Raw genomic sequence first — 72,089 nt, forward strand, 5'->3', positions numbered from 1 at the left:
AGTTATCCCCTTTTCCTTACTTGGTTTTGGGTTTTCACAGAGCTGCACTTGGCCTATGCTCAAGCCAAACAGCAATCATAATTCAGAGGAAGAACAGAACACCGAAAAACACGGACCACACCGCGTCGGGCGGGGTCTGTTAACAGGCAGGCTGGGGATTTGAAAGTAGTAGTGCGGTTATCTAGTTTATGCTTGGGAATTAGCATTGCAGATCGATTTCAGATGGCGCTCCATGTGGTTGATATCACAAGACGGCCGTTCTCAACGTTCTCAACGCCACGCGTGCTGCGCGCGATTGCTCCCGTTTCGCTCGAAGTGTATCCGATGCTCCAGTATCAGTTCCTTCATAAACCCGAGCGGCTGGGAACTCGGGAGAAGGCCGAACTCGGGCCTCTGGATTGGCGTCCCTGGTCACATTTCTTTGTTATATCTTAGCAAGGCCTATTCATTTTCTCAGTTCGAAATACTGAAGTACTATTGTGGGACAGTGTTGTCAAGACGATATATATATGTTGGTTCTTCGAATTCATGTGGCAACATGGCGCATGCCTGCAGCCCGACTGTGACACATCCACTCAGCGCACTGGGTCCGGCAGCCGCCGGCGCTCTTCAAGCTCGCGGCGCCTCTCTCACGGGGCGCTAGCAGCGCACCAAACAGATCCGTGCTGGCCCATCGCCGGCTTCGTGCTGGGCGTCGTCCTCATCGCCGTCCTCATTCTAGCCTTCGCGGACGGCGACCGCACCGAGGTCCCCGTCTGCCACTCGTGGGGCTGCGCCCACGCGGCCGAACAGCTGGCGGGCTCCCTGAACCGCTCGCTGGACCCGTGCGACGACTTCTACCGCTTCGTGTGTGACGGCTGGGAGCGGACGCACCGCGACAGCGTGTCCCTCTTCGACCGTGCCGCCTCCCAGCTGAGAGCCAAAGTCAGTGGAGGAGAGAGCCGTGCCTGCTCTTTCGCAATACATCATGTTAACAGCGCCAAGAGCGGACCGTGTGCAGCGTAGCAAGCAAGGGCGCTGTGCCGTTACTTTGCAAGCTTCGCGGGGTGACCAGTTTTCGCGGGGTGACCAGTTTTTCCCTTGAGTGCTAGAGGTCAAATCACACCCCCTTCCGCAAGCGCCCGGTACGGAGCAGCGGCCCCATAACGGGGAGAGATAGGCGGCAAGGGAGAGATAGGCTAGGAGAGTAGGGATAAGTGCGCTAGCCCCGTGCAAGGGATGCGGCCGAAGAAGGCGAGGAGGCCCCCACCGTAGGGATATGCGCGCCCCGCGAAGGAAAGCCACAAGGCCACGCGCGGCGCAGAACCGTGTCCGATTGAGGAAGACGAACACCCAGCTGTGGTCCCTCGTACAGCGGCGAGGCTTAAACAACGTCGTGAGGCAAAAAAGGGAAAACACGCTACTGTTGTGTGCAGCTCCGCTACTTTCAAGTCTTAGGAATTAGCGCGATCTTCATTTTTTAGCTATGCCCCGTCTTAGTGCAGTTCCATTTATCCAACGTATCAACCCGACCAGCTACGAATTTTCCGCTTTCTCGATGGGCCAGCCTCCCGGAGCGAGATCAAGAAACGAGAAGAAACGCCGCTCCTTTGGGCGGCCAGATAACTCCACAAGCGCTTGGCCAAAGTTAAGACAGCGGCATCTTCGCTCGAGAAGGAACTGCGTGGCCCGTTCACGATCGGTATTAATACGTACCGCCATGCTATTAATAGGTACCGCCATGGTATCACCTTAAAGGCACGTCAGCAGACTCGAGTTCCCTGAGGATATATTGTATCGAAAAACAGATGGAGGGTTTCGATAACGTAACACTGAGCAGAAACTATTTTGAATTCGGTGCGCTTCCATCACCCGCTTCCTTTTTTTGCCAGTCGGCCAAAGTCACGTGATTGTACTGTGTGCCACTGACGGCATAAATTGCTTCCTAGGACCAAAATTTTCAAACAAGGCTCATATGAACGCTTGAAATGAAAAAAAAAACTTAATTTTTAGTTACATACAGATTACTAAAGTACAAGTAGTACAGATTAACAAAGTACAGCCTAATAAATTAAAGGTAAAGTAGTTTGATGTGCTTGCCTTCAGTAGCCACTGGTGCGACAGTGGAGCGAGGGAGCGCCCTTAAAAATGGGCCATTCCCTCTTCGCGCATTCTTTGAGCAGGCTTCCCTAAACCGATTACTTCACCCCAATAATCCGCAAATAGCATGAATCGAATTTTAAAGCATTTTGACCCTGCCTCGAAATATTGTCATGAGCTCATTATTATTACCACGGCTCGGCTTTGCCTGAGCTTCTCTCATACTCGGACATTATATAATAGGAACCCTGGAATGAATTGTAGCCGCTCTGATTTCGTTCATCAGATGCTGCTACTCTCTCCTTCGCCGACGCAGCTACGAAACTTCATTGTTCGGTTGGTTTTCATTGTGACATTTTCTGGTCGCTCGCCCGCGCCAGCGTCAATTGGCGGTTTCCCCTGGTATATACTTTTGCTCAGTGGTCACCACCCTGTCCGGCCTTAATATTTATATTATTATTGATGATTTATATTGACCCCATTTATGATTTATATTGACCTTATGATTTATATTGCCGTGTTAGCATACAGTGACGTTCACTCCGACAGTATTTCCTGATTTTGCTTGAAGTATCCCAGCGTGCATTGTCCTAACGGAGGGAGAAAAAGCGCTGTCCAATCGCTTCATCATTATGAATTATAGATGGAGCAGCATGAAGCTCGGGCGACAGCATAGATTCCTGCTTACAAAGTGTTCTCGATTACAGCGCTGTGGGTGTGTGCTCATGCGTATTGCTGCTTATAGAGCGTTGTCCATGCAACCCTGGGGGTATATGCTCTCGTATAACCTGTCCTGAATAACACCTGCAAGTGTAGGGTATGCGCCGCAGCTTAGAACTAACATTTCGTTTCGAGTTCTTAGAACGTCACTCGGTGGGCGCAGCTTGTCGTATACAGTGGGTGCGAGTACATTTTTCAGATTTGCACTGGTTGACGACGTTAGACTTCAAAACGTGAAGTTAAATAAACGTCCTATGTTTAGGTCTCACAATGGGTAATCTCAAAGTTGAGGTCTACTACTTGTCAAAGAAGGATACGACTTAATATATGCTAAGACGAGTGGCCGGGGCTGGTTGGCGCTAGAACTCAAAGCGGGACTATGCACAATGTCAAGAATTCGTACCCTGCATCGCCCCTTCCCTGTGCTGGGCATCAACCTTTTAGCAAAAGATTTGGTAACTAGCAAATAGTAGAGGCTTTACAAATAAGGCTTTACGAATGAGGCTTCAGCACGCCTCCGTACAAATTCGGCGGTTATGGGCTTTCACTCTTAAAAACAAAGAACTGCCCGTCAATAAATTGTCTTCTTGCTACATGTTGGCCTTTAGCAATTTCATACTTTCATGAATTATACAACGTGAGTTCGTCGTAAGTGCGGCCAGGCTGGCCAAAGTCTTGTGCGTCAGGTAGGGGCAGTTGGTTACCCATAACTTTCCACCCCGAGCTTTCTCGGCCAAAAGACCACCCTTTTAAGAACCTAGAAGAACCATTGAAGAAATGGAATATTTTGCATAGAGCAAGCAGTGTACTTGTGTATGAAGACTATAAAAATATTGCGCAAAACACCCCTTTCATTTTGTTTATTTTTTGCCACAATTTACAGGCGAAAGATTTCAATCCCAAAGTGGCGCTGGAGCCTGGTAAAGTGAGAAGCAAACGTCGAAATTTCGAACGAAGCAACCTTGTGCGAAAGTTGTGTGCAGTGAACTGATTCACTTTAGAACAATCATTTTTGTAGCAACTTCGATGAATGACAAAGCTGCTCTTGTGTTTATGAATCTGCGTGCTCTTAGACTGATTATGTTTCCAAATATGGTTTTTTGGCAAGGTTTTTTTTTGAAAGCCTATATAGACTGGTTAGAAAGGAGGTGAACACACAAAGCACGAATTTCCTTCAGATAACTGACGGCTTAACTGTAAAAATACAATCATTGTGGTAAACGTTCCAAATCTCGCATCTCGGACGAAAGCGCCCATTTGGGGCAAGTGGACGCTAGTTACTAATGTTAAAATGAGCCGAGCTGTGCCTTTAGTCTTTGTGCCTGCCGTACATGATACTTGACGCGTACGAAACTAGATTTTAATACGAGCCTATCCTTCCTTGATTGAAATTTTATTTACCCATGATACTGTCTACATAAACATCCATATGTAGAAATCTTCCTGAGAGGTGTGTCTGCTTGCTTTTTTTAGTTTCTGTTGATATAGTACGCCTCTCAAAATGCTAGGCAACATCGTCCAAATCCATGCGGTACTGCTAGCAGTGTTTTTGGAATGTCTATAAGGAGGTAATTTTTTAAACCAGTCTTACATTACCTTCGGTAATAAGAAAGGAATGCTGAACGTTCTTTATTGCAGGCCGCTACTCCTGAATGATAAAGGTAACCCATACATCTGGTTTGCATTTGTAGAACACTAACAGACGACTTCTCAAAGCACTGCGTTGCGCGAGCATCCCCATATATAAGGAATTGCCTTCATGCAGGGAATCCCGTATGTTTACAGAGGAGAGTGAGCTAATGGAATCACGATGGGAAATTCGAGGCGCAGTGAAATGGCGTTTCTATTTTTCTGTTCTTTCGGCGGAAGATAGCTATGAGGAGATCCCAGAAGGCCCCCAAAACTAAGAATTTGCTTTTTTGCATGTGATTGGAGTGTCGCATATGCCACGCGAATAGCATGGCGGTTTCTTGCTCTTACCCCTCCGCGTGCGTGCACGCAGGTCGAGGAAGATGCGCTGGCAGTGGAGATTCCGAACAGGCATCAATACGCACAAGAGAAGGCGGCGATCTTCTACCACAGCTGCGTGCAGTCCATGTACAGGGGTGACAGCGAGTTCCAGCTGTTTCTTGATCTGCAGCGGAGCTTGCACCTACCGTGGCCGCACAATTCTACCTACCCGCGTCTGGATCCACTGGGGATAGTCGTGGACCTGTCGGTCAACTATGGCGTCACTTTTTACTTCAGTCTCCATTTGAGGCAGCGGCCAGGAGCAGCAAACCTCTCGGCGCTCCCCCGCATCGTGTTCAGGAGCAAGAGCGCCAACTTCGCCTACTGGTTAGTGAAGCAGAGCATGATATCTGAGGTCATTGTAACGTGTTGTTCAATCCCTTGAAGGAGAACGCATTAAATGGCCCATTGGGGACAAAAAAGCCGGTGTCTCCGCTGTCTGGCGTCTGTAGCAGGCTCCTAAATTTCAAGTGAATTTGGCGGGTTCTATTGCGAGTGCTTCAGGAATAAAACGACAGGAAATGACTGCGCGACGGAAAAAGAAAAGAGTGCGCGCTAGTAGGCAACGACCGCGCGCCCAGACTCACGTGAAAAGCGGAGAGGGCGACGGCGGCAGCGTCCATTCGCTGCCGCTGTTTTGTCGCTATCCCGCCGAGCTTTCCACAACTGTCGCTTCTGCTTCTCACGCCAAGCGGCGCAGCAGTCAGTGGAAAATCAAGCCGCTCTACATGGCACACAACGCTCTGCGGCGTTGTACGCGACATTCATTGGCTTTCAGTCGGGGATAAAGGGTTCAGAATATCAACATATACTGATCGAAGGCCAACTATAGGGAGCCGGAATGGATTTTCGATTGTTGCGTGCGATAATCGAACAGAATATACAACGGAATTCAGGTTTTTTGACGTTCTCGGGATTTATTTACTTGTCACGTTCAGTACTGCAGGGGCTTCATTAATATCCCAGATCAACGAAATGCCCTTGGCAACAAATGAACACTGAAACAAATGTACTGAACAACCGTGGGAGGAGCATCAGCGCAGAAAAACCAATAATTTCCCTTTATGCAATATTCATGATTATGGTGGCTTAGCTAAAGGACAAAACAACAAGAATATCTTAACATGTTCTCCTTGGAGATACGGCCACGCCAACCGGCTAAGGAAAGCTCCCTAGGTACTTTATTGTCCTTGAATGCGTGACGCAGTAGGACATCAGTACAGTGCGAAGATACGCCGGCCCCTTGAAGCGAACTTCTGCACTTGCATACCGGAAATTCTAATAAACGTCCCCAAGTGATAAGCAGGCCTTCGGCCGTCGTCCAGACGTTTTTTCAAGAAAACTCTGTTCAAGCTGTATGACATCGAAAACCTGAAGCAAAAAAAGTTTAATTGAAGATTCGTTAATAAATCTTTAGAAACACGTGAGCGTGTTTTCCCCTATTGTCTGCAAAGATAGGGCGGCACACGATCATTCCTATGCCATCCTCTTCTACACGTATATTCGGCCCTGCAATTGCTGCAAACGCCGCTTTACAGCGAGTACAAGCGGTGATGGCAGTGCTGCGGTCGCAGCGCCACCACAGCCATTGCAGCACCGGCTTAGCTGACGTCATTCGCTCTTCACAGACGCTGTGTCTTCCTGCGCATCGATAGCGAAGTTTTTTCCGGACAGGTCCCATCAGGCCACTGAAATACTGCTCGGCCTGTTTTCCCCTGTGCTAGTGACAAATATGCTGTTCCGTGACCGCCCGCCATATCTCTAGCCAGTGTACAGGGGAGGTTTTGAGAGCATGAGTCCGCCCCCACCAGGGTGACTCTGTCTAATGAGTCGGAAGGCTCAAATTCAAGACGAAGTGCTGTCACAACTTATTGGGAGCAATCCGTCAAACTTTAGCCAGCCAGAATTATGTTTTGGGGTTAGAGCAGCTCACAAAAATGAACTCCACACAACGTGAAAGCTGTCAATGGCGGAGTTCCACTCCGCATGCCTGAAATGCCACTCCCGCATCTAATCCAGTTTTAAAGATGATAATCTTTCTTGGGCTACTTAAAGCGGAACATTTTGTTCTGTCTGTTTGTCTATATTTCCCTGGATTCAGGCAACCATTCAAGAGGTAAAGTAATACTTGAACAAGAGAATTGATTAGGGAAAAACTCTACAAACCATTAAATCTGTTATCATAATTCATACTTGTCAATATCGGTCACCAAAGGAAAAACACACGTATTTGACGCAAAAAAATTTATACATACCTAGAACTAGGCACATATATGTGCGCTTGGCATTTGCAATTATAAATAAAAATACAGGCTGTAAACAATACTTTGGCTCAGGAATAGGAAAACATTCTGCCACCTTCGTAATTGGGAGGCGAACACCGAGCAAATAGCGGAGCTGGTGGTCTTCCCTAGCTCTAACTAGGGTTTTGTTAGTTGTGCCCATATTTAAAAAAAAAACAGTGGTTGAAAAATGAACCTTTTTCTTTGCAAGCTCACTTAAATCAAAGTCCACAACCCACCCTCCTGAAGTTCAAAATTCAAAGCCAACGCCAGCGATACGAATCGAAAGAAGATGTCGGGTGCCCCGAAATTATTCAGCGCAATCGGAGACGCGGGTTTCACAACGTGGGGGTCTCATCTTCGATTACTATTACAAGAAGCGTTTTTTTTATGGTGCGGAGCACGTTAGGACCACACAATGTCCGTCCTTGTGCGTGCGCATAGCATTTACCATCGCAAAAAATCACACAGGCACTGGCAGGATTTCAGCCTGTGTCTGGTAGACCAGACAGAGTTAGACCAGTCGTCTTACCCATTGGGCTACGACCGTTTTGTTTTCTTTATTGTGTTGGGCTACGACCGTGAGTTAGTACCCGAGAGTCAAATGGCTTACTCCCTTGCCTGTAACGGGGCGGAGTACCTTAGCACCTCCCAATGTCTATCCGCGTCCGTCCGTGCGCACACCACCATCAAGCAAAATTCGATTGGAGCTGTCAGTTGCAGTTTCATTTAGGGAATAATCAAGCTGCAACTCACGGCTCAAATATAATGACGGTCGGGGCGCAAATAGGATGTCACTCGGGGCGCAACTTGAATGTTATTTCCAGTCCCCGTACTCCGCACCCTCGCCATCATCCACGGAGTGGAAATGCTGCCATTTTTTCTGGAGGCGCGCACTCCAAACACGTGCTCGTGGGCTCCTTGCCCGCTAGCCACTTTTCTTCACACTTCTTGGCCGAAAATTTTAGATGCGACGCTGAGAGCATCTCTTGTCGGCGGCCCTGCCCTTCCTGCGTGCGTCCGTCGTCGTCGTCGGCGTCCGCACTCTCCTCCGCTCACCCCTCTCCTCTCCGATAGCGAACACTCTTTCGCGAGGGGCATTGGATTGGATTGGATTGGATTGGATTGGATTGGATTGGCTTGGCTTGGCTTGGCTTAGCTTGGGTTTGGATTGGATTGGATTAAAGTGGATTGTGTTGGATTGTGTTGCGTCATAGCCGCGGCAGACGCCCTGGCGCCGGCGCGTGCCCAGGTGAGAGCGAACACTCTCTCTCAACATCTGCGGGTGTGCGGCCCAGCGCGCTCTCACTCCGCCGGTGGGCGGCGCTGCGCGCGGTGCTGTGCATGTGCAGTACTCTCTCTCTCCGCGGTCTCCTCTCCTTCGGGCGCGTTGCGCATATAACCGGTGCGCCGCTCTCCGGCGGCCTTTCTGTCGACGGTTGCTCTCCGCTTGCGCTTGAACCCCCCTCAGCGTCGCATCACACCAGGGTTCTCCCGAGGGGAGGTGGGCGTAATTTTTCTCCTCTCCGGCCACTTCGGCGAGTGGAGCTCACTGTTAACGATCCGCACAGACAGAAGAAATCTTTCACAGCTGCGCTGGTAAAAGAGCTGATGCCCGCGCCTATAACTCGCGGCGGCATTCCGAGCTCAACCGTAACAAATTGTTCCAATAATTGACGCCCCAGCACTAGATCCCGCGAAAGTTAAATTGACTTAGGTGAACCTCCCCCGTGTTTATCGCTGGAAGAGCCAGGCGGGCGGGTAGAGAAATGGGGTATTCACATCTTGGGGGAGGCGGAAGACTCGTCTATCGGCGACATTTTCAGCGAAGTGAACAGATTTGCCGCGCATTTTAACGCGAAAATGTTTGACTCCCGGATAAACAAAGACTTCGCTGACGTCATATCTGTCACGGAGGTGACGCCAGCACAATGAAGCAAGCGGCCTGTAAAGGGTTCACCCTTGCACACAGGGTCTCCTTGCGGAGAAGCAACCTTTAGTACTAAAGAGTACGCTACAATTGGGTTGTTCGTTTTCGGGTTTTGTATTTAACAGGAAAGTGTTTTATGCCGCGGTACCCCAAGGTTGCAGTGGCGTCATATTCGTCACGGAAATGACGTGAGTACACTTTTGACAAAGCGACCCACCAGCAGGACGTCGCTCACCACGCACACCCACAAGACAGCCGCCGACCGGAAATCATGCTCGGATATAGATTTCTCTCACATTTCACTTTCGTGTTTTCGTGATTCCTATGACAGAGGAATGAACCACAGTTCTTTTAATTACGTAATGGCGTTCACTGCACGTGGATATATCCGTCCTTCCAATGGATATAACGCCCGGTTTCTCGTTTCCAAATATTCATTTTTTTGCATTAATGAATTGAATCTTACGCCCATCGTGCAACTCAGCACTGTTATTCCGAAACACGGAAATGAATAAAGTAAACTCTATAGAACAACTTGTCTCCTTCTGTTACTGCTATCCGAACCGTTGCATTCCTACATAGGGACTGACGGTGATTCTAAGTAACAGTTTTCAACAAGAATGAGCAAGAACACTTTTGTATGTTTCCGTAACCTATCTTAAAATGTCTTAGGCACACGCATCTACGCTCACGTCTGGCATTTTCCGAATAATCATTATGTTACTACGTTCTCCCACGTGATTTGGCGTCTGATTTCTTCCTTACTCGCATATGGTAATTTAGGCGCCAGGGGGCTGCAAATAAAGTTATGAGCGTCTTCAAAAAAATGTCCTCTAACGACATTTTCTTTTCCCAATACCTTTTGTCGTTCAGAGGGTTATAATTAGAGATGTGCTACTCATTGGTAATCAGTCTGCTGGAGCGTACTCCTTTGGAAGTGCCGAAAAAGGTACTTGTGGAACGCCAAGATTTTATTGTTGGACGTGGGAGTGCATTGTATAGTAGAAGGAGAGCTGCTATTTGTATGTCGTGATATCGCTTCATGAACCATATAGCTTCCATGGGAGTGGGATGCTTTGCAAAAAGTTGTGAAAGTAAAACTGCAAAGGTTTTTCTTCGGACTTCAGTTTTAGTCGAATTTATAGTGCTGTCATTCGAATCAACGTTCTGTTGCACCTCCATCATGCTATAACGTTCGGTCTTCAAACGGTTAAATAAGCATGGTACTATTTCAAGTTTTTGCACTCACTCCAATGTGGCATCCGTGTTATCATAAGAAGCCACGGCTTTCTGACGTTTACCCATTTTCCCCATTTCACCTACCCTAGCTTAAATGCGTGTGTTGCGCTGGATACGCGCTATCATGCACTACGTCAGTGTCCTAAGCACCCCTGTCTCCTCCTCTGGGAGCACTGGTTGAATATCTTGGACGGAGCCAGTCAAGAGCTGGTCACGGCACGAGCCCTGGCGATCGCGGACGCGTTCTTGGCCTCCCCCACCCGACTTCTCTGAACCAGAGGTCGAAATAAAGTTTGCGCGCTCTCTTTCCGACGTTCAAATCAAAAACCACTAGTGACGTTCTTGATGTTCATGCGTAAGATAAAGAGGGCATACCTTGGTACGCTGTGATTGCGCTTCCTACAATGCTCCAAATAACTCAGTGCTCTCCGTTCCTTCCGCAGGTACCATACGCGGCACGAGCTGATGAAACACGGAATCTACGAACAGTACATCACCTCCGTGATCGCCGTGTTCCTGCCCAACGTGTCAACAGACGCGTTACGCGAGAGAGCACGTCACTTCAAGGACGTAGACGACAAGGCCACCGTCAGTCTCTTGCCAACGCTTACGGCTAAGGTACAGGCCCCTTCGTGGTATCTGTTGGTCCATAGTTCGTTGCGACGTTTATCGGGAATGTGGCGAATGGCCCAAGATTCCACACCACCTACATGTTGCGCGGGTACCGTCACGACTAAGGGAGGCATGGCGGAGGTCTCTTGGGGTAACTTATTGAATATAGGCGTGAGAAAAGTGCGGTCAGGCAAAGGGGTTACGCAAGCGAAGTAACCATCATCATCCCCACCCCAGCCTATCTACGCCCCCTGGAGGGCAAAGGCCCGTCCCATTAATTTCTAATTACCCCGGTCCTGTGCTAATTGCGACCAATTTATCCCCGCAAACGTCTTGATCTCATCTGCCCACCTAACTTTCTGCCGCCCCCTGCCACGCTTGCCTTGTTTAGAGTTCCACTCTGTTACCCTCTGTTACCCATTATTACCCAGTGCAAGAAAAAGTTATTAAAACAGAAATCTTTTTACGATGCTCTAACAAGAGCACCTGGAAGTACTCTAAACTATGATTTCATGAAAATATTGCTTGCTGTAGGAAATATGGCTTGTTGCATATATGCAACACTGGGCAGTGAAAGCAAAAAATAACGGCGAACCTTGGTAATCAAGAATTTTATTATATTGAACTGAGGCGCGCAGGAAACAGTTTTCATAAGAAACGATTCACAAAGACAACATGTAAGAAATACCGAAACAAGTCACAAAGATAAAATGCAAGAATTCAGTTGATGAAACAGTCTGTTCATCGATGAAAAGCAACAAAACAGTTGCGGTTCTTGTTGAGGCAAAGGCTCATGTTACACTTCACATTACATTACATGTAATGCCTTAGCATTACATGCACTGCCCACGTCCATTTCTTCTTCTTAATTTCTACTAATATGGCCTTAACACGCGTTTGTTCCTGATCCACTCCACTCTCTTCTTGTCCCTTAATGTTATACCGATCATCTTCCGTTCTATTGCTCGCTGAGTCGTCCTCAATTTAAGTTGGACCCTCTTAGTGACCCTCCACGTTTCTGCCCAGTTTTTAAGAGTAATACTAATAGTTTATTTCATCTCATGAAATATACAAATCAACATCGGGTCAGACCAAGCTATGGAAGGCTTGTCGGGCCGTACCCGGCAGTCAGCAGAGGGAATAAATGGGATAAGTGGGAGTGAGACAATGCAGAAAAATGTTTTACGCAGGTACGTTTTTAGGCCACGCGGATAGGAAACCGAAACTATCTCTCAAAATAACGAGTGGAATTGCGAAATATAGGAGTTCTAACTACAACTCCGTGGTGCTACACCGCGGAGGTGTAGCACTGCCGTATAACACGAGGTGCGGACAACGGGCCTACGGTTATGTCAAGAACTTTCTCGCCGCAAGAACGGCTAGCATCGCGGTTGGCAGCGAAAGGTCGGACCCTATTAAGCTTGGGGAGCGGGGCACCCCGCAGGGGGCAGTTCTATCACCCCTGCTCTTTAATTTGGCGCTCCTACCGTTGCCCCGCATGCTCGAGCAGATAGAAGGCATAGGACATGCCTTCTATGCAGACGACATCACGATATGGACTGAGCGAGCCGGATCGGATTGGTGGATTGAAGAAACCCTCCAGCTGGCAGCGTCCACAGTCCACGACTATGCCAAGTCATGCGGTCTGAGCTGTGCACCACAGAAGTCTGAGCTCCTGGTGGTCCTGCCAGGAAAACCCAAAAAGACCCCGCCACCAACCATTTCAGTCACAATAGATGTCACGGTGATCAAACCAACACAGCAATGCCGGATCCTCGGTCTCCTCCTGCAAAACAACGGCAAGGCGCATGCTGCAGTAGGAAAAATTAAGAACAGCGCAGACAAAATTCTATCCATGCTCCGTCGGGTGGCTAACAGGAACAGAGGCCTGAAGGAGGACGACGCCATCCGACTGGTACAAGCCTTCATAATCTCGAGAATTACATATTCGGTCCCCTACCTCAGTCTCACCAAAACGCAGAAGAATACTATATACACGATTATCCGCAAGGCAACGAAACAGGCCCTAGGCATACCTATTTATTCGTCAACCAACCGGTTGCAAGCCATGGGCTTACAAAACACGGTCGATGAGTTGACAGAGGCCCATCTCTCTAGTCAGCGCGTCCGACTAAGCCAAACGGCCCACGGTCGCGTAATACTCACCAAAATAGGATGACGCATAGAGCCAATGCCTACAACAACGCCCCTGACCGAGAAATGGAAAGAGGTCATACACACAAAGCCCCTTCCCCGTAACATGACCCCTGGGAAGGACGATGGCAGGAGGGAAGCAAGATCACTAACCGTTTCCAAGCAACTAGACGGACACCCAGGAGTCCTCTACACCGACGCCTCACTACAGAAAGGCAGCTACCGCGCGGCAGCAGTCGTGACTGACAGGGAGCGGCTTGTTACCAGCGCCGCAATTAAGACCAAAGACCCAACGACGGCGGAGGAAGTGACCATAGCCCTAGCACTCGTTCAACCGGGGGCAGAGGTAGTGGTCACAGACTCCAAAAGAGCTTACGGCAACTACCGGAGGGGGACGATCTCCTCAGTGGCAGCTGCAATCATCTCCAAGAAACGAGCACCGGGGAGAGCCATAGAGCTCACGTGGGTGCCCGCCCACTCAAAGGTAGCCGGCAACACCATCGCCGACTACCACGCCCGAGCAATGACCCTCCGGGCAGGGCACGACGCAGACACCCCAACCCCAGTGCTCACGTACAGAGATATAACGAGATCATATCGAGAAGAGCGGTGCACCCTCCCTCAGCCACACCGCACCCTGACGAGGGACCAGCCAACAATACTCAGGAGACTACAGGCAGGGTCGCTCACGCACCCCGTCCTGTTACATAGAATGTATCCCGAGAAAGAAGAGGACACGTGTCCATTCTGCAACAACAGCACTGGCACTCTTGCACACATAATCGCAGAGTGCACTAAACCCCAGGCACCCCTACCCCCACCCCCACTCCACGAGCGATGGGAGACCTTGCTGGCCAGCCCCGCCCTGCAGACTCAACTTGTGCTAGCGGCCAGGGGCCAGGAGCTGCTGGCCACATACGGGTCCCGTGAACAGGGAACCACCCCGTCCGGCACTTATAGGTGCCGCCGTCTTTTCGGGCTCCAATAAAGTCTACTACTACTACTACTACTACCGTATAACAAATCGAGGACTCGGTCTGAACGCTCGCACCGGCAGAAGAGGGGACAAAAAAGAGCTACACCACAAGTTTTTTTTAAGATAACCGTTAAAAAAATGAGGGCATAAAATGTAGGCAGACAGAAATAAGTGAAGGAATCAACGTTAACAGGAATATCTATGTTGTAGGCAGTGCTGATGGCACTGTTTTGTTTAATATAAAGTTTACTTCGGAACACCAGATGAAAGAACAATGGTAGAGCGAAGATATACCATACCTAAGGATGCTGTACGCAAGTGAGTGCACAATAACGTTCCGCGTTGGGACTGGCATGAAGGAACGTACATTATATAAAACATAGATATTCCCCTAAGCTTGTTACATGTACAGTCGAGTCCACTTATATAACGATACCGCTTATAAAAATAGATCGGATACAACGATGAACAGCTGTGGCACCGTCAACGTTTGTATTCTTTCTATGGTAAAATAAACCGCTTATTACAATGCTCCAGTGCCACGATATCAGATATAACCATTGAATCCGGTGATAGTATGCACCAAAAGTTCAACAGTGACGACTCTAATGACGCCCTTACGCAGCCTACCCAGGTAGTGTCTTCGTAGGAGGCCCAATGCGTGACCCAGTCCCACGGGGACTTTTTTTTCCGCCACGGACATTTACCTCAGCTAGGTGAAGCACCTATAGATGCTCTTGGAAAAGATTTGCGCTAGCTTCACACGCGGCAAACAAAGGTGACCGACTGTGGCTTCTTTTCCGCAAATTAGTAGTAGTACCATTTTGCTGGCATGCGAATAAAATGTTTTGAGCTCTGTTCCGTCTTTTTACTTCGCAGCCCGCTTATAACAATTTTCTTGGTACTTGGATATTGTTATAAGTGGACTAGACTGTATAGGTCATGTGGGTCTTCCAAGTCATGTCGGTATCAAAATATTCCCCTAGTTATTACACACTTGTCGAAAAGGGAAGTGCAATACAGTGGCAATCCTTGCATTTTCAGTTATGAAGTCGAATCACCGTGAACTCAATTTTTTTTTTCGAGGATAACGGGAACATACACATTTTATTTTTTGTGTGGCTCTACAAATACAAATATGAGTACCAGTCCATAACGGCAATTGCATCTGTCTGAAGAGAATGAATTTCGGAATTATAAAGAGAGTGAGTAGACAACGGTGTCGTCTGCACACTGAAACAGGCGACAACGGTGTCGTCTGAGTAGACAAAGGTGTCGTCTGCATATTGAAACAGGCGACTCCTTGTTGCATCAAATCATTGAAATACAGGTTGAACAACAATGGAGATAATGTAGATCCCTGTAGCACCCCTGATTGCAAAAAAAAAAAAAAAAAAAACTTTGGAACTCGAGAAATTGTTTATCCGCACTTTTTGGTCCCGGTTATAGACGTCGTTTGTTAAAAGTTTAAGAAATTGGACCCGAAAACCTAAACGTTAAAGCTTTTGAATTAATAATGAATGACAAACCAGCCAAATGCTTTGCTGTCATCTGCAAAAAGAGCACAAGACACCTCATTATTATCGAAGGCAGGATAAATAATGTCAGAGAACTCTTCTAAAAGCATTGTAGTACTCGGTCTTGCTCCAATTCAAACTGAGATTCTGAAAGGAGGTTATTTTCAAGAACTGTGCTTACAGTACGAAATATATGTTTTTCTAAGATTCGTGAAATACAAGGCTGATAGATATTGGTCTGTAATTCTCAATCGCTTTAAAGCTTCCGCCTTTATGGAGCGGCTTGACCAGGGTGATCCTGAGCTCTTCATGGTTGAAACCATGCTCCATAAAAGAATAGAGATTAAAGATTAATACACTACACAATACGTTGGGGTTTCGCTGCAGTTCAGTTACGCAAACACCGCCTATCCCTGGTGATTTTTTAGGCCTGAAACTAAATATGTCATGCAAGTCAGCACAAGTCAATGTAGTCCAGTATGCCGAAGAGACGCTGCTATTTTTAAGGAACGGAGGGCTGCAGCAGGGAAACTTGTGACCTATTTGGAGGTTTCAAAAAGTGGCTATTGAAGTCATGCACGGAGTGACCAATATTATGGAAGTGTTTTGAAACAGTTTTATATGATTGTCAGGCACGTTTTCCTGTAGCAGAATTGATTCTCGTAGAAAAATGGGTTATAGTACTTACGTTTTGCCGACATCAACAAAGCTGTTACGTTATTTTGCATTGATCTAAAAAAGATCCTCAATTCGGGATTAGAAGAGCACTTAAAAAAGCGCTCGTTTCATTTGATAGATCGAATAATTTTATTGGTTATCCGAGGGCTGGTCGTACTTCGCTTCCTTACTAGCACGGTTTTTTGCGCCTTTCTTAGGTTCTTTAAATATTTCTAAGAACTTTTGATACACGTCTTGAAAAATAACCCTGTTTAAAGAATTCGCCCCAATCCACCCTGTAAATGTGGCTGGAACGCAAAGCTGCAAACGGCACTCACAACGATTACCCATGCGACGTAACTTAAATTCACTCACGTCGCTCTACAAAAAGTCAAAGCAGAGAGAAGTGAAATGCACATAACCACACCATTTATTACTTCAAAGAGATATTCTAGGTAAGGTGCAATCAATGCATGATGCATCAACGGTGGTTATTAGAGTTTTATTGGTGTATCACATGAGTGGAAACTGTTTTTTTTTACAAAATTAAAGGAAGCACAAACCCGGTGTTAGACGATTTTACTTCGCTGTCTCTGCCGCCGCGGACGGAGGCGACGAGATTGGCGGAAGAGACGGAGAAGGAGGAGTGAGAGGAGTAGGAAGAGGACATACTTCTATTCAGATTTCTGAACGGCCCAGAGTGCGGTCCGGGGAGTGGTTCCTTCTTCACAGGAGCCCATATGCAGTCCGCCGCGCCTGTGCTCTCTCCATCAGCTGAAGCTGGGTAGGCAGAGAGGGGCTGGACAGCAGCATCTCCCATTGCTCTTATTGGGTAGTTGACGGAAAGAGCGGAGGGTGCTCAGGGCTAAAGTCGCACACCCCGATTATGTGGCGGAGTGTTCCTACTTCTGAACAAAATTTTCATTCCGCGTCGTAACGATTCGGGTGCATTAAGGGAAGACGCGTCGGTGTGGGAAGGAGCCGGATTGTATGAGCCGTAGGGTAGTTTGTTATTCTATGGAAAGGTCAGGGTAAGGCGAAGGTAGGGTCTGTCGCACAAGGCGATAATTCCCTGAACGAGTTATGTCCCTGAACGAGACAAGCGGGTGACTGTCCTCGCGCAGCTTCATAGCACGGGGGGTAAAAGTGCAGGCTTGGTAGGCGTATTCGTTGCGCTCCGTGGATGCGTGAGCGGGTGTCCAGATGAGCTGAATGGAACCGTTTGGGGGGTCGTTTTTTAGCCCACGCAGTGCAGGTTGGGACACCGAACCCGACTGGTTGTACCGGTAGGCTTGTAGGGAATCGTTGACTAACTTCGGGACCCCTGGTTGAGTGATAGCCAAGGCAATGGCTGCCTCTTCTAATGCAGTCATGTCTTGGGTCTCGAGAGAGGTATACGCAAGGAGGTTGGTTCTGGAAGTAGCCACAATGATGGCGTATTGGTGACCTCGATGTTGCGAGGCGTCTGTGTAGATAACTGCATCATCCACGCCAAGGGTGTTTTCGAGTGCTTCAGCCCTTGCTTGTCGGCGACCCTCGTGGTGTGAGGTGTTCATATTTCTAAGCAAAGGGAGCATCTTTAGTTCTTGTCGCCAAGAGTCCGGGAGTACATCAAGCGGAGTGATATTCTGTGCTGCCCAGCCAATCTGGTGAAGGATGGTCAAGACATGACGTTACAAATTTGTCACTGAGGTACTTTCTCGTTGTGGATGCAGATTGAGTAGATAGAATGCCCCACTTTTCTCCAATATTAAGATAATCGCACATTATCGGCCAGGAGGACGACAAGGTGTCAAGATTAAAATCGCCGACTACACAAAAAATAGAATTCACAGTAACTGGTTGGATAAAGCTTTCAAGATAAGATAAACAAAACATCGGCATTTTGTGCAGGAGATGGCTAACACGAGGTGGCTAACATGGCTAACAGCGTAATGTCAAGCGTAATCCAAGCAATCTTTAAGCCAGTGTATTCCGCTGCGCTAGATGCAAACTGCAGGGAGACCACTGGCATTTCTTTGCGTACATAAACCATCAGTCACCCACCCCTTGCCACTGAACGTGTAAATGAATATGAGGATTAGGTATTTAGTTATCAGAGTGAAAGAAGGTCTGAGTGTGTATTATTTCAGTTAGCACTGTTTTACCTAGGACACAACCTGCATTTTCCTCAATCGCCAGAAACTCGTCCCAGTACTGCCTGATACTACGAATGTTTATATGCAAAACGGAGAAGGGATGTCCACTGGTTTCTATTGATAAACTACAAAACTCGTCAATGCTAGCGAACTTAAGAAAGAGGCATTCATATTTAAAATAGGCGGTCTTGATCGAGGCTACTCTAGATACGAAGAGGACAAGTGGTTTCTGATTTCTTCGCAAGTAGCATTTCATGCTTCACCCAGGCATACCAATAGTGTTTCTCCTTTCCTCTTTGCCGAGCTTCCCGAAAAAGCTTCTTGTTCCGGCTGGTCTACTGGTCATTCAGAAAAATGAAGGGAGTTACCTTATGTTCCGCAAGTGATCTGGTGATTTCGTGGCAAGACATCCATTTTCCCTCAATCGCTAACGTTGTCGCTCGAACCAGAACAAACGGTATCGAGCTTCGTCGGATGCCGGTGGATAGCTTGGACGTTAACTTCCATGTGCTCAATTCCCAGCCTACCAGCCAAGTCACGAATGACCGCAGCCAGGTCCTCGCGTGGACACATGGACAAATCTTGAATTTCCAGATTGCACAATCTACTGTACTGCTCGTTGTAATGTAAGGTGACATGAAGAAACTGAAGCTTTTCTGGTTGCTGTGAGACCGTGGTCTCCTGATTTTGTACTATAAACTCTAGCGATTTATTGTGGCCTGGGTGGCAGATGCAAAATGAGGACCTCGTCATATTTTTCGGACAAGAAAGATACACAACCCTGCACAGCTTCCACCGTCTTCTGTAGGGTATCAGCGGTCTCTTTCAAACAAAACAGCTCTTCAAACATCGTGGTAAGTGATACAATTGCATTCTTGAAGGATAACCGCAATTCCACCTTCTTCGGAAACTCTGAAGACGACTCAGAACTCGGCAGGGAGTCGACTCCGCTCGACTCCCTTACTTCCGACACGCATAGACGACGGCGCCAGCTATCTCGCTTTTCAGTTCCTTTACCGAACATTGCCTTCTCAGAAACACCAGCACATTTCTTACCAAAATGATAACCGTGCTTACATTGTCAACAGGTGAGGAAACTTCCATCAGCACGCAACGCCATCTGGCACTTCCTACATTGTGTTTCCAAGGACGTGGCAACAACAATGTTCCGAGATGGCAGTCGGTGACAGAAAAAAATGCGGCCTAAAAAATAATGCGGCATGAAAAAGTGTACAACTGGAACCTGCAGCAAATAATTCGGCCAGGCACTGCATCGCGCCTGCCACCGACTGAAAAGACGCAGCGGCGATGCTCCCGCTTCATCCCCGCAGCGGTGTGGTGGCGAAGACGGTAGTGGCTCCATGCGGTGGGGCTCGGTCTTGCGATGAGTCCACACGACGCATACGCATGTAAATGAGCGCTTATAGTTCAATGTATGCTTGCCTTCTGTACAAATCTTTTCGGTCCAGTTCTCTTGGCGGAAACGTTTAAAAAGGTGTTGTAAAACAACAAAGATGCTTCCAACGTACAACACTGCCCACCGGTCCTCCTCAATCGACAAAGAAAAAAAGTTTCGAATAGGCTATGCACATCCATAATGATAGGTGTAACATTGAGGGACAAGAAGAGAGCCGAGTGGGCCAGGGAACAAACGAGGGGTAAATGAATATTAGTAGAAATTAGGAAGAAGAAATGGACGTGGGCAGGGCATGTAATGCGAAGGGAAGATAACCATTGGTCATTAAGGGTAACAGAGTGGATACCTTTAGATGGGCAGATCAGATGAAGAAGTTTGCGGGGTTAAATTGGTCGCAGTTAGCACAGGACCGAGGTAATTGGGGGGTAATGGGAAAGGCCTTTGCCCTGCAGTGGGCGTAGGTAGGCTGGTGATGATGAGGATGATGATGGTTATCCATAACGGCCTACATTACCCTCAAGTCGATATTGCAGTCTCCTCTTTTATGTCTAACCACTCCAGGCGGAAAACGTCGAGTACCCGGACCTGAACTACTTCGGCAGCAATGTCACTCCACCAATCACGCCGTACCGCTGGCTGAATGTGCTCAGCACATACATGAACGTGTCACTAACGACGGAAAGAGCCGTCAGTACGGACCACGCGCCCTCGTACATGGCGGCTGTGGCGTCCCTGTTTGACCCCGACGTGCTGCCGACGTCGGAACTGCTGCACTACCTCGGCTGGCAGCTGGTGCTCTCCGTTGGCAAGTTCACGTCGCCACGGCTAGCCAGTGCCTTCTACGGCGGCTACACGCGTGCTGAAATTGAGCACAGGTATACCCGTCCTTGATTTGTTGCCAAGCAGCCGGAGAAGGGTAGCATCCACGTACTTTCTGGATATTACAAAGCATCTTTATAGATGTGAGGACGTTCATATGTTATGAAGTACGTGTACATTGATCCCGGCTAAGCGGTTGAACGGAAGGCAGTCGATACATTAGCCGCTATTAGGTGACGAACTGAATTATTTTTGTGATTACTAAAATGGTAACTGAGTATTTAGTGTAGAAAGTTCATGCCATTAAGGAAATACTGCTTGAATTACGGCAAAGGGTCTCCTTTCTTACGTTTCTTATTTCACTTACATGCCTATGGCGCTTCACTTCTTTAGTTTTGAATCCGTTGGCGGAAGCCGTTTGTGGCACCTGAAGAAGAATTAAGCCAGCGCTACTATAGGACTCCGCGCATTTGATCAGATAGTTGCCTGGACATTTCCTCACGCAGCATGTATGCAGAACCTTGTCCCATTTAGGTGAAACAATATAGCAGCGAATACCACAAGGGCACGGCCGAAAATTTTTGGAGGAAGGTAGTCTCGGTGCGTTGGAGAGGATCAACGTCGATGTGCATCAAGGGCACACCCAAAAAACCATTGGGCTGTGATGCTCAGCCATTATTGAAAACAAAGGGTTTTTAGGAGTAAGCTCTGCTTTGTTCGATATGGTCGTAAAACTATACTCACGTTTCAAAGTGCCTTCAGTGGTGGAGTGTCCATCCGGCGTATTGCACCGGATCAGTACGCCGATGTCGGAACTGCTGCCTCTATCCGCTGCCTCTATTTGTTGTTCATGTGGTTGATTTATTGAACTATGTTGCCAAGAACTGATTTTATCTGTGTATAATTTAGTCCCCCCTATGTAATGCCCACGGGCCCTTAGGGTATGTATATAAAAATAAGTATAAAATAAATAAAAATAGGCTAAAGTTTTAAATCCTTCGTATCCCGATCACAGCATGAAAATGGATAATGGTTGGGGCATGTCTTTCAGGTATCGTAATGAGGAAGGAAAAATAACCAGCTCATTTACTTGGGCGGAAGGATTTCAAAATCGCTTGGAGATCCAATTTTGAAAGTTTGGCGTGTTTACAGCAGTAAAAAGTCTTCCTAATTCATCCGCCGCCCACACCTGACCCCCCCCCCCTCCCAAAACGCCGGAGAAGCGTTCATCCACTGCCTCTATTTAGCAGCGTAATTGTAGTAAAGGCGACTAAGTTATAAAAAAATGCGAAGTTTACGTTTCCGTAAACTGATGTGCTAAGGGAAACACTCTTCTTGCTTCGGCTATACTGTATTCAATTGCAAGGGGTTATCACGTTAATATTAGAACTCAACCATGCAAGCAAGCCAAAGTCCTCTTAGTATTCCACTAATAATCTGCCTGCCTCAGTTTCTGGGCTTTGTCCAGCCGCAGCCTATCAGTCATAAGCGTCCCCGTGTGCTCAACGTTGGTCATCGGCCCTAAAAGCGGTGTCACATACATCATTTTTTTCTACAGCAATACAGTGAACCAAACATGTGGTCTCGCGGTTTGCTTCGCACTTTTTTTTATTCCATTATCATTTATATAGAAGGTGAAACGGTTGAGATTATTTACTGAACTGCACACAAGAAACTTACCCATTTAGCCTTTCATAAACCTTTTAATGGATGCCGCGCTGCAGGCATAACGTTAATTGTACTGTGCTGAGTAAACCTTACATTACTGATCAATTACGGCATAAGTTATTCAATCAAGCTGTGTTAATTTTCTACCTTTTTACCAATCGATATATTATGCACACACATGAATATCTACCCACGAATTTATCTACGACATTGCGCGCTTTCGGCACGAAATATTGGAGTTCAGTAAGAAGATGCCGAATCCTCAGAAGGAAAGGCAAAAGGCCGCAATAAGGGAAGGCCGTTAACAGAATGCGGATAAGGACCTTCCATGATTCGATATCGGCGGGAACTTCAACTTCTCTGCACGCGGTGGCGAGTCCGACTGCTAACATTCAGGTGAGCAATTACCTGCCCCCATAGCAACTATATGAATTCAGTCATTATTCCCTACAGCGCACGGAGATCGTCATCAGAACTGTGAACCTACTCTATGTCCATCAGAGGACATAAGCCTCTCCCTTAGACTTCCGAATGCTCTTATCTTGCGCTGTCCAAATGCATTCCTTTGCCACCTATGAACCGTATCTAATATCCCATGTAGGCACCGTTTATCGAGTTTTTAGTCCCGTATGTCGGTAGCCATTCTGTTAGCCTAGCGGTTCAATGCTTGTCAGTTCTCTCTAGTACACAACCAGCCAAGCCATAATTAGTTGTTTTTCTCTCAATTTGAGCTAGGATGCGTTCCACACCGGTTTGCTGCTTAATAAAATAACCGCTTTCCTATTACTCCCCGTCACTCCTGCCATTGTTCTTTGCTTGGCTCGTTTTAAGAAGGGCCGAACTCGGTTTACTTCCGAGGTCCTTGGTGAGGCCTTAAGTTACTCCTCACAAGTCATCACGGGAGTATGCATTGGACGTATGCCTTTATTTCGATAACTGAGGTAGCATACTGTTCACTATTTTAGACTGTTTGCTTAATGCTCTCCAGCCTATAGCATGGTTTTTGACTACAATTAGAGTTAATTTTGAAGATGAAGACAACTAAAACGGCTACAGTTCCCTACCGTAGAGGTAATCAACATGAATGGGAAGCAAACGCTACGAGAGGATTTACAAATTACGTGGACGCGGCGCCACCTGTCGGTTCGCTGCTGCAACAGTGTGACTGCTTTTCAACTCGTAAAAGTTGGGGAAAAAGTGCACCCGATTATTTCTTAGGAAGCACTCCCAGCTCAGGTAGGCTCCCGTCAACCAGTTGCAGTCACCCAAAATCAAGAAAGAGGCCTCTGACTACGCCCTCACTCGCAATAGAGCTATTACTAGCGTCAATTCTCTGCTGGGATTTACGAGCTTTTATCAACGGTTGCCAACTTCCGGTTTCCAGTCGAAGGCGCCCATCCCGTGCACTAACGGTGCGTTTTTTTTTTCTTGCCGCTTCTTCAAAGTATGCAACAGGGTCCTTGTCACGTCAAATTACGACGTGGCCCCCGTGTAGCGTCCAATTTGCCACTTTCAACCCAGATTCGTAGGTGCGAACAAACTTTTAGGGGCGAAACACCTTAAGATGGAGGCTTGTCCGGCGTCCGGCGTCCGTGCTCACGGCACAGCATTATGGTAAACATCTGTGAACAAAAGGTTCACAAAAGGTTAACAAAAACAAAATAAAAGGTTCACGAAAGGTTAGAGAGAGAAGGAGCTCCTGGATAGCCGTGCTGCCCATGCGCGAGGAAGATTGGACTGGATTGAATTGGATTTGGATTTGGATTTGCTTTCGATTGGATTGGATTGGATTGGATTGGATTGGGTTGGAAATCATTTCAGCAGTAAGCACTCTCACAGTGATTTACGGTAAGAACGATCCCCAGTGCTTCGCCCAATCATCGTGATTCACTTGGTGGAGATGCGTGAATTTACTTTTCGGTTGAACAAAAAGGTAGTTCGGTACAATACCCTAAAAATTTAGAATAAAAGAGTGCGTCGTATATTATGTTTGGCACCTTAGAATACCCCTTATTACTGAGATGACATTAAGGTGCATCATGTTTGTAGACGGCTTCCTTCACGCGTTTGCATAGTGAGGGATGGTCCAGCTAAGTTGGAATCATCCAACTGTAATGGAGCAGGAGCTATTTACCACTACCACGTCGTAACAGAAATTATAATCCTCCAGGAAGTAGAGCGGAGGACTAGAAATCTCTAAGCGCCGCTTAGCTACACCGACCAAGAGTGCACAAGACCACGGGCCAGTGAGAAGTACAGCATAGAGCATGTTAGCGGACTGAAATTTGAAGAGGTCCCTGAAGAAAGTGTATTACTCACCTACGGGGCAGAAACTTGGAGGCTCACAAAGAGGGTTAAAATTAAATTGAGGACGACTCAGCGAGCAATCGAAGGGAAGATGAGTGGTACAACAATAAGGCAAAGGAAGAGAGCGCAGTGGGTCAGGAAACAAACGCATGTTAAGGACATATTAGTAGAAATTAAGAAGAAGAAATGGACGCGGGCAGGGCATGTAATGCGCAGGAAATATAACCGTTGGTCATTAAGGGTAACAGAGTGGATCCCTAGAGAAGGCAAGCGTGGCAGGGGGCGGCAGAAAGCTAGATGGGCAGATGAGATCAAGAAGTTTGCGGGGACAAATTGGTCGCAGTTAGCACAGGACCGGCATAATTGGAGATTAACGGGAGAGGCCTTTGTCCTGCAGTGGGTGTAGATAGGCTGGTGGTGATGATGATCATGAAAACAAAAAGCCGTCATGCTTGGTTTTGGGAAGCACCCGTCGCTGCTCTACGCCTTGATGACATGGCAGTGTTCTCGCTTCCTTCCGTAGGCCACTCGCGCCCTACAAATCCGTGCTCTGGTCATTAATACTGCACTAAAATTTCGAGAGAGACAGGCTCTGACAATCTGCTGCCAACGGATTGCGCAGATGCAGTTGAACCACAGAGCCTGCGATTAAGACACGGACGAAAGAAAGAGGGTGAATAAAACACTGACTTACAACCAATATTTACTTTTTCCATTAACCGCTATGGTATAAACAAAACCGGAGAAACGAGAACATGAACAACAAGACATGAAACCCCAAAAAAAAACCACGCAATCATCAGCTATCTTCATGTCCCCCAGTAAGATAGCCCGCCTCTTTCTTCGTGAGTGCAATCGAAGCCACACTAACAGAGTGTTCGCAAAGAAAAAAAATTCCCCGCATTTCCCCGAGGGGAAGAATGTGAAAGTGCGAATGCACGAGTTGAATTTGCGCGGTTCGGTAATGTTCGCGAAAGAGAGATCACACACACACACACAACTACAAAGAAAGGAAGATGCATTTATTCACAGACACCTATTTGTGTTGTCGTTGTACTTGATTGCTAGAGCGGATCTCAGCTTTGAAATTTCGTGTCAGTACTCCTTTAAGCGGGTGCATTAGCCCTTCTCACGCCCGATTCTTGGCCAATCCCCCACGTGGGATGTGCCATGTCAGCGGCCAGGCAGCGCGCGCCCATCTCCCCCCGTTGCCAAGGAAGACGAGGAGATTCCTGGCCAATCCCCCACGTGGGTATGTGCCATGTCAGCGGCCAGGCTGCGCGCGCCCATCTCCACGTGCGCGGACATCGCCGGTGGACGCAGGTTCAGGGTCGCTTAAGAAGTGCATTAGCACTTAAAAGAGCTGGACTATCTTACAAGGGCACGTGCCTATTGCTGGTACTTGCGTGGTTTGGTCGCGTGCCTCATGTCTTGTTTGCCATGTTTGTTTTTTTTGTTACGTGTATACATTGCTTTTCCAGACAAAATGAAGCTCAGTTGTCACCGCTTTGTTCGCCCTCTTTCTTCCAACCGGGTCTTAATCATTTGCGCCGTGCTTAAACGTGTATCACCGACACGCGGAAACTTTTCACGTTGCTCAGGTGTGGTACAAGGGCATTCTAGCGGGCCTATTTCTCGCTGCAGGAGCAACTGTTTCCGCCTCACGGAGAAATTTCTGGGGTTCGCCTGGACGTCGCCGCTACTCACACGGCTTCTCACGCCGTTTCGACGTGCATCCATAGAGGCGCTCCTGCGATCGCTGACGAACTCTTTACTACGAACCGTTCAACGTGCCCGATGGGTCGGCGAAGGTGGCTGGTACCCAGCCTTGCGAATGCGGGCCCTCATCAAGGCTTCCCCTCCTCTACCTCCCACGCCCGACTGGGACACCCTCTACGAGAGGATGCCGGACATGAACGAGTCGTTGGTGTCCAATTGGCGCCGAATTGCCCAGGTCTACCGACTGCAGCGCCAAGTATTGGCCAGGCAACAGTACGCAAGCTTCCCAGCATTCCCTTCATTGTCAGGTTTTCAAACTATATCTAGGCAAAGGGGGTGAAAACTGGGTAATTTCTTAACGTGGCAAAGCTTTGAAAAAAAATGGTTTTTTAAACTTGGCTATTTAAAAATACCTGAAGTTGCATTTTTACGGGTAGGAAATTCTTCATCGTCGCAATCTGTGTCGTTTCAAGCTAGAGAGTTTTCACAGATGTAATATGTACAGAGAGAGTGTTACAAAGCGCAAACAACGTTTACCGAACTCGCACGACCCCGCATGCCTCTTGAAAGGGCAACCACCGTTTTGGTTCGTTTGAGTGTAGGCCTTTATATTGTAAACCTTCGCGTTCCTCCGTCGTTGTCGTTTTGTACGCCGATGTAAAACCTCCAAAAGTCCAAACTGCTTCGACCTTGCTGTAACGGCGCACATTGACGTGATGCTGAGCAGAGAGTTGTTCTGTCAAAGTGTACGAGACATATTAGAAGTGTACCAAGCTTAATCTTGGCCACCTGATTGGTTTAACGAGCTGGAATATGTGGCAAGGCTTTGGCCTTTTTAGCAATGACACAAGAGCAAGTGACGTGCTGGTGTCTTTTCGCTCTTTGTCATCGTTTTTTTTTCTTGGCTTTGTGACGTCTATGCCAAAAGCAGGCTAAAAAGACAAATGTACGTATAATGGCGATATCGGATAGACGTTGGCTTCATTACGCAAGAGACACAGCTTGCGTTCCGACCACGGGGGGCATTTTAATTTTTCTGCACTTCACCTACATCATCATCATCATCATTGCAGAGAGAGAGAGAGAGAGAGACAACCTTTAATAGAAAAGGATGACCACTGGTCACGATGGCGGAAAGGAATGGGGAGGGAGGGTAAGAGAAAATAAACAAATTAATGCTGGTCGTTCTCAGTAGAGTCAATAACTGGGCCAGTTCTTGTAACCTGCAATTCATGGGCCAGTTCATGGTGATCGCAATAGGGTTTGTGCACATACACCAGTTCGTTCGGGGGAGGACCCGCTCAAACAACCCAACGTTTTTTTTGGGGTGGACTATAGGCGACATCAGTAAGAGGCTGAAAGCTTCTCCTTAAAAAACAATGTTCAGGAAAGACGGGAGCTGCCCCAGCAGATGCCGCATCGTCGACTCGGTAAAACTGAATTAGGCAACGCTCCATAGCATTCATTCTGGGAGGGGCTATGAGAGAGGGCAAGAGAGCGAACGTTGAGGGAGCGAAAAATCGACGCAAAATTTGAGCCGTCGTTCACCCAGCTGTGCTTCGCATACAAAACAATTACAGAAAGCTACTTTATTCCTACGCGGGTCCACCTCGTGATACTCCGAAGTGAGCACGTTAACTGCATAGTAAAAAATGTCAAAGTAAACTGCAGCTTGAGGCATAGAGGTACGCGCGCATGCAATTTGAAATCTAATCTTTTCTCGCGCCGAACGGGGAGCGAGTCACTAAAGAATCTCTCGCCTTTCCGTCGGATCTGAAACGATCAATGAATTCTCTGATTCCCATCCTCCAACAAAAGATTATTGTTACGTAACAGTGCGCTGTTAACCTGCAGTTCATGATCTGATGATTGGGCACGGCGTATTTTCGATTTAATATAAACGTTAGAAGTCCGCGCACCTTTTTTTGGCTGCAGCCACCCCTCTTCCAGTACTATCTATTTGATCGTATCCTCATTTCGACGTGAGGCACAGGGCGTGAAGTTATGACACTATGCCACCAAGTGGCGACCCGGTTCCCAAGTTTCCTGAGAAGGTGAATCTCTGCTTTGTAAGTGACTGGATCATCATACCCGAACTGGCCTTTGCGGGGGCAAAAGACACGATGCCTCATCTCACGTGTTTTTTAGTATTTCCGGTGGGACCCTTATGCGTGGGGTAGGCGCCGCCATCCGGTGTGAATTACTGTCAATTTAAAAGAAGTCCAAACACACGATGTATAGTGCACGCTAAACTGTGAGACAAATCTTAAGGTGTTTGGCCGTCCAGCCCACCGAAGCTCTACCTCGAAAACGGATAACGGCTGGAAACGCCTAACCGTGAAGCACCTCTAGTCGTTACCGGTCTGCCGGAACAGTTTTGCCGGAACTGGCGAACACATGCACAGAAACTACCGTCTGTCCACCAGACAACTGAATATGTTTGCGGTCGACCCGAAGCTCGTCTCCAAGCCGCAGGGCAGCATGTTCTTCGCGAACGTATAACAGGACATTCAAAATCTGCCCTCGTTTCCCGCAGAGGTGGCTGCCTTGTTGGACACAGCGGCCGCAGACCTACACTCCTATACATGAGTATAGAAAGAAGCCACCTGCAACTCAACAGAAGTGCACATATTTGATTTGATCTGATTTTTATTTCTTGGCAAAAACCAAGGGGAGGCTGAGACTAAAGGCGAACGTGGCCTGACAGTGAGAGGCCTGAGTGAGAGGCCTCAGCCATCCGATTTACAGCGTACATAGCAACACGTCTGTTCACAAATTTAAGCATGATAGCACAACCGTAATAGAGAAATAGCACAAAGCAAAGTCATTACTACACTTCTTATGTATTATACAAAGCATAGGTCTCAAATTCACAAAGGGATCTCAATGTACACATTAACGCAGTAATTCGTAGGCATGAACTTTTGGAGGGGAATGCGGGCTGTTCTGCCAGTTTGCTTTAAAATGTGAACCAGGTGCGGAGATCGGCACACCTTACCCGACTGGCGTTTCGGACCCAACACTGATACTTCGGTTAAACCAAGTGGCAGGGGTAGTTTTATTTTAATCAGAAAATGTTTTAATTTTCGCATCACATTAATGATATTTGACTTTATAAAATGACATTGAATAAAAGTGAGCTTTCAGGCATTATCGCTAAAGAAATTCTGCAACACTTCCGACAAACGCTTTCACTCTTTCCTTGACGACTGGAAGCACTGCGAAAGCAGTAGTTTTCGCAAGCGCGGAGCGGCACTACGTGATTGGCTCGCCGCGGCAGATACGCCTTCCGTTTATGGCTTGCTTTCGTGGCTTTTCTTTTAAGTGGTTATCGGATGCGTTCATTGCTGCAAATGAAGGAAAGCTGGTGGAAAGCCGTTACACCACTGCAATGACGTAATTACAGCAGCCGGAGAACGCCAAGTCCCGGAAAGAGACAGAACCTTTTGAGCAAGTTTCTAAGTCATCAGATGGGCGTGGGACAGTAATTTTTGGCTGAGGTACTTTGCGACACTCTTATATATGTTTTGGATGAGTTGGTTCACTACGTTCTGAGCATTTGAAATTTAGAGAAAAGTTAAAAAAAGTGTTTCAGGGTCCCTTTAGGTTGCGTGCCTTTTCGTAGTTTGGAATACCAGTACCTGGACAGCGACGGTGAGTTTGAAACAGCCGAGCGAGTGCTGAAGCTGCCGCCGGTCTGGTCGCTGGCGCCCTTCTTCTACGAGGACGGGGAGCCCAGCATCAACTACGGCCGCCTCGGTTCGTGGATGGCACGCAAGCTGCTCAGTGAGTACGAAAGGTGAGCGTGCAAGGCTCTTCAGGGTGCTCTAAAATGGCGCAGGTGCACCAAAAATGGAACACCAGCTGGCTATCGACCTCTGTCAACACACCCCCCTAAAAAGTATCCTAAGGGGATTTGCGAAAAGTGTTTCCTCCCGCTAAAAATTAAACTTTTTTACACTCTTTTCGACCGAAAACGATATAAAAATGTTGTCCCGAGGCACACAACTTTAAAAGGTTTATTAAATAAAAAAGATGTAAAGATGAAAAAAGCGTGCGCTTGTGAACACCCTAAAATAAGTGTGTACGGCTGCTTGACACCCTAACATAAGGGTGTGGACGACGCATGACAATGGGGATCCGCTTAGCGCGCAGCACGACGTACAGAACACATTCAACACGTACAAGTCACACTTGGACCACGAATGAATTCAGCAAGAAAACCAACGGGATGCACGGGGTTACTTACAGCCTTGCGAGTAGTCGTGGAAAAATAAAATACGGATACGAAATTAGCAACCAGAACGCACGTAATGAAAAAAATACTCTTCAGGGAGGTCAACTAATCGCGCGCAATTGGTACATTTGGAAAGCCACATATCGAAACTTTGTTACCGTAAATAATACACACGTCAATTTGAACGGCACGGGACGAAATCGCGCTGTTTGTTTGGTCTGGTGTATATTTTCGTGTTCGAATTTCATTCGTCTATGTCTGTACCACTGCTCTTCGTGGCGTTATATCTGGCAGAGGGAAGTAATCTGATAGAGTCGCTGGGCTTGTCACACAAATCAAATATTTCATCGCTAATTTTGGAAATATGCATTTTAATGTCAGCATTTACAAGTCAGCTTGCGGATTTGCAAAAACATTTTTAATTGTGAGTTGCATTGGAAACAGGGCTGTACCTATATGTGTACTGAGTGATGGAATATTTACTAAATATCAAACACCTGTTCCGCACCCTTTTAACATCCTTCAGCAAGGTTGTTCCTTATTTCAGCGCCCTTTTTGTGACACTGGTGTAAAGCTTCAAATTAGGGCCTTAGAACCTAAGAAATAGGGTGTAAAAGTCCTCCAAATTTCTAGGCCTTTTTGCTCTTTTACAGGGGTGGACTGGAACATTTTTTACCAGCGGGGGGATGATTTTGTTTTGTACCTCATGCTGATAAGGCTAGATGAATTGCAGTAATTTATTAACAGCAGCTCCTTGAGCTTGAGCGTGGTCCTGTGGCGTTAGAAAAAGAATACCAAGAAGAAAAACTGCGGCGCCTGTAAGAGATGCACCACCGCAGATGGGTATTATAACCGTGAAGCCGGCTTTCGAGCCCTCTCGAGTGTGAGCACAATGGGCATATGCCTATGCGCACCTCTTACCATACCATTTTAAAGGCGATAGTCATTTTCGGCCTAGTAAATGCAAAAAATTGGCGCTGCCTGCCCGAGTGGTGCAAGACTGCAGAAACAGCCAAGCGGTGGGTCGACCTATCCTCAGAAGAGTCGAAGCTTGAGCCGGTTGGAACATAACTTTCAGAGTAGAGGGCAGCGCAATGAACGGGACGAAGTGAAAACGAGACAAACACAAGCGCTTACTAACAACCAAATTATTTATTGCGTCGGGGCGCCAGCTTTATACATGCTGGTCGACCACCAAAAGCAACAAGGAAGAAGGAAGGAGGGGTAGGGAAGTAGGAACGAGGGAAAGCCGCACCAAATTGATACCTAAAAAACGCACAGCAATGGTGACAGGAGACACGTGTCAGGTTATTAGATAGTGATTCTCTTTCTCGAGGAGCTATAGACGCTTGGTGTACAAATACAATCTTCACCTTGGCTGTACAATGCAAAAAGCCTCGTAAATCTTGCGTGCCTTCTGCTCCCGATAACGGCCCAACATACTGCGTTTTTCTCTAACACCCATCCTTTTTCTCCCTATCCTGGTTTCTATCCACCTATCCTGCTTCTCCCTGGGATCCGCTGTCAGTGTCGGGGACCGACCGGAACAGCCTTATAAATTCCGCCTTAACTTAGCCTCACCCCTCATTACTCAGCCTAACATAGCAAAAACATCGCAGAACCTAAGAAAACTTAAAGCCTGGAAACACCTAGCAAAACTTAGCAGCACCAGAAGAACCTAGGTGGACTCCCAGATCCACTGTTTATTTTTACAACTGAACACCCATTTCACACACTTTCAACACCCTACAGAAGACCGAAGGTGCTGCAGCCGGTCAACGCCATTTTTGACGTATAAACGGCGTGTAAAGCTACAAATTCGCATGTTGGAACCTAAGAAATAGAGTGTAATGACCTCCAACATCTTTATTCCACCTATACCACACCTTTTTAGGCCACAAGGGCTTAGCGTGTACACTTGGCCCCGCGAGAGGGAGGAGGGAGAGAATTTTGGAATTGGAAAGCTATGTGTCCGGAATACTCGCATGGAAGGCTGAATGGAAATAGGGGAGTATGCAGACAGAAACAAGAACTGTGCGCGCTGTTTGTGCTGTTGTGCTGTTCAGCATTCTCACAAAACGCGACGGCAACGGTAGTACTCAGGATCTGTGCAGAACTTTAGCTGAGCTTGCCACCAAACTACTTTTGTACCCTTAAGCTTAATGAATGCTCCAATGTCTTTTATGTCTAGCTATTCCGGAAGCAACCTCGCGTGTAAACTAAACGGCAGTAAAGTGATACGGGGTACCGCAATTGTTCTTCTGTCACCTTTAACGTAAAACCTTAATTTGTATTTAGTGTCACGCCAAATGGAAGATTCTAGAAGGTTCTAGATACATCCTTTGAAACGATCGGGGTACATTCGTGGCAGCAACATTTCCAAAAAATACTAAAAAAATTAGGAGTGGCGTAGCTCGGCTATAATAGGATATACGTAGCGTGAGCTAAGCTTCAGCTTGTTATTCTTAGGTTTTCTGGTTGTCTAGAATTAGCTGATTATCATGCTTACTGCTGCTAAAACGATTTCTAGTTCAGTCCAATCCAATTCAATTCAATCCAATCCATTCCAATCCAATCGAATCGCGGTGGAGGCGGCGGCGGCGCCGGCGGCGGCTCCGGCGCGCCAGCTGTGCGTCGTGAGACGTCACTGCTCTTCGCGCATGCGCAGGGTGGCTCTCCAAGAGCCTCGCGAAACTGTTCAACCTAGGCCAGTGTAGCTCACGCCACAAAAGTCCTTGATCCTTCAGGTTTCTGGAATTTTCTCTCCCCCAGCTAGTAGATAAGGCTCGAGCACGCTCTGTGCCAAATATTGCAGCCATCAAAAAATTTCACTAGTTTCCCATATGAAGAGGCAAACGAAAAAACTTCTCCGCTATGATTAGCGTCAAAAATATTCCTGCCGATAGGATACCACAATGCTGTGAATGCTGGACGGGCCGCCGATTCAATGTAGCCCACACTGTCGTGAATTCACCGCTCACCCAAATTCAGGTTCTTGTCACCGAAACTGTCCACAGCCTCTTTTTGATTCTCCTCCGCACCCGCAGCCTGGATGACGGTGGAGGCGGCAAGATCAAACTCACGAATTCCTCGACGGGGGCGCTCGTCGAACGTCTGCGCTGCCTGGCGGCGGAATACGGCGCGGCTGAGAGCGACCTCAAGCCAAGCGCCCTATCCGAGGTGGCGCACGTGCGCCCGCTCTACGACGCCTTTCTTAGAGCCCATTCAACGGTGCAGGGGGCATCGAGCAGCCTGGTTCGTCTCTCGGGCATAGAATGGCTCAATGGAAACCAGGTACCTGGCTTTGCGCATGCGCAGGGGACGTGCGCTTATCCAATCACTTTTCAGGTACTAATATTAGCCTAGAAACAGAAAGCAAGCTTTGAATATGCATTGCCACTGGAGCAGTAGGAAAGTAGCCTTAAAGGAGCCATGAAGAGAAAACACAAGTTTGGTTCATTCAAAAGATTGTCTCGTTAGAATCATACTGACACCACTTTTAACGTAAACTTCGCTCAAATAAGCTACATAATTAGGAAAAACGGGAATGGTCATGCGACCCACCAGCTCATTTCCCGCAACAGAACCTGTGATGTCACATGGGCTAAGCTCTGCGATTGGCGGAGGCTGGCAGAAGCAGACGCAAATTAGGTAGAGCTTACAAACTAGACGAACGAGCGATTTGCGCTTAAATTTAGGGCACATTCTTTACAAAGCAATAGGAATGATGGGACAAACAGTGGAAGTTACGAAAGCACATGTAAACATAGAAGTACTGATGCGTTCTGCTGTTCGTACTGCGCACAGCATGCTTTGGTTTAGCTGCACAGCACTATGGGGCTTGGGGTTGTCTCAGACGACACTGGCCGATTGACGCAAGCAACGGTGTCTTACGTGACCCCATTTGTCGAGCGAGCACTGTTTCAGGGAACGAATATTTTCTCCAAGAACAAAAACAAGCCAGGTTTAAATGCGGGCAAAAACAAACCAAACGCTTGCCACGGTATGGTGGCGCCATCTAGGTTACGGAACGTAAAGAAACGCGGGAACAAACCAACACCGCTGTACAGGGTGGAGACAACCTTTGAACGGTCCCGTGCCGCCGCAATAGACCCTATGCAAAATGCGCCCCGCCATCTCGCGTCGACTCCGGTAACTAGGTCCGCCATTTTGGTACGGTCGTTCGAAACCGAAACCAATTAGCAAAACACAGAAGGCGGGCATTGACCGCTCTTGGTGATGGACTACAATGCCGGCGCATTGCTTCGTGCCGCAGAGCACGCAATGCGGAAATACCGGTTCAAATGGAGAAAAGGTACGTGAAGTTCCACGCTTTTGAACGAACTTTGTGACGCGAACTGTGCCGGCGCGAGCAACCTTTGTGACACGCTGGGCGCGGTGCGCTTGGAGCGAATATTTGTCGTTGGTTCGCTAGGCGCGGGGTTCCGTAGTCGCTGTCCGTATGAAAAATACAGCTGCGTTGGAGTTCTGTTGTGCAGCCTTTGTATTCTAAATGAAGCCTGAGCGTGCGCCGCCTATTCACGCGACTGACAGCGGCGCTCGACCGGGAAAACAGTACCACACGTTGCCAAAATTAGGCTGTTTCTTTACTCGTCCCTGTGGCTCTGCGCCCGCTTCATTTCATTTTTAAATGGTACCGCTTAGCCCCTACACGAGCCTTTATTTTACCTAGGGCTGTAAACAAACTTTTCTTGCCGCACTACGCCGTCACGGCGCGGTTGAAAATTTCCTCTGTGGCGGGCGCGCACGGTATGGGAGTGTGTTGTTGGTTTCTTTACGTTGCATTTAGCCGCGCGTCGTTGCAGAAGTGGCGAACACTGTTTTATGATGATCTAACGGTAGAAAATTCGAGCTTTTGCACTTGGTTCCCTATTTGCCGGGCTGAAAGGTTTGTTGTTACGTCAAGTTAACTTGGTGCCCATTGTCATTCCAGCAACGGTGTATTTGCTGTCGAATATTTTGCGACTAAAATACACACTCACTTCTCTAGTTTGTCACACGCTGCATGCATGCCTCCGACGTAATGATAGTGTCCATTGCTGTAGGTAGCTGAGGTAATTTTCAAGTTTTATTCAAAAAGAAAAAATAAAACGGCCACAGTTGCATCAGGCCGCCGAGCATCAGCTTGAGTGCTTTTGCGTTTTTTGTATCCAGTGAAAATCCCAGTAAATTAAACTACTTCGCTGATTTATATCGCGTGCAGTATAGCAAACTGTGGATATAAATAGAACAAAAAGAAGCATTCGCGCACCCCTGCATGTCGCGGTCTAGTAAACACGACGTTGCCCAGCCTCTGCGTGCTCGCGAGATGACCACGGCGAAATGTGGCATGAATGCTTGCTGGTAGCTCATAGGTGACCCTTCAGGTTGTTTCTGTCACTGGGGGGAAGGGGGGGGGGAGGAGGAGGAGGAGGAGGAGGCCAGCACAACTGGGGCAAAAAAACTCATTCCCAAGGCTACCTAGTTTTCTCCCAAGCGCCTGCACGGCACTTTGTTGCTGCTCGCATTGCTCCTGTGCTCGACGTGCATCGAACAGACGCATTGGCAAGGGAAGGGAGGGGCCATTTTATTGCGGGCTTCTCCAGTCAATGTTTTGGACACTCGCTGGCTTGATGCCCTGCTGTCTCGAACGTCCCCACTGTTGTGGCAGCTCAGTGCACGCAAGCTCCGGTGGCGCCTCTTAAAACCTTCGGCTTGCAAGAGGGCGAGTAGGTGCACAGCAGCCAGGATGTGACTGCATGCTCCACTGCAAACCGCCGGGCACTCGCACGATGCCTCCCCAATCGCCCCACTGTCCGTCTCAAAGGTGAGGCACACAATATAGGGCCGGCCACTTTTCTTCTGGGAGCGAAAGCAGCTGCTGAGCACATGGATGAGGCCCAACCTGCAAGAACAGAGAGAGTATCAGTAAATAACACTCAGGGAAGAACAGGACTAGTCCGCTACTGTTTATGCTAAAGGGACAGACCAGAAAGAAGTGGCCGCAAGGAACAGACTCAAAATGACCAGATTTTGTGTCTTGCTTAACACTGTTGCGAGGGCAATAATCTACACCTCAAACAGCAACGATGTCAAAATTGTTTGTCAAGTTCGAGCGTGCAAGCATCTCTGCGTGCTTTGTTAATGCATTTTTCAAGAGAAGGAAGTTTAACATTTAAAATCCTCAGCGTGGGTAATGATACCAGTACCCGCATAATCATGTTCGTCATAACTTAAGCAAGCAATAATATGACTATCTGGAACTCACTTCCAGAATCTTTCCAGATAAACAGGTAAACATTCGGGCTATACCGATGACCCATCGAATTAAAAAAAATCTTCTAGTTCAGTGAGTTCGAGCTAACGAGGTTTTACTGTATTATCTATTCGTGCACACCAAAAACATGCGCTTTAGAAACAAACTCAACCACCCCAGCGCCAAAAAAGGAGAAGAAAGACACACAAACAGATTTGTGCGCAGAACATGCGCAATAAATAATGAAAACACACACACACACACACAAAAAAAAGAAAATTCAAGGCGTATGTGCGCTTTTGTAGTTGACTTCGCCGCAAAGCACGATTGCTTTGCGGCAAACGCGCGGGCGGACGACCGTCACGGAAAACGGCCGCAACCTTTCCGTAAACATCTTCGGCAAAAATCATCCCGTAAATTCCATGTACAGCATTTGAAAATACCTAATCCACCCACTAGCGGTACGGTCTGGCGATTGTCGCTCTCCTCTTTCAGGGTTACTGCAACAGGGTCGCCGCTACGCATTTGCGTGGTAAACAACGGTGAACAAAGTGCTCTACAAATGCTCATACCGGTTAACTCGCGTCAAGTAAAAACAAAGAAGGATTTACTTACTGCGAGTCGCACTTGTTTGTCCGCACCGATGAAGGCGAGCAATGCGCCTTGGTGGCTAGGCGGCATGCCCTGCTCCGCTGCCGCTCGGATGGGTCTTTGGCGCGGCACCCCGAGTGGTATGAGTCTTCAGACACAGTCGGCAGCGCAGTCAAGTCCTTCGTCCAGAATCCGCGGTTGAGAGCCGGAAAACACCGTCCAGTTTGAGCCATACCGCGTTACCGTCACCTACTCTTCCACAGTAAACAATACGAGACCTCCCGATCGGCGCCCGTACCAATATGGCCGACGGTCTCGTTTACATCAGTGTTGCTAGATCACCAAGCAATTTCGCATAGGGTCTATTGGGCCAACGGGCTCAACGCGTTATTCTTTTCGTTTCCCACGAGACCTAGTAATGCGAAACATACAATATGATTCAAACTTCTTCAGTAAACCGCGTTGCGGCGATAATTTTAGCGCGGTTTTGACACAATGACTTGCTTCGGCGGCGAGCGAGCAACTGAACATGGCGGCGCCAGCGTTACGTGTGTCTACCCTGTACGGCGGATGCGTGAATGAAGGTACTCTATGCTGCAGAGCGGTCGGTTCCCGCGATGTCACTTGGCACCACGAAAACGCACGATTGAGCGGGAAAATCAAAATTTTAACCTAAATTGTTTAATTTCTCAGTGAATAAAGCACCGTTTGTATCCGGACAAGCGCTGGGGGCGCTATAAAACACGAAATCTTTCGAATAAAACCAACTTGCATTTTCTCTTCATGGCTCCTTTAAAGGAGCCATGAAGAGAAAATACAACTTCGTGTAATTTAAAAGAACTAGGATTCAGTATCTCACTCAGCTCCATTACAGCTCCAAAAAAATGTTTTTAACGAAAAAAAAGCAAGAAGTATTTAAAAACTTTCAAATTTTGCGCCACCGTGACGTGAAATGAGCAAGAATGACGTCATACGGACCAACAATAAAACATAATTTTCAGTGCGTTAACTGCACGTTAGCATTCAAGTGATGCGGTCAAATGGAACTAGAGGCCCCATTACAGACGTCCAGTCATGTGTCGTCGCGACAGGTCAGTTAGGCGGTCGCCAATCCCACAAACAAGGTTCCGTGACGTCATTGAAAAGTTGCGGGAAATTGTCTAGGGGGTCGCGACAGCTTCACACGTTTTCTTTAATATCTCTGTTATTTGTTCGAAGATTGCAATGATATTGGTATCATTGTTATCGGGACTAAGCAGTCTTTGTAATAAAGCCTACTTGTATTTTGTCTTCATGGCTCCTTTAAGGAATGAACACTGCGTTACTGTTGCGGTTGAAATACTGCTATGCAAGAAATGTGCAGTTCCGGTACTGATTTGTGGAGCATAAACACGAGATCTTGCTAGGCAGCGTGTTCGAAAATTTAGGCTAGCCTAGAGTCACTAAATAAAGGCTTTTAGACTAATCATCATCATCGCCACCACCAGCCTAAGCTTTTAGAGTATCGGCACTCTTTTGTCTCATTGTTATGTGCCGCCGGGATTTTCATTGGTCGGTCGGCACCACGTGATATCTGTTTACAATGGGTAAAGTCATTTTGTTTCTGGGCGCCTCTCCTCTGTCTTTCTCTCTTTGCTGCGCGGACGTTAGAGCGGCCGGTCACACTCTGCCCGTCATACCCAGCGGCGGTTTCGTTGGTAGAGATGGCAACGCTGCAAGCCAGAAACAAAATGGCCCCCAGACGCCTCTGGGTGCATGCAGTGGCGGTACTCTTAAAGGGGCACTGACACAAAAATTTTGCATCTCGTTTTTTTTTTTTGTTGCGATAAGTAGCTAGTGACCTACTTATAACCTGTAGAAACCTCATTTGCTTCAGCGTGCGACGGTTGTTTAATTAGAGGCATTTTCAATGCGGCCAGTCGCAGTTTCGGTTTCAGCGAGTGCCGCGAAACGATGGATTTTGTGGATTTTGTGTGAACAAAGCTGACCACGTGACCGTCGGAGGGATATCACAGAGCAGAGCCGCCGTAGCACTGTCGAATCCGCATCGACGGCAGTTTCTGCGAATGCCCCCACGTACTGATCTCGTGAGGCGCTTAATTAAAATGCGACCGTGGATGTGACGCAGGCGCTGCGACTGCAAATGCTACCGCGGCTAAAGAACGACGCGCGACGCTCGAGACGGTGGGTGGCAAGACGCGCGCTGGGAGCAGCCGGCCGGTCTGCCTACAGGTCCGCCTACAGATGTCTTCGGCTTAGCACTGCGGCAGATATTCGAGTGCCGCTCTCGTAAGCGGTGCAGATGACAATTTTTAATGCAACCCGTCATCGCATCATTAACTCCTTTCTCATGTAAGCCACCATGGTCGGGACTTGGGGACAATTTCGTGCAGCGGTAACAAGCTATCACTCGAGCTACCTGCGCCGGCCTGGGCCACTTCGCGGCCGTGGCCGCCGCCTGCACAGCGACCGTGCGGCTAGGGGCTTTTCGTGCCTCCGGCGCGTTTTCGCATCCAATGGTAATAAACAGTAATAGAAACAGAGTGCCTGGAATCGCTGTAGAACTTTGGTCGCGGCCAGCTGCCCGATGAGCCGACGAAATCACGGCGCCTCCGCCGCCAACGATCGGGTCGTTCGTTCTCGAGAGCAGAAGCTCCGCCCTCCGGCCCTCCGATTGGAGCGGCGAGCCGGGCGAGCCGGCGGAAAACGCCGGCAGTGCGGAAGCGGCAAACACAAACTCGTGACATGTTTGGACGTTGTTTATTTACACAATATCCTCGGGATGTCGATTGCGCGTGGTCCTCGGCTGGCTGCTCGGTTGCGTTTTGCACACTTTAAAATTGATTTTAAATATGCCCTAGGCTGTATTCGCCGCTGATATTTTGCAGATGATGTATATGTGTTCCCACCAATCTATCTCCGAAGGTATCTCGCCTTCAAAATTTTGTGTCAGTGCCCCTTTAAACGTAGCTTATTTAGTGCCGCTAGGCTAGCCTAAACAGCCATGCAAAGAGGAAGAATGGGAAGAACGCTTATAGACATGAAACGAGCCTCATTAGAAAAACAAAGAAAAAGTAAGTTAGATGACGGTCTAGGTCACAAAAAATAAAAAAAACCGGCAAATAGCCTACAGGGCGTTCGGTCGGATACCGGAAACGTACGCAACGGAGACCAGTCCCGATCTCACGCATGACTGAATTGATTGATTGATTGATTGATTGATTGATTGATTGATTGATTGATTAATTGATTGATTGATTGATTGATTGATTGATTGATTGATTGATTGATTGATTGATTGATTGATTGATTGATTGATTGATTGATTGATTGATTGATTGATAGGGTTAACGTGCCATCGCTACACAGACGGGCCGTGGTAGAAGGCTGCGGATAAATTTTAACCACATGGGGATCTTGAAGGTCCGCCGATATCTCGAGCACACGTGCGTTTTCGCTTTTCGCCTCCATCAGAAAAGCGGCCACCGCTGCCGAGAATCGAACCCATGCCTTTGCTAATGAGCCCCCTCGTCGGTTCCCGCATGGCTTAAAAGTAATATATAGTTTGTCGCATTGTTTCCACCCCCCGTGCCCTTTATTAAAGGGGTCCTGAAATACCTTCCGCCGATGCATGGATGTACATGCACCCAAATAAAGCAATGTATTTGCAATCGCCTCCCGCAAGAATTTTGTTAAAGCGATGAGTATTAGCTGAGAAATCGTAAATCAAAAACCGCGCATTATCGTCGCTCCGAGTTTCCTCCTCCTTTCGACTTACTCTCCGCTGTTGACGGCGCGCAAGCCTTGCCTCCCATGATGCTGCGCTCCGCAGCGGTGACGTACTTCCGCTGTTGCGCTGCTCAGACCGTCGTCTGCTACGGGCAAGCTTTGTTGACACCATGAATCCCGCACGCACTCCGCTCAAGGCTGGAAAAGCGAACGAAAAATCTGGCCGCATGTATGCGGTGGCCTGGCCTTGCCCTTTCGCGGTGTACGTTGCTGGCGGCACATGACTTTTTATCGGCGGCGAACTCGCAGCCGCACGGGGAGGGTCGTGCGCTCGTTCCCTTGATGCACCGCGCACTGTTTATCCAAAAAGCGCCGTATCAGATGTGGCCCCGCTGGTGCCGGGTCTTATTTTGCGGCGGTGGTAATTCCTGCCGGCGCAATGTGAAAAAGACATTTTGAACCGATACAGAACCCGTGCACAAAACGCTTCAATCATGTGACCAGTTCAGCTTGGGGCGACGCGTGGTGGAGAGCGGCAACGTTGGCAAAACATTCTCCGCCGCGGCTCTGAGCTTTCTAGCGCTGGAGCGAGCGCCATTTCTTTGACAATCTCAAACATCGGTTGCCTTGGCAACAAGGCACAAACTGCTCCAGAAGTCAGTTACGGTTCCGTGATCCCGGTTCAGCTTGGGGCCCCACCTCGCGACATGTGGGCACTGCAGGCGTACCACCCACTCATATTGGGAAGTGCGAGATGCGTTTGGCATTACAGGAGGCGATGGTGTGTGTGTTGTGGACGCCTTTGTTTCGCGATGAAATGCGACGTTGTGCTTCTGCGGATGGATAGTTCTTCCCATGGTCTGGATAATCTTTCTCGAGCGACCTACGACTCAACATCGCATGGGGTATGTGCAGTGTGCGTGGCTAAAAGCCATCGGCTTGTGCGCCAGAGTTAAGTGACTTGCTGTTCGTCCCCGCAAACCGCGCGTGAGGTGAGTGCCGAATTTACGACGGGCAGGAGGAGGCAACCCATCATCTGTCAATCGCGGTTCAGACTTTCAACGCATGGTATTCGTTAGAAACGTATCTCTGGATTGTTTTGAAGCTGAATAAAATGTATGCGTCAAACCCGGGCATTCGGATCAGGGCGTTCTCTGCGATTGCACGAAAGAAGTGCCACGGGGCTTGAACGCTTTCTTTATGGAACGTACTCAGGTAAGAGAATATCCATGTCATGTTATGGCCGTGTTGCATTCAATACAAACGGTTAAGCGTTTGTTTCACACTTGTTTCGTTTGTCGTAAAATGCCCAAGCACTCCGGCACTCCGCTGGCAGATCAGCCGGCGAGCCGACGCTGAGCAGACGACTCATCTCTTTGCCGGAAGTGCGTGAAAAAGCCGCCCAATAGCAGGATGTCTAGCTCATGACGAACATCTGGGAATCGATGATGTAGACATGTGAAGATGGCGGCGTCCAAAAACACGAAGGAAAGGGTGAGAAAAAAACGACAAACTTTGCAACAAAAGTGTGAGCTTTCCGCTGCGCGTAAAAGAGTAATACTTGGCACAGAGGATGTTGACGACCCAATCTAACGGTTGCGCTAGTTCATTTAGTGTGCTCAAAATGCCTTTCAGGGCCCCTTTAAGATGTTGGTGTGCCCCGGGTTGTTGAATACGTATCCTCCGCGTGGGAATCAATGTGCCGTAATCAAGGCGCAAGTAAAAAAATTGTTTGTGTGTTGCTACGTAGGGCAATGTGGTAATTTTTCTTAGAAGTGATAAGTTGAGGTGTGTGTGTGGGGGGTGGGGGAGGTGTATGAAGAAACTTTACTGAGCAAAAACAAATTGTGATGTGGCCTGCCATCCCGGAAGTCTATGGGCAATCCTGCAGCTGGCCGTCCGGTCAACCACGATAATCTGGTCGTCGAGACTCACGGGAAGGGTTGGAGAGGGGGGCAGGAGTGTGGTGTTTCGGTCGCACTCCCAGACGATGCGATTGAATGTGCCGAAATTTCCACAAAAAGCACACTCCGGGGAGTATTCTATGGAAAATAGAGGATTTAGTCGTACTGGGTTTGTGAAGGTGTTTGTTTGAATTCTCCTTAGTTTGTTTTCCTGCATTTTAGCTCAGACTGGGTGGGGCGGGGGGAAAGGTTTTCTTACCTAGTCTCTAATACTGAGTTATTTTCCGGTAGGTCTCAATCGGTGTTGGACTGTGCTCCACCTCTGGGGCCCGGTTGGTGGGAGTGGGGGCCAATGGATGGGCTGTGTCGTTGTCCGGTGGATCGGAGAGGGTAGACAGAATCGGAGTCCACACGAGTCTCACCTTACGACAGGGAGGGGTTTTGCACAGGAGGCGCAGTGCTGTTGGAGAAACTGCACCAGCCACGTAGCTTCTGCATGCCTCTTGACAATTGGTGATTATCGTAATCGAAGTGGTTTGTGTTATGGCCAAGGCGATCGCCACTTCTTCCGCTTCCTAGATGGAGCCGGTCTTGATTCTGAGATTGGTGACCGGTTGATCTCTTGAGGTGACCACTGCAACCTCGGCTCCTCGGCGCATCAGCGCACACTGCTGTGAAATTTTTGCAGTACCGCTTGTTGAGTGCTGCTGCTCTGGCATTTCTTCTCCCCTCATTATGGTCTGGGTGCATATTTTTTGGAAATTTCGGGATATAGACATCCTTTCTAAGTTCTGGTAGAAGCGTCTGTGGTTGCTGTCATCCCTGAGCCGGCCATCTATATGTTGCCAACAGTAGTCGCCCCGCAGGTGACAAGCCTATTCGCAGTTTGAGGCTTGCGAGGTGGAGCTCAATGAGTTCTTCGGCCGAGTTGTCAAGGCCGAGACTCCGCAGGCGGGCTGTGGAGGCACTCATGGGTAATCCCAAAGGTTGCTTGTAAGTTTTTCGGGTGACTACGTTTACTTTTTCCAGTTCTGGATCGGATAGGACTGTGTAGGGGGTTGCGTATCTTATCCGGGAGATAACAAACGCTTTGAACGAGTCGTATTGTGTCCTGCTCCTTCATGCCTGGCTTTCTGTTGGAGATGCTGCGATCCATGTGCGTTACATGTTCTGCTGAGTGTTTCCGGTGATTTACCCGGATAGTGTTCTTGGTATTCGCTTGTATTACCAGCCGAACAATTTTGAGGTGTTTGCAAGAGCGGATAGTGCATCCGTCCAGTTTAATTTGAATGTCCTTGAAGTCATTGGCGGTGCCTTTTTTCCTAAGTAGCAGTAGCTGTGATTTTTTGAGGGGAGCAGAAAAGGCCGCATTCCTGGGCATATTGGTTAACTATATCGGCTACCTCTGGAAGGCTGTCTTGAAGGCCACCTTAAGACTCAGAGCCAGTCCAAATTGTGATGTAATCTGCGTGCAAGCCGTGTTTTATATTGGGAACCTCGTTAAGTCACCTGGAAGATCGAGTAGTGCTAAGTTGAAAAGGAGGGGAGATAACGCTGACACCCCCCCCCCCCCCCCCCCCCTGAGGGGTCCCCCTGTCTCCGAGGTAGATAGGGGCTGAGGAGACGTCTCTAACTCTGAGCACTGCCACGCGGTTGGAGAGGAAGTCCGCGATGTAGTCGTACGTTCGTTGTCCACATCCCGTTCCGGCTAGGCGCTGTAGGACTGCACTATGTGCCACGTTGTCGAATGCCCCCTTGAGGTCCAGGGCGAGGATGGCTCTCAGGGAGCGGCGGGAGGCTGGAACTCGGATGTCTTTCTTCAGCTGGATCAGCACGTCTTGTGTTCCAAGGTGCTTGCGGAATCCGTACACGGGGTTTGGCGTCTAGCCTGTGTGGTCCACGTGTTGTTGAAGCTTCACGAGTAGGATGTATTCTAAAATTTTGCCCACACACGAAGTGAGAGATATCGGCCTCAGGTTGTTAATGTAAGGAGATTTTCCCTGTTCAAGGGTCATCCGTACTTGCACCGTTTTCCAGGGGAGAAGGAGTTTGCCAGGGCGCCAACAGCAGTTGAAATGGTCTTTGAGGCTTTGCAGGCCCTGTCGCCGAGGTTTGCAAGGAGTTTGTAGGCGATTTTATCCTGCCCAGGTGGGGCGGGGCGGGGTGTGTGAAAATTTCTAATCTAACCCTAGTCCTTGGAATAAATTTCCCGTCTTAGTTCTTACTATAGCCTTGCGGCTCCCCGCAGACAATGTTTGGCCAAATAGTCCTGCCACCACAACCAGTTTATGCTAGAGATTCCCCTTAATCTAGCCAATGTACGCGAGAAGCAAACACGATGGGTATCCCTCGGTGTAGGTGCAAGCGAATTTCGACGCTTTACATTTTGTCCCACACGGTAGCGTGCAGTAAATAGCCTCTACAACCTTTTCTGTTCACCCAGAAGGTCTTCAAAATGTGGTTACAAAATATATCTAGTAATTTCTCATGTGGCTCCTTGCGTGTGCTGATGTTGTTCGTGATCTGGAGTGCTGCGTTCAGCGTTGGCTTGGTCGTATCCGCCTGAGGGCCCAGTGTTGAGCCCAGTGCGGTCGCTCCTCGAAGAAAGACGGTGCGTTTCGGACGCTGCTAACTCGCCGCCAGTGTTCAGGCCAGAAGGATTATCCGGCTCGGGGTTGAGGTTCCTTTGGCGTTGGCGTCCGGCCGGGAAGTCGCCCCGAACCATCCCCCTTCAGGCCCCCGAGCTTCCATGTTTCTTCCGCGGCTCAGCTTCTTCGAGTTCAGGCAATGTTAAAGGAGCCATGAAGACAAAACACAAATTTGGTTCATTCAAAAGATGGCCTCGTTAGAATCATACTGACACCAGTTTTAACGCAAACTTCACTCAAATAAGCTATATAATTAGGAAAGAAGGGAATGGCCATGCGACCCACTCGCTCATTTCCCGCAACAGAACCTATTATGTCATACCGGCGTGCTATGCGATTGGCGGAGGCCGGCAAAAGCTAACAGAAATTAGTCTGAGCTTATAAGCTTGCAGAACTAGCTATTCGTAAATTTAGGGCACATTCTTTTTACAGCAATAATAATTGTGGGACAAACAGTGGAAATTCCAAAAGCACATGTATACATAGAAGTACTGATGCGTACTGCTGTTGGTACTGCGCGTACTATGGTTGGTTTAGCTGCGCAGCACTGCGCGGCTTTGGGGTTGTCTCAGATGGCACTGGCCGATTGACGCAAGTAACGGTGTCTTACGTGACCATATTTGTCGAGAGAGCACTATGTTTCACGAAACGATTATTTCTCCCAAAACAAAAACAAGCCAGGTTTAAATTCGGTCCAAAACAAACCAAAGGCAGAAAACGGCTTGCAGCGGTATGGTGGCGCCATCTGGGTTCAGTAACGTGAACAAACGCGCGAATGCCGCCGTAGGGTATCTCAGTGCCAGCGCCGCCGTACAGGGTGGCGACACCCATTGAACGTTCCCGTACCGCCGCAATTGGGTCAATATGTTCAACGCGTGGTTCTTTTCGTTTCCCGCGAGACCCAGCGGCGCGAAACAGATAAGGTGCTTCAAACTTCGCCAGTAAACCGCGTTGCGGCGGTAATTTTAGCGCAGTTTTGATACAATGCCTTCCTTCTGCGGCGAGCGAGTAATCCAAAATGGCGGCGCCAGCGTATACGCGTCTCCAACCTGTAAGGCGGACCAAGGCACCCTAGGCCGCCGAGCGGTCGGCTCCTGCGATGTCATTGCAGACCACGAAAACACACCATTTAGCTGGAAAGTGAAAATTTTAACTTAAGTTCATTATTTTCTCAGGCAATAAAGCATCGTTTGTATCCGCAGAAGTTCTGGAAGCACTACAAAACAGGAAATTTTTCGAATAAAACAAACTTGTATTTTGTCTTCATGGCTCCTTTAAAGGCCAGGAGGAAGATGCGGTTTCGCTTAGAGGTCGCCTTGGCGTTCAGGTTCAGCCCGGTCCTCGCTGAGAAGCGCGCACCTCGCACATCTAACTTGCCACGCCTCCTACGCCTTTCTAGCCCGTTTTCGTTTATTTCTTTTAAGTGCGCAGCACTTTAGTGGCTCGGATTATCGTCGTAGCTCGTCCGGAGTCATGGTATTTAGCTACCGAAGTCACGCGGCGTCACGCACACGAACAGAAATTGCGAAGACATTACCGCTTCCCCTGGTCGTGATCGAACTTCGCGTAACAAAGCCGATGGCTTTTCTGATGGAGGCGAAAAGCAAAAACGCCCGTGTGTACGAGATTTCGGCGCACGTTAAAGATCCCCAGGTGGTCAAAATTAATCCGGAGCCCTCCACTACGGCGCGCCTCATCGCCTGCGTTGCGTCGGCGCGTTAAACCCCCACAATCCATCAATCCCATTGTACCACACAGGCACACGTTACTGATATGCCAAGTGTTGGGGGCGATCTTTGGGCTGCGCGTTGCTATAGAACCTGCCGCTGTTAGGCCACAGATACGTACACAATGATATGAAATAACAAAAAAAAACACGTATTAACGCCTTAATTACACCAAGTTAATAAAAAAATCTCTTTGTAGACATTTTCAGGGGCTGCGGCGCCATCTCTTGCAGAATTTCGTCATCAACGCCAGGCTGATACTGAAACTAGCCAAAAGAGGACGCCACAGCCCTTTTGGCGAGTCACTGCTCCGCACTTGAAAGCTTTCACGCTTAGCGAAACTGGTTTATGTTTGTCACGTGCTGCTCTTGGGTTCACGGCACGCGAATTTCGTCTTTTTCACTGCTATGAGCCCCGAAGAGCGCCCGCTCCTATCCCAAAAATTTGGTCTCGTGGGATTATCCTAACGGCAAAACGCTGACGATCGCTTGAATTATTCCCTCCTTTTCAAGCTTCGTGCATGAGCTTACAGTGGCGCACAAAACGTTATGCACAGTTTACAGTGTCGGGCTTCTCGCACCCCTATGATTTTCTCCAAAACCACCAACGAAAAACACATATTATGCAAGGAAACCAGAGTATACACACATGAGGTACACCAAAGCCAAGATTTGTCGCCATCTAAACGGGTACCCCAAAACTTACCGCTCGGACGAATGGCCAATTCTGCATTTAAAAGTTATGTGCAGCCAAAGGAATAAAAAAAAATGACTGTAAATAAATTATACACCACGACCGTTCGCTTTTCTGTCCTTTCGAGCGTTGTCCTCGTCCTATTGCGCAGCAGTGTTCAGCTTCATTATGCGAGTTTCCCACCATCATGTGCAGCTTTCCCACTCATGGCAGTCCTTTCAAGAGTGATTACTCTGTAGTTATTTAGCGAGATGTGAAGGTTTTGTTTTTTTTCGCAGCTAATATATGGGGTGAAAACTTGCTTTGTGCACCGTTTCAACTCTCGCACGTTGCGCGACTAAGTTGCTGAGCCATCGAAACCATCCCATAGAAATGCATGGGGAGTAAGATTTGACAGCGAATTAGACAAAAAATATTCAGAATCCCTGAAAATTATTTTATTGTTTTCATCTTCCCGTTGACTTCTTGCTTTATACCGAATATAGCTTTTCTGAAGTGGTTTTGCCAGGTTCTTGAGAGGTCGGAATATTGAGCGAGAAAGCTGGGTATATGCGCATTTTCGTATTCATTGCCCGTGCACATCATAATGCAATGGTCTTTCTCGCAGTTGTTTTTCGTGCAGCTGTGCTACACCCATTGTACGCGGACCTTTGGAGAAACGAGGAACGGCCAGTACTCTCCCATGGCATCGTGCAACGTGCCCCTGCGACAGAGCACCGAGTTCGCGGCAGCTTTTAGATGCGCCTCAGGATCCCACATGAACCCTGTGCAAAAGTGCAGCATTTGGTGAAGCTTCAGGCGCACGACTGTGCTTATGTCAGTGAAGACGTAGCCCTCAAGTTGTTTCTGGGAGATCATTCTTTTTGTTCTATTTTCCGCATGCCTAATGGTGCACCTAACTGCGATGTGGTTGGTAGTACGTTTATTGAAAGGGGAAGGACAGGCCCCTTCATGCAACTAATTCCTCCAAGAGACATAGAAATTGTAATTTTCTGGTTGTACAGGTCGAAGCTGCAGCACGCCAGAAATGTCCTCATTTGAGGACCTCAGAACGTTGGTTCAATGATGTGTATGGCAAAACCTGTGACTGTTTCACTGTTGTCAATGTTGGGTGATATTTTTACCTTATCAATAAAGGATTCTGCAGTATTAGTGACAATCGCTCGGTAGATTATCTTTTCTACAAGGAAGTTTAGAGAGGCGCAATACGACATTTGTAAACCTTAGCCATATTCGGTTGTAGCGACTGCGATTTTTTTTTCTAAAATTTTGCCAGATGCGGCAGTGGGGGTATTGGCCGGTGGTATCGAACTCGTTATGCAAACCGACCCCAATTGCCGCAATACCAGCAGGTAATGCTCCCGTACGTCAAGCACCAGGTTCCTTGCAAAGGGAAACCACTTTTTCGCTAACATATTTTGTGCGGTCAATATAGCAAAGAAAATATCGGGCGTTCTTTTTTTTTCGATATGAGCCAGATCCAGAAACCGAAACTGAGTTCAATAAAACTGCACTGACAAAAAAAAAACTCGGCAACTTCCTCCTAAAAAAAAGGTGGCACAAAATTGTTGAGACGACGCTCTGAAAATTCGTACGCAGATCGTAGTTCGTATCGAAAATTAGCCAGATCTTGCTCTTTCACGGATCAAAGTGAGCCAAATTCATTTGCCAAATGAGCGTTTCCTTTTGGCTTGACTGTTTAGGCTATTCCGTAGGTGTTTCCGGCAGTTTTTTTTTTTTGTTTTTTTTTGCTTTTCGGAGCTGGCTTATGAATTGAGACGGCCATTATGAGATGGGCGAAACATCGAACCCCAGATGTCAATGACGGAGTGAACGGAAGAAAAACTGAACGGAATGGAACAGAGACGTCAAACAATGATTCATTCCGTTTCGGCCGTCACTACGGAATAACTCTAGTTATAGTGATGTGTTACTCCAATAGTTAGCATTGTTTTACTTATCAAAAGCTCCGCCGCTTACAAGCACTGGCAAATCTCCCTACCCCCCTATGACAGTACAAACCACATCATTACGGTGAAGAAGACCTGAGCAGCCTTCTTGGGAAGCGTTGTGGAAATTCATGGCAATGCCATGAAGAGCTCGCTTACTTCATGAGTGCCTTCAGGCGTGCCCAATAAAATTACAGTGGGGAAAAATTTGAAAAGAGCTGCTAGTGGTGCCAAGAGGACTCACGTGCTCTCCTGGTATAGTTCTAGGGCACTTGAAGCCCTTTTGCATACTTTTAGTGCCTTTTCCACCGAAACTCAATCGCCCCATGCTTGATTCTCAATTTAAATAAAGATTTATTAAGAATGTCGCATCAACTTGAATGTTACAATTCAGTATGAGCCAAATTCAAACTTATCACCCAAATAGTTTTCAAATTTACAGCATAATGTTTAGTTACTTGAGGCCATAAACTTCTATTGCTGACATGTAAATTCTGTCATATAATATCTTTGACGGCGTTGCATTTAGGCCCGGTAACAAACTTCCGCTTGTTTCTCAAATTCACGTAATCTGAATCTGGCTCATTTCGAAAAAGAATGTGGTTGATCCCTCTTTCATTGGAATCGGTAAAACACGAAAGTGAAAGGTGCCTTCACAAGAGCAGTTGAATGCTAAAGGAACATCCTTCATGTGTGAAGGGTTCGCGAGCCGGATCCCGCCAGACAAAGTGACGCCGACACGCAAGAAACAAAAAATAACCGGTTTATTCCGGGACAGCGAAACCAAAAAAATTCCCCGCATTTCCCCGAGGGGAAGAATGTGAAAGTGCGAATGCACGAGTTGAATTTGCGCGGTTCGGTAATGTTCGCGAAAGAGAGATCACACACACACACACACAACTACAAAGAAAGAAAGATGCATTTATTCACAGACACCTATTTGTGTTGTCGTTGTACTTGATTGCTAGAGCGGATCTCAGCTTTGAAATTTCGTGTCAGTACTCCTTTAAGCGGGTGCATTAGCCCTTCTCACGCCCGATTCTTGGCCAATCCCCCACATGGGTATGTGCCATGTCAGCGGCCAGGCAGCGCGCGCCCATCTCCCCCCATTGCCAAGGAAGACGAGGAGATTCCTGGCCAATCCCCCACGTGGGTATGTGCCATGTCAGAGGCCAGGCAGCGCGCGCCCATCTCGCCCCGTTGCCAAGGAAGACGAGGAGCGCGCGCACCCGCAGCTATTGCTATGCGGACGGCGGCGGACGCTTCAGGCTCGCTTAAGAAGTGCATTCGCACTTAAAATGACATGTACAGAAACAGCAGCTTCAAACACAAATCGAAATCGACATCATGATACGGAGAATGCACAAGCGAGCGCTGGGCTTGCGCGAGTCAACGAGTACAAGAAGACTGCTGCCACTAGGCACCCACAACACGGTAGATGAGCTCATCGAGGCGCAACTGAAGGCGCAGCGAGAGCGGCTATCGTCAACGAAGACAGGCAGAACCATTTTAGAGACACTGGGTCAAGGAAATCGAACCACGGGAAGACAACTGCAACAACTCGACGCAGAGACGCGGGCAAACATACGCGTGAGTCCCATACGGAAGAATGTACACGCCGAATACAACCGAGAAAGGAAAAGGGCGAAAGCCAAGTACATCGTCGATCAACACGGCGACGACCCGAGAACGAGATACGTCGACGCGGCGGACTACGGCAAAGGCAGATACGTCGCGTTCACGACCAATGCAAGAACGGGAAGAATCGCCACGGCAGCGAGCGCAAGGTGCGGGAACGCAACGGAGGCCGAAAAAATCGCCATAGCCCTAGCAATGACCGAAGCCGACTGCGACAGAATATTGAGCGACTCCCAAGAAGCCGTCCGAAACCTGGGGAACGGACGCATAAGCAGCAAAGCAATCAAGATCATTAAGAAGTCGGGTACCCGAGAAGACCGGGGAGTGGAAGTCAGATGGATTCCGGCGCACGCGGGCGAATGCTCGTCGCACGCACCGAACCACAACGAGACGGCCCACAGAGAGGCGCGTCCACTAACACACCGCGCCCCCAGAGTGTAGAGCCGCCCCGAGTGGGAATGGTGGACAGAGACCAAAGACAGGGCCCGAGGCTAGGGGGAAGCACTAAATAACGTGCGAGTGTCCAGAAGAGAATAACCCCCGCCCCATCGTCCGCTGAGCCGCGAAGAGGCGACGATTCTCGGACAACTACAGACGGCGTCGGTAACGTAACCGGCGGCACTACACCGCATGTACCCAGAGGAGTACACAAGCAGCCTATGCGATGTATGCAAAAAGGGGCCTGCCAACTGGTGGCACATCATGTAGGACTACGCCACCGACCCAGGAGGCGCCAGCTTCGAAGAGTACCCGGCACAACTACACGAAGCCATCCAATCGAGAGACAAGACGAAACAAGAGTGGGCCTCCCAGCAGGTCTTCAATGCACTCGAAAAGCACGGACTCCGTAAAGGGGCCTGTGCCTATTAGGGTAGTGAAGAAGATGCGACGACCGGCCTCGCCGGGACGGGGGTCATAACAAACAACCCCTGCCCACTGCAGGGTCGATGTGAATAAAGTCATTTCCAGTCCAGTCCAGTCCAGTCCAGTCTAGTCCAGTCCAGAAACACATAACGGTCATGCGAACAACGCGACAGCGGAGGGTGCCTCTATTCACACGCGTACCCCGTACACGAAGGTAGCAGTAATAGCAGTAATAGTAGTAGAACTTTTATTGTGAGAAGAAAGGGGAAGGGGACGGGCGCTGGCATCGAGGTGCCAACTGGCGGCGCTCATTGGCGTCATGATGCGCTACTTCTCTTCGCCTCTCCTACGTGGCAGCACCACCTAAATGACTCGTAGTGAAGGGCATAAGGCGCGTTCGTAAAGAGGCAAGTTATCTTGATGGGGGACTTTAACTGTGTGTTATCCCCGCAGGATAAAACGAGCAGTAGTCCTTATAAAGACGCAAGCGCCGAATTGCTGGTATAAATTGTAGATGAATGTCTATTAGACGTGGTGGAGTGTCTTGCGAGTGGTCGAGACGTGAGTTTAACCCACTTTCAGGGTACCGGTCACGCGAGTCTGGACAGAATATACGCGTCACTTGATTTAATTCCGAAATTCACAGGTTACAGAGTACACCCAGTGTCGTTTTCTGACCACTGCATGGTTAAGTGTAGCGTTGGGCCAAGAAGGCGAGGTACTGCTTTCTCGTGGAACCTTTGGAAATTGAACGCTAAACTCCTAAACGACGAAACGTTCATTGATGCAGTCAAGAAAAAAATTGAAGAGATAGAAAATGAAGACGGTAAAACTGGGGAACACTGGGAAATATTTAAAGAAGCCATAAAAATTATAGCCATAGAAAGATCCACCTGCATAAGGCACGAAGACAAAATAAAGAAAAGGACATTACGCGACAATTTAAAGAAAATAACTTTGGAAGAAGGAAAAACGCCTGTGTTGTTTACAGAGGACATACGAAAACTCAAACCGCAACTATAGTTGATGACAAGGTAAGAGTGCAGCTCCGCTTGTTTGGCCGCCAGCTAACTCACCGCAGTTACAAAAAATAGTTCGTTATATTGCAGCTGTTTATACCCAAGATTACTAATATGAGCGGCTGCCAGTATAACCATCTGATTATGATGTCGTTTATATGTTTCATTCCGAAGAATGAATGATTTTCACAGGAAAAAGAAAAAGTCGTCCTCATTGAAAACTGGATCAGGAGAGAAAAAAATTACTCACGAAAACAAAGGTTATTCTTGATAGAAACTATTCCGGGTGTATTTTATACTTAAATCAAAGCTATCTGTGATTGTTTTACTGTTAGACAACAGAAATAAACCTATAAACAACGCGCACACGATTTTTTGGGTCTGAATAGTTCGAATTTCGACCGCTGCACGTCGCATAGCCGTCGTCTGCTTGGAAAAGCATAACATAATGGTCGTCGTTATATTTTGTCGGGCTCGTCGCAGTTCGACTATTCCTTTACTTCGCGTGTGCAATCATTGTCAAGAAATGTAGTCGGTACAATGTCTTCCACAGCCATCATCACCGCTAAATCAAGCGTCGTAAACGCAGGGTGGAAGAAAGGGGCGGTTCGTCGCCGCAATGGCTGGATGCAGTGCACGGACTGTGTAAGCCCAGGGTGAAAAGGAAACCAGCGGCGAAAATTCATCGGCGTCTTTCAGAAATCGGCCGCGATATCAACGGGCCACGCGTTGTTCTATGCGACTGTTTCGAACGTAGTGACGCACTGCAAACACCTATCGCGGCGACACACGCAACCGTGGAGGTCGCGATGCCGCATAAGGTGTCCTGCCTTGCGAAATCAGCTGTAGGCGCGAAGAAACAAGCGTTATTTTATTCCGCTTAAATGAGACGACAACACCGTATGGCGCGAGCAGAGAACTGCGGGATGTGAAACGTTACAAGACTAATATCATTGCTACTTCACGAGACACGCGAGTAGCAAGACGCTCTACATCAGTTGGTTAGATTGACAGTATACAGTGTCATGCTTTCAATCCAGGCGACCATTTGTGTTTCCCGGCGATGTAATAAAAGAGCTGCCGGCGTTTCTTTAGTGTCATATCACCACCCCGCAGTTTACAGTGGAATGATAACGCAGAGAACCCCAACTGACGGTGAAAATTGGTAGAAAAACACCCTTAAGCACTAGCAGCCGCCTAAAAAAATTACTGTTGCGAGCTTTTATGGTAAAAAACGAATAGTGGCCTACAAATGCATCCGTCCGAAGTTCGTTTCCAAGTTGTGCTACATTCAAATTTCATTGGCTTTACACTGATGTGCAGCAGCCTACCGTGAAGATATTTTTATTGTTGATGAGGCTTTTGAAATAGCATACATAAAGAAAATATTCGATTCAAGATGTACTGGCTTTGCAGCCATGTAATGTCAAGCTTTTGTGGAAGCATTTTAATTTCTGATAATCTTCCCGAAGCCAATAATCTTCCCCTATGTACATCAAACAGTGACGTCGAACACTGACTGCCCCATACGAAACTTGAACGAACAGCTATACAAGTGCACTTAATTCTTACTGCACCTATTTAGACATCCACACTCAACAGGTCTAATAATATGAGTATGAACATGAGATCTAAGTGAATTATTTAAAAATGTGCCGACATCTCCAAGCAGGCATTTCCATTTTATCCACTTCTGCAACCAATCAGAGCACCAAACTGGAACAGGGAGAAGAAATATTTAATTCTCACTGCCCCTTGTCAAGGTGTCATGGGCTACTGCACAAGCATTTTCTATTCTTACCGCACTTTCCAGCCAGCAGCAGCAAATTGGCATCCTGAAAGCCTGACATTGGATCCATTTTGATTTGCTGCACCAGTGTTTTCAATGCCTAATGCAGCTTTAAAGCCAAAAGCAACAGTGTGTACGTGAAAAGCAGTGACTTCACAGCGTGAAGGTGTTGCATGAATTCATTCTAACGTACTACACAAGCATCTTCAACTCTCACCACAACATCATGGCCAGAAACTACAATGTGTGCGAGAGAAGCAGCGATTTCACAGCCTGAAAGTGTGGCATGAATTTATTCTAACGTACTATGTTAGTGTCTTCAACCCTCACCACAACTTCATGGCTAGAAGCTACAATGTGTGCATAAAAAGCAGCGACATCACAGCTTGAAGGCCTGGCATAAACACATTCCAACGTATTTTATTAGAGCTTTCACTTCTTACCATAGCTTTCTAGTCAGAAGCAACAGTTCAACCTTGAAAAGGAGTTACATAGCATCTTGAAGAAGCGACGTAAAATCGTTGCGACCTGCTGAGTAAGTTTTTCCAATTTTTACTGCATCTGAACCAGCCGGAAGCAACAGTGCGCGCAGAAAGCAGCGACATGACACTCTGGAGGCCTGAAGTTGAACCATTTTGATATGCCGCATCACTGCTTTCTATTATTCTTGCAGCTGTATAACCAGAATCAACAGTGCATGCTTGAAAGGTATGAACATAGCCTTCTGAAGGGGTGACATACCTCATTTCTACCTGATACACAAGTGTTAGCAATTCTTACTGCAGCTCTTCAACCTGAACCACCTTCAGTCACTGTTTGAAGGCTCTCCACAGTTGCTGGAACAATAAAAACATCTAAAAGTGGAAAGCGGTGTTGAATCTAAATTAAAGTATGCTCCATGATAAGACGCTCAAACATGTCCTCCACTCTATATAATACAGTCTATCATGACAGAGTCACTGGAAATCTGAATGTTTGCCAATACACTGTAACCCCTTTGTTGAAACTTAAACTGCACAAGCACCAAAATGCAATCGTTAAACTACAACCATCACTATGAAACACAGCTGCAATAGACAAATTTTTATAACTCATAAAGCCCATCACACAAACTGCATGAAAATAAAGGGAAGATAAACTATTGGTTCATTCCTACTAAACGCATTCAGCTATTTCAAAATAACTTTAACAGCTCACGACACTTATGAGAAATTCCACACTGCACACGAAATACGCAGCCTCAGTACATGCATAGTCAGTTTCTCTGATTCCACTTTGTGTAGCGATGGGAACATACGCACCATAAGCTTAGCAGGCATAATAAAAAGCTGCGCGCGTGTGTATTTTTGGCAATGTATAAAAAAACTACGTGGTCATGTTGCGGGGCCACACATTTCCGGCTTCCTTCAACGGAGTGGTTCAAAATCCACCAATCATGCAGTTTCGATGTTTATTTAACCCTCTTATACGTTTCAAAAATGCTACTGATGATTACGACAAACCAATGACAGTCAATAAACGAAACGCAACCACGTTTGATTACCTCAACAATACTCGTACTCGTTCATACTTTTGTATGTTCGATAATGTGCCCATTGGCACAAACCCGTCTCTCGCAACAAGGCAGGTTCATACCCATTTTCTGAAAGCTACCCAACCCAGTCTCGGATAATTGTGCACGAACGTTTACTTCTTCGCGAGTCTCTGCAATAATGGTTTAATCATAACTGTTTACGCCAGGGGGAAAAAAACGCCACACCGCTGCTCCGTCCGTACCCCGGCAGGCTAAAGCAATGCGCGAATCGGCAAGGAAAGATACCTTACATTGTAAGATTTGGCAATCGTCTTAATTATGTGTTCGGCTGTACGAGCGGCCGTATCCGGCCAAAAAATACGCCGCACACGTTTGTACGATCCGCGTCGGGCCGGACGGACACCACGTAGGCCTGGGCTCAACATCGGGCGCAGCCTACGCTCACAGGAACAAACGAAAACGCTTGCAACTTGTCAGCGCTACTGCCGTAGACGAAAGCAAATCGCACTATTTCTTCACAAAGGTTGCGTTACACCGACACAATTTCCACAATCACACCAGCAACAGATGCAGCTTCGACGCTTCGCCGTTCTCAGATCGAGTTCGGTGACGACGTTCCGCGTAAAAACAGCCACCACGATTTCCTCACGTATGTACCAACCACGACGCGGCAAGACACACACGGGACAGATGACGATAAGCGGCTTCTTGATGCACTACAGCACATTCGTAACACAAATCGCCTACGGAGCTGTTGGTTCTCGGCAACCTCGTTGTCGCTCGACAGCGCAGCAGCGGTGGGGAAGCGAGCGCGGCCATATTGGAAGTACTTCTCCTTTCAAACGTACGTCGCAGGCGTCACACAAACGGCGAGACGCCATTGGTTGCGGTTGAACACAAAATCCCTTTGATCTTGAAAAGCCGCTGCAGAGTTAGCCTGTCACCAACTATAGAAATAGTAGACGAAGAACGCTACCGTGGGGCACTCGTTCGAGCGAGAGCCGAGCGATTAGCAGTGGGAAAGACGCCAACCAAACGGGCGCTAGGAATTAGAAATGCACGTGATCGACGAAATACGATCGACGAAATCGAATGGAATGGACGCGCGTCAACTAATATAGACGACATCCGCCAGTTTTTTTTAATAATACCAGTTTTTGTTAGCGTATCGACAGCGTAATGTGGAAAGCTTTATAAAAGAGTACCTCAGCCATATGCCAAGCCTTGAGGATGAAATTAAAGATAACTTAGAACAGCCCATATCTATCGCAGAACTCAAGTCAGCAATTGATAATTTAAACCCAGGGAAGTCGCCCGGCCCTGACGGGTTAAGCGCGGCCTTTTATAAGTACTTCAAAGAGGACGTATCACCGGTTTTAACTGCGACGTATTTGAAAGCATTTCGTCTGAAATCCCTTCCACCATCGTTTTCGTCTTCCCACACGGTTTTGAAACGGAAAACGGAAGAAACGGAAAAACTAAAGTTTGTAACGGCGTACCGGCCAATCGCTTTGTCGAACGTTGATTACAAAATATTGATGAAGGTGCTAGCGCAGAGGTTACAAACTGTAATCACACTTCTTGCAGGGCCACACCAGACGTTCGGCATCAAAGGTCGCACAATCACAACAAATGTACACACCGCGAGATGTGTGCTTAAGTGCTGTGACGCCGCTGGAGGCGCCGTCGCGCTTCTCCAGCTTGACCTTGAAAAGGCGCTTGATTGCGTGTCCCATGATATTCTGTTATCTGTTCTTGACCATTTAAATGTGGGATCTGTCATTAGTGAGGGTGTTGGCCTGGCCTACCGAAGGTGCAGCACGCGGTTGATTGTAAATAATTCACTGGGAGCGCCTATTAGCGTGCAACGTTCGGTGCTTCAGGGTTGCCCCCTCAGCCCTCTGCTTTTTTGTATTTACATAGAAACGTTGTATTTAGCCATCATACAAAACAACCAGGTTCGAGGATTTCGTGTACACTCTTCTGAAACCAGGCTTCTCGCTTATGCGGATGACGTTGGAGTTTTCTGTGCAGACAAGGAAAGTGTCACTCTTGCCGCACAAATCATGAAACGGTTCTGTGTTGCAACAGGTAGCCTCGTAAACTGGGGCAAGTGTGTGGGATTCTGGCATGGTGATTGGCTGACAACCCCAGACATTTTCGCCAATATCCCTTGGGTCACCCATCCAGTGAAATACTTGGGTATTCCACTGGAGTTTTGCAGAGACAGTGAGCCCTACTGGCGTGCGCAAGCTCAGGAGCTGCGCGAGAAATCGAATAAATGGATAGCCAATGGTTTGTCTATGCTTGCTAGGACGACTGTGTACAACATTTTTCTGGCTAGCAAATTATGGTATGTTATGCAAGCACTGCATTGTTCTCGGGTGAATATACAAGGACTTCACCGCGTGTTCGCTGTATTTGTATGGGCTTCTACTTGGGAGAGGACCAGTAGAATTAATTTGTTTCAACTAACCGGCGATGGCGGCTTAGGGCTGACGCACCTGTTTGTAAGACAGCTCGTGAATCGATTTTTGTTTTTGCGGGACGTTCAAGACCCTTTTCTGCGCACAGTACTTCAGCTGCGGCTAATGCGAGCTTTGCCCGAATTTGTAGTTTCTACGAGTAGTATGGCAGGGGGCATCTATGGATACTTTAAAAGGATTGTTGTGTCATCCCGTTTTTTGTTTGCTCGATTTTGGATGCACTATTTGGCTAATGTCACGCGGAAAAAAATATATAAGGATGTATGCGATGTGGTCATACCTGTACCAATGGACAGAGTTTTATACTGTGCAGGCCCAGGACACGATGTTCTAAAAAGGGCTAAGCGAATGGAAGTATCACCAGGAGCGAAGTCTTTCTTCTTTAAACTACACACGGGCACGCTTTCAGTTGCAACTTGGATAGAGGATAAGGGGACTTCTATGCCATGGGGAACTGACTGCTCTCTTTGCAAACAACCGCAAACGGTGGAGCATGTCTTTCTCTATTCTTGGGCAGCAGTGTTTCTATGGGATGTTCTCCAAAGGACACTTCGAAAGGACTTTCCACTGAACCCCATGGCATACGGTTTTTGTGTACAGACAGAGGTGGTGGGGCGCCGTATGATCTCGTCGTGTTGTTGGGCCTGCACAGTAGTTGGTGGTCACGCACGGCATGGCTCAACTGTGATGTAGACGAGCGGCTGACGCGACAATATTTCCGTGAAAGTGTTTCCCAGCTCATTGAAGTTCAGAGAGCGACGTTTTCTGTTCCCAAGTGGTTGCCAAGGGTGTAACCCCTCGCCATGCTTAGGAAATTTTAAATGACAACGCCAGTCCAACATTTCATGGAGGCCCTGTTGCAGATTGTGTGTTTTCCGTTGTACCTTTGTGTTGTGTTGCACGGTCGAAGACCGACAATAAAGAAAACAAATCTAATCATAGCGCAGTGGGCAGAACGCCACATACCTCCCGTTGTGGCGGAGGAGTCGTGGGCTCGAATTCGGGCACCGCCGCGTCACGTGCCCTTTATTCTGGTGACGTCACTTCCGTGAGGGGTATAACGTCAGTCAGATCTTTTTGTACCCGGGCATGAAACACTTTCGTGTTAAAAGAAAACACCTCATATGTCCAACAGAACTGTTTATGTTTCCCCGGAGTATTTAATTCATTCCTCACACGCGAAACAGCTGCCATCATTCGGGTATTGTATGAATAAAGAATCTTATGTTGTCGCCACACGCTGTTCTCGTATGCACAAAAATCTAAGCCTTTCTGATGTGCGCTACGTTTTTCAATGCTCTTCTTAGGACCTTCCGGTATAGGTTCACTCTTTTCTTGCTCCATTACCAGTATCAGTTGTGTTCCCTTACTCTATGCCGACGTGTTGCATGTTTGATAGAATCTGATACCCATTGGTTGCCTGTACCCACGGACCTGGCCGCACAAACTCTAGCCGTCCAGTAGCTCGAGGCTGCTCTCGCCAGGCAGAAGCGGAGCGAGTCGCAGACGGGGGGGAAAGGGACGAAGTCCTGAGTACCTTTCGCGCACCGCTCACGCCGACGCCGGCGGGGCCTAGTCCCGAAGACGTCGTGAACGTGGGTGGGATGTGGAGGCTCTGCGCTTCCCGACCTCCCACTCCGTGCTGGCCATAAATAAAGTCTTTCTCTCTCTCTCTCTCTGCCCTTGGTAATCCTGAGGCTGTTTAATCACTCACCTAAAACATTTCTCGGTGATAATAATTGCAACACTTAAATTAACATAACAAAAAAAAACAACATCCCACTGTTTTCGCGCATTCGCTTTCTATTATAGGGTCGCCCATTATTGTCGTGCATGCCCAATCACTCAAGCATGGCGGTGCCATAAAGGGTGCATTAAGAAGCCACGTACTTGAACCGATTGACTCATCTGCATATTTCTACCGCGACACGCGCTTGAATCAAACTCCTTGCGTTTCATACCGCTCCTACGAAAAAGGAAGCGTTCCCGTTCTCGTCATCGCGAGACCGCCTGACGCATTTACCCTCTCCCGAACTTGCCTCCTCCATACTCACAACATGGGGCATGGCTGGCTCGCGTCTGCACGCAGAAGCTGGTGGGTTACAGAAACTGAGCCTGCACTGCTTGTTTAATGACTTTCTGGGAAACCGGAGCATCGTTCCCCAAATCAGTCAGCCACAAGCCCACCAGTCGCTCTAACCAGTTGCTTCTTGCCGGGACTGATCAGAACTAGACTATATACCCCTGGCTTCCAGGATTGTGTGTTGAAAACAGTTCAAGCCTTTGTGGTCATTTTTGTCGTTACGAAGCTAGTTGTCTGTAGTATGCAAAAAGATGAGGCTCTTCTTACCAGTAGTCGAGGTTGAGCCATTGTTAAGTTCTCAAAACTAAATGCATTTTGCATTGCACCGAATCGAAGAGAAGCCATTGCGGCTGATAGCAGAGCCGCGTGACCAGGGAGACCGAGCGTTGATCATTATAAGCAGTTTTGATATTAAAATAAAGGTATACAACCTATCCGCGCTCGTTGTGGTGAGATACGATAAAAGAATTGTCAGTCAAAGTTGGTGGACTGACAAAACTTTGGAGGGAAGAGAGTTTAGGTATAGAAGCTGCAGAAGAATGGCAGGTGTAACTGTTAATGGCTAGGAAACGGGTGTCTGCGATTTTGAAACAAACTAGTGTGGGACATATCCTGCCTAAACTTTTGGGAAAAAAAAGAGCTTATGCCGAAAAGGCATTGCGGAGTACTAACACGGGTTAAACTTGGGGGTACCTCGCCTAAGTTAGGCCACCTTAACTGAAACAGTTTGCCTGGAGGAGGTAAGCACACGCTCAAGTTGCCAGTAGGTATGACATACCCACTTAAGTGACGATTACAGAGGAAATGAGAAGGAAATGCCGGTAATATCCATCGTCATTTGTTTACAACATACCACCCTCAACTCTCACAAACCGGTCCACAGGTATTTTTCCATGACGATGACAACGGCCATCAGATGCCCACGGAGAACTTACCGATTCAGATTCAGTTTCGACGTCACGTAGCCAACTGAAACTGTCGGACAGATACCCCACCCATTTGCTACGAAATGCAGCCCATTCCCACAGCACAAAAGCCAATCGTGTCATACAGAGAGAGCTAGGGCGAAGAAAGAAAGAAACGTTTTGCTATGAAGCGTTTCGAAAGAAACGAAAGAAATGCTGACCCAGCTTTGTAAAAATGATTTAGAATAGCAAAACATTTTTACAAAATAGGTCAGTCAAAGTGTAAATTATCTGGCTATAACGGCACTCCATGAGGCGATATTTGGCCGCAGCAGTAGTCCACTCAGGTAGCACTCACTCGTGAATTTTTCCGACAGCAGCGATGGTGAGCCATTGCGTCGGTGGCGCGAAAATTGTCTCAGGAAGGAACCGCGAACTTTAAGGGGACACTGAAGTGAATTTCGCAAGCTTCCGTTTCTGCTTGCACTGAGTAGACTGGCTCAAATTGACCCACTTTTCATCGTTTATCCGGTTGATAAGTCGGAAATTATTTTATAAAGCCAGAAAGAAGAAAAAAACTAAAAAATTCCCCCGCACCTCCCCGAAGGGAATCGTGCAGAAATGCGAATGCATTGGGTGCACCGATGAGTGTGTTGCGAGTAATGGCGTTGTTCACTAGTTGTTCACTAAAGTTGTTCACTAACCAGCACATGTTGCAAGATTTTGGAGCACATCATTTTTAAAGCTATCATAACACATTTAAAAAGGAATAACTTACTATACAGTCGGCAACATGGTTTTCGATCGGGCCTATCAACCGTAACCCAGCTTGCAGAGATAACTGATGATATTGCTAACGTGATTAATCATAGAGGGCAACTAGATGCAATCTTTATCGATTTTTCAAAAGCGTTTGATGTCGTTCCCCACCATGACCTAATTACAAAAATGCATGCAATAGGTATTGAGAGTGATATAATTTAATGGGTAGAGTGCTATCTGCGAAACCGCAAGCAATTCGTTGCTTTGAACGATGAGGTATCAGGCAATTCAAGTGTTTTCTCTGGCGTCCCCCAAGGATCGGTTTTGGCACCAATTCTGTTCCTCATTTACATTAATGACATTCATTTCAGCATTAACTCACCCATTCAATTACGGCTATTCGCAGATGACTGCGTCATATACTCAACAATAAATAGAACGGAAGACCAAGTTCACCTGAATAATTCCTTACAATTAATTCATGCATGGTGTAAAAAGTGGGGAATGGCATTCAACGCCAAAAAAACTGTGAGCATAACTTTTACAAATACGAAAACTCCGCTAAACTTTGCCTACACTCTTGACAATAATGAAATTGGTAAAAGTACCCACGTGAAATATCTGGGCGTAACGCTTACGTCTAACCTAAGCTGGGAGACGCACATTGAAGCTGTGTGTTCTAAAGCACAAGGAAAATTGGCGTTTTTAAGGAGAAAGCTTCGTAATGCACCTCCTGCAGTGAAACTAACTGCCTATAAATCTCTTATAAGACCAGCCCTAGAATATGCAGGTATCGTTTGGGATCCATATCAAAAATATCTGGTTAAGAAAATAGAACGGATTCAAAACTTGGCAGTTCGGTTCATTTTTTCAGATTATTCTAGGCATACCAGCGTAACAAATCTGCTGAACAAAGCCCAGCTCCCCTCACTCGCACGCCGCAGAATAACTTCCAAACTAAAATTTTTATATCTTCTTTATCATGGCCGTTTTAAAATTTCACGAGACGATTACCTCCTTGAACCTTTTAAACATTCCTCACGAACAAACCATAACAAAGTGCTTCGACAACCTATTAGTCACAACAATGCTCATAAATACTCCGTTTTTCCCTCCTCTATTAAGTGCGAATGCACTTCTTAAGCGAGCCTGAATCGTCCGCCGCCGTAGTCCGCATAGCAACAGCTGCGGGTGCGCGCGCTCCTCGTCTTCCCTAGCAACGGGGGGAGATGGGCGCGCGCTGCCTGGCCGCGTCCCCATGGCTCATTCTTGTTGTTGTTCCTCCTGACATGGCACGTACCCACGTGGGGGATTGGCCAGGAATCGGGCGTGAGAAGGGCTAATGCACCCGCTTAAAGGAGTACTGACACGAAATTTCAAAGCTGACATCCGCTCTAGCAATCAAGTACAACGACAACACAAATAGGTGTCTGTGAATAAATGCATCTTTCTTTCTTTGTAGTTGTGTGTGTATGTGTGATCTCTCTTTCACGAACATTACCGAACCGCGCAAATTCAACTCGTGCATTCGCACTTTCACATTCTTCCCCTCGGGGAAATGCGGGGAATTTTTTTCTTACTGGAACCGATTACCGGCAAGTGCTGTAAACTGTGAGACCGTGCAATCATTTAATGATCATATTCAGGATTTGGAATTTGTATAAAATATAAAACTCATGTGGTATTTGTTTCTGGAAAAGAGAAATCCAGCTGTTAATTATTGTCTTTATTACCTTTGTTTCTTTATCTTAATAATGTCATGACGGTTTTTTTTTTCTTTATATATTTGTGCCCCTCCGTGTGACCATCATGTATGTAATACTTCAATGTATTTGGTTGTACCACTCCTGCTTGGACCGCCAAGGTCTGCAGTATATTCAAATAAATAAATAAAAAAATTAATGACGAGAGTGTGAACGTAATCATTTATTCATCAGCACCTGTTTGTGTTATCGTTGTACCTGACGGCCACAATCACTGCCTTGTGATCGCTAAAGTGCACGGTCAAAGGGTCTTTGAGAAGCATACGCGCGTCACAGTTTCGCGTAAAGACCAGATCAATGCAACTCCCGTGAATGGTAGTGGGGCACGTGTCGAAGCCGCCAGAGAGACAATGCATAGAGTGCCTGGTCTGCATGTACTCGACCAGCCACTCGCCACTCTTCTTGCGCACGTCGACGTTGAAGTCGCCAACCAAGACTATGGGGTCTGAGGGTTTGGAGCGCACGCGCACACTTTCCATAACCGCGTCCAGCTGCGCCGCAACGGCGTCTCGAGCCCCCGACTAAGAAATGCATTCGCATTTACGACGACGACGACGACGAAGGCAGAACTACGAGGCGCGCGCTCACGTGCGCTCGCGCTGGAGGAATGCAGGCGCACGCCGGCCAACGGAGCAAGACAACCCCCGGCTAATAAATGCATTCGCATTTAAAAACTAACAGGCGCGGTCTGCGGCGGTCACGCCAAATAAAGTCTGTGACGTTGGGAGGAGGTTCACCGTAATTGGGCGATGTTCAAGATTAGCATTCAAACAAGTTTCGGTTCGGTAAAACATGTTTGACATCCGTCGTTATCGTTGGATGGGCATTCTCGATACCTCAATAATCACCATACCGCGCTTCTGGCATGTTGTCGCCTGTAAACAGCCTCAGAGAAGCCTCCCCGGACGGCTTGGAATCGTACTAATTCCTAAACGAGTCCTACGCAGTGTATGAACGCCCTCCGCATCACCGCAGACGCTCAAATGCCATACGCTTTCCCCCCCATTTGGAGCTTGCCTCACTCATGCCTGTATGGTAAAAATAGCCTGTATCGTAAAAAGGCCAAGGGTCTGCTGATTCTGGCCTGTGCCCACCGACCGCAAGCAGTTGGTGCTTATGGCAACAGCACACCAAAGAGAACTCGCTAATGCGTCAGTGTCAGTCTGCGCGCGTTCTGCGAACTCGCAAGTGGAGCAGTGGACCTTACAGCCCAAAAATGGTGAACTCAGTATAGAAAACATCGTCCGAAAATGAAAACACTCAACTTACAAATAAAAGTACCCTCAGGGATTCGAAATCGCGACTTGCAAAATAACATACCTATCGCTCCAGACCACTAGGCCACTGGCCAGTGCTGCCAGCATTGGAAATATAAGGCATATAATGTATAACCATTTTACACTTTTTTTATTTAGAATTTTAAGCAGCTTAGGTGACTACTTGTTCTATACCGTTCGTGCAGTAAGCGTCTCCATACAAAAATTTTGTACTGTCAGCTATAGAAAACCCTTTTTATGGTTGTCTTTAGCTCTTTGGCCATATTATCTTTAGACGTTTCTATGGCTGTCTTTAGCGATTCATTTGACATTCCTATGGGTGTCTTTAGCTTCTTTTATAGCCGGTTATATGGTTGTCTTTAGATATTCGTATCGACATTCCTATGGGTGTCTTAAGCTTCTTCTATAGCCGGTTCTATGGCTGTCTTTAGCTATTCGTATCGACATTCCTATGGGTGGCTTTAGCTCTTCTTTCGATATCGCTATGGCTATAGAAGAAGCTAAAGACACCCATATAGGGATGTCCCAGGAATGGCTAAAGACAGCCATAGAAACGTCTAAAGATAATTGGGCCAAATAGCTAAAGACAACCATAAGAAAGGTTGTCAATAGCCGACCATACAATATTTTTGCATGGGCTTCAGCCAGAAGAGAATCACCACTACTTGACACACAGCGACAGCAGCAGACGCTGAGAAATTATTAACACGCTGTCATGCTGGCATATAGCCTTGCGGATCTCTAGAATGTCTCCTGTGGCACTTAGTTTGTGTACCTAGCTGCATTCTGTAATATATGCTCCGTGAACAACACTTCAGCGATGTAGGGATAGTGCAAGGTTGTGATTGCAAACACTTCACCAATTTTCATTCACAAAAGGCTTAAACAAAGGCATTCAAGAAAAGTAAAACCAAGGGGTTCTCCAATTTATCCAATTCATTACATAAAGGGATACTATCTACGCTACTTCGCCGCCAGTAAACAGTTGTTTATATACGCCGATCGAAACGCACACCACACGCATTCCAACACTCTGGCTTCCGCTTACGTTACTCGCGCGACAGCCACACTACGCGGCACATTTTCTACGAACGCCCACCGAGACACAATACCTGCAGGTGCTGGGTAGTCCACAGAAAAGAGAGCACTCAAAAGTCGTTCATTACACTCAGTAATCAACGCACAAAGCTGCAAGTACGGTGGCTAAAATGAAAATGCACTCTTAATAAAACAATAAATACGATCGCACACAATGCAATAATAAACGTTTTCAAAGTCCGCTCAATTAGTTCCTTGTGTGTTTTCTCAGTTCGCGAAAAAATAATTAACTTTGTCATATCACCGCGGCCAAATCTTCATTTCTGTGTACGTTGCAATGCCCATGTGGTACAGGGTAGTTTGAAAACATATTCTTGAACACCAAAAAAGTCCTGCATTTCTCGCACTATACAGCCTCTTCAGTTCGTAAGATCACTCACCCTGGAGTTTTGCGTACGATGAAATTCCTGTCGCGGTATCGCAGGTATCCATTTTCGCATGGCTTCAAGTTGATGTTGAATTAATCGCAACACTGTCACCGTAAACACAGAAATTTACGACAGTGAAAAGCTACACATTTGCTTGGCGTCACACCATCTACACGAACACATTGCGGTCGAAACGTAAATTCCCAGCACCAGCCAACACGTGCCAGCCCGCGCACATGAGCAAGGAGACGAAATGTGGCTTACCGTGTAAATCCTAGTATAAGCAGGTCCATCGCGCGAACAAATAGTGTGTAGATACGTACCCGTCTTTCGACCTTTTTCTAACTTGTTCGCTGGTAATTATTTTTATTTGGTAAATGCAACGTCGCCTAACGTTTTGTTTTCTTCATCCAAAAAAAACTATATCTGTTTTCAGTACTCAGGGAAAATTGTCTGTCACTATCATTGCTGCACGCACGAATACTAACACAGCGCAAAACGCCTGACCCTTCTTAACGAAAGCTTTCATTCGCACGGCCGGGCTACAGCGGCGACGCGTAGCCCGGCCGTGTCCTTCGGTACCCATCTCCAAAACCAGTCTGACAAACAAACAACCGAAAATAAAACAGGAAACAGGGGTGTCCCCTCTACCTTTTCATCGCTTCCCAGAATTTCCTTTCCATGCCTCCTTCGGTACGGCGTGGGTCGCTTTCCCCCTTTCTGAATGACTAATCTCAAAGTGGGCTCCGCGGGAGAAGGAATGTGGTTGTTCGCAGCTGCCATCATATTTCTGACCGTGTCCGCACGTATCATGGGCCGAGAAAGTTATTTCCAATCTCCTTCGACGCTGAGAAAGCCGTTTTCAGAAAAGCCCTCTTTTTTACTTGTCCACGGCAGCGAAGGGCCGCAGAGGAAGAATTCTCCGAACTTATTTTCGGTCAACGTTCATTTGCGAGCTTTGCCGATGCGCAGTATCCAAAATTGCAACCTGCATTTGAGCGTTAATCAGTAGCTCCCTTTAATTGTACTTTTCCCGTATTGTTAATAATAAGTATGTAATGTTATTTAATAAATACTTTCATATAACCGGCGGGTCAACCTCATCATCGTTATCCTATGTGTGTGGTAGATGTAGCTAGGTAAATCATGAGTATACGAATTTCGCGTCATAAGTCATAGAAACCAGCGGAATAGGATTGAATGGTTGCTTGAATTATACCTTTATAGTCTAACACTTCTATTAGCGGCTGGAGACTTGGAACCCTATGTCACCATGTAGTTAGCTAAGCTTTTATGGATGCAGGCCTGTAAATTCTGCGCCGAACGCTTCCCTATTGCCGGGTAAATATTGCTTAATTGTCACACGTCTAAAGGTTTATAGTTATTTATTGCGCTGTAGCCAGCCGCAGAAGCTTTTATGGCTGCCTCTCGTTACTTTAGGGCACATTCTCGCTAATAGCTGGCAAAATACAGCTGAATGGTTCCAAGTATGTAGACTTAGAGCTAGACAACCGCCTATATCCAGCCAAATGAGCTTTTATGGCTTTCTCTCTTTAGCTTTAGGACGAATTCTTTGCAATAGCTGGCAAAAGACAGCTGAATGGTTATGAGTCTGTAGAGTTAGAGCTAAACAACGGACCAAAGCCAGCCAAAAGAGCTTTGTCGTAGCTGGTCTATATAACTAAAGCCAAACATATTTCTTTGGCTGGCTACAGTAACCTGAATATCTGTGACTCTATAGACTAAACACACTAGGATGTTCTATTATCGTGTAAAGAGAATTGCATGGTTTACATTCTTTAGTGCAGGATGCATAAAAACTTCAATAGCGGGCTATAGCCTAATTTATGCCCTTTAATGGGATAAATAGGATCGGATAGAATACTCATAGGCGGCCATAGCTCACCATATATTTTTCCATATATGCCCATCAGCCATTTTCGTATGGGTCCCCCGAATTTCCACAATATCTCACGTATAGCAATTGCACTTCTTAGACGGAAAAACGTTCGCAAATGTGTGGTCGTGCTGCTGACCACTGTGCTTGTTCACCCAGCGCAAAAAATTTGCTTCCTCGACCCTAGTTTTACGTGGTACGGGAAAAGTTTCAATTGATTTTATTTCCTTTGTACCTATATCAACTTCGCTCACTCTTCTCCCGCCTTCAAGTGACCTTAGATTTTCCTACTAGTGTACCAGTCAGCCAAGCGTCGCATGTGCACTTGTGCAGCGCTTGTGTGGACCGACCTGGACTTTGAGCTTGATTGCACAAACTAACAAAGTAAAGAAAGGCACATTCTTCCATTCACAAACGGGTCGTGACTTAGTTTGAACTGAGCGAACGAATTGCGACGACCCGTCGGCGCCGGCGGACTAAACGCTGGGCTAACTGACTATCGGAAGGTCGGCGAGCCGTGCAGTAGCGCAGTCAAGCCAAGGCATTACCTCCTGACGTCACACGAAGACACCACAAAAAAACCCGCCCGCATCTTCCCACGGGGGGAACTTGAGTAAATGCTTCGCAGAGTGGTGGGGGTATCGCGTGAATGTTGCGTAATTGGGTATGGTTTGGGAAGGCTTAATTGTTATTTCGTCTTTATTATTCTTATTTATTGAATGAAGGAGAAGCTAAGGCAAGGAGTGTAAAGTTAAAGTCTGTCTTTATTGCATGGTGCCGTCAAGCAAAGCGTCAAGTCAAGCGAAAGCCAAGCAAAGACGCCCTTGACTGAACTCCGAACGCGCGCTCCGCCGCTTTTATACACACCGCCCGCGTTCGAGGGAGAGGAGTACGGGGGAGAGACGCGCATGCGCACACTTCCGTACACAAGCGCGCGAACTTTCCATGCACTCACCACGCCGTTATCACGTGTACACGCCATGACGCCGTTACTGTTGAGCGCGACGCAGCGCACGGGTAGCTACGACGCATGCGCGCACAGACGCGCTCCCCCCGCACCGCCGCAGCTGTTGTTGAGAACGACGGAGCGCACGGGGTACACGCGCTCCTCCCGCATCGCCGCACCTGTTGTTGAGAGCGAGGAGGGTACGGGTGAGAGACGCGAACCTGTACCTCGACGCGACGCGCATGCGCAGTGAGCGTGTGGACGGCGCCGACAACATCGACAAGTGACATCGCGAGCCTAAGAAATGCTCCGCATTTAAAAATGGGCGACACCACAGAAAATGGGCGAGGATGCAGAGAGGAGAACAGCCATTTTCGAATTGATTTTTCTACTAAATAAATTCGCGTAAACGCACTCAGAGTGGTTGAAACATGGCCTATGGACTCCGGACTACAATTTGCGCTAGTAATGCCGCAATGTTTACAAATCACCTCAGTGCCCCTTTAAGCGATCGCGCATCATAGTCACTGGCACACCTGCCTCACTTTTTCGCCAAGTGCCGCGCCCTCAAGCGTCTCGTGCGGGCAGAGCAAAGTGCCCTCCCCACCCCCTCCGCACACTTTGGAGAGCGCTGGCTCGCGCCGCCACGGCGAACCGCCCTCCCCTCCCAATTTAGCGACACTCTCCTCCTTTCCTTTTTATCATTGATCTCTTTTTCGTTCACTCGCTCGTCTTGCCATGGTTCCCTCGGGGGCGCCGACAACCGGCTCAGCCCAGAGACGGCCGACAAAGGGCTGCGCCGAAAACAGAACTTAAAAGGTCCAGGAATGCCATCAGGCTACTTATTTTTCTTCCAAAACTTTACTTCACCCGACGTTGTTAAACTACGGGCGCCTTTAAAGCGAAGCTGGCTAGGTCTGGGATACAACAGATTGTCTCCAACGACAGACCAAACGTCTCAAACAATTTTCTGGGTTTAGAAAACAACGATAAAATTGATGAGGCCCTAGGTCTACTATGTTGATATAACCCGCCGTATGCAGTCATGTCTCGTTAATATGGACGCCTCCATTCCCTAGTAAAATCGTCCATAATGTGAGTTGTCCATAATAACGAATTAAGGTAAAAAACACGAACATTAAGGAACAACCTGAAGACGTGTTACTTTTGAAATGACGTACATTTCCTTTTTATGCTGACCAGAAAACTGTGTCCGTTTAAGCAAAACAGCAGCCATTGCCTCCGCCGAAATGACCAGAGAAGCGCACAGCCTGGCCTTTTGTGCGCATCGAATATTGGCACGAACTATAATCGCCCTAGCTGTTACCTTGTCCTGAGCCTCAGGATTTGCTGTTTTCGGCGTACGCCGCACCGGGCAATCGTGTTTGATAGGAAAACGGTGTCCCCCTGTCGTCACTACCCTAGAGTGTTGATCGCTGATCACGAATGTTCCAGATCTAGTTTGATGGTACTGAATAGAACAGCGTTCCGAGATGGTACTGGAAGAAGAGCGTTCAGAGATAATTGCATGCTTCTGCTTTGTATGCTTTAGCCAACAGTATATTCGTGGTACTTGCTGGGGCCTCTGGGGGTCACCAGTCCTTTTTAAAATTTTTATTTGTGGACTCGTGTCCATAATAACGAGTCAAAAATGCCCGCATTCAGCCGTTTCGTCCCCAAAA

At 47.5% G+C, this 72,089-nt stretch overlaps 2 protein-coding genes across 2 annotated transcripts; one reads left to right on the plus strand and one right to left on the minus strand.

Moving 5' to 3' along the window:
* The first annotated feature begins 528 nt into the window (after nucleotides 1-528).
* LOC144153400 (endothelin-converting enzyme 2-like) lies at nucleotides 529-33,847 on the plus strand. The gene is made up of 8 exons (XM_077685047.1): nucleotides 529-924; nucleotides 4,802-5,136; nucleotides 10,704-10,848; nucleotides 20,293-20,606; nucleotides 26,170-26,517; nucleotides 29,870-30,043; nucleotides 33,529-33,775; nucleotides 33,830-33,847. Exons 1-8 carry the CDS (start codon nucleotides 529-531, stop codon nucleotides 33,845-33,847), a joined length of 1,977 nt encoding a protein of 658 aa, XP_077541173.1.
* A 2,076-nt stretch (nucleotides 33,848-35,923) lies between these two features.
* On the minus strand, nucleotides 35,924-37,689 carry LOC144151793 (uncharacterized). The gene is made up of 2 exons (XM_077682930.1): nucleotides 37,353-37,689; nucleotides 35,924-36,386 (listed from the first exon to the last, which is right to left on the minus strand). Exons 1-2 carry the CDS (start codon nucleotides 37,559-37,561, stop codon nucleotides 35,963-35,965), a joined length of 633 nt encoding a protein of 210 aa, XP_077539056.1. The 5' UTR covers nucleotides 37,562-37,689; the 3' UTR covers nucleotides 35,924-35,962.
* Between the last annotated feature and the right edge of the window lie 34,400 nt (nucleotides 37,690-72,089).

The sequence above is a fragment of the Haemaphysalis longicornis genome, unplaced genomic scaffold (assembly GCF_048455015.1).
Source record: "Haemaphysalis longicornis isolate Haplotype H1 unplaced genomic scaffold, Haemaphysalis longicornis Haplotype H1 scaffold_9, whole genome shotgun sequence".
Taxonomy (NCBI): domain Eukaryota; kingdom Metazoa; phylum Arthropoda; class Arachnida; order Ixodida; family Ixodidae; genus Haemaphysalis; species Haemaphysalis longicornis.

Excerpts from the sequence above, each read along its gene's own strand:
- LOC144151793 (XM_077682930.1), bottom strand. The coding sequence starts at position 37,561 with ATGGCTCAAACTGGACGGTGTTTTCCGGCTCTCAACCGCGGATTCTGG. Across the intron at positions 36,387-37,352 it reads ACAAACAAGTGCGACTCGCA|GTTGGGCCTCATCCATGTGC; the intron begins GTAAGTAAATCC and ends CTGTTCTTGCAG.
- LOC144153400 (XM_077685047.1), top strand. The coding sequence starts at position 529 with ATGTGGCAACATGGCGCATGCCTGCAGCCCGACTGTGACACATCCACT. Across the intron at positions 5,137-10,703 it reads AGCGCCAACTTCGCCTACTG|GTACCATACGCGGCACGAGC; the intron begins GTTAGTGAAGCA and ends TTCCTTCCGCAG. Across the intron at positions 10,849-20,292 it reads ACGTAGACGACAAGGCCACC|GCGGAAAACGTCGAGTACCC; the intron begins GTCAGTCTCTTG and ends TAACCACTCCAG.